Source organism: Tenrec ecaudatus, chromosome 14 (assembly GCF_050624435.1).
Source record: "Tenrec ecaudatus isolate mTenEca1 chromosome 14, mTenEca1.hap1, whole genome shotgun sequence".
NCBI classification, from domain to species: domain Eukaryota; kingdom Metazoa; phylum Chordata; class Mammalia; order Afrosoricida; family Tenrecidae; genus Tenrec; species Tenrec ecaudatus.
In genome coordinates, this window is record NC_134543.1 from 57,823,697 (window position 1) to 57,895,785 (window position 72,089).

The 72,089-nt window shown below is 39.3% G+C and overlaps 1 pseudogene; it reads left to right on the top strand.

The window, feature by feature from the left end:
• The first annotated feature begins 25,418 nt into the window (after positions 1 to 25,418).
• On the top strand, positions 25,419 to 25,574 carry LOC142426586 (ATP synthase F(1) complex subunit epsilon, mitochondrial pseudogene; annotated as a pseudogene).
• The last annotated feature ends 46,515 nt before the right edge of the window (positions 25,575 to 72,089 follow it).

Here is a 72,089-nt window from a genome sequence, read left to right on the forward strand (position 1 = left end):
TCAGTGGACTGATAGACCGCCCAAATATTCCACTGCACAACTCTGAGACCTGGAGAACGACACAGTACCAGGCTACACTGCCCACTACTGTAAAAGGGATCATATTGGAAGTCCTGGATAGAATGGGAGAAAAATTTAGAAATTTACATTTAAATTTTATTTCTATTATCTTAGATGGCCTTAAATCACAGTCCCAAGAACTACTTTAGGTTTCATCTTAAGGCGTGAGTCCTCTAATGTCTCCACTTTATGTCCTGAATGGTCATCCAACCTATTCTGAGAAGTTGGACATTAGTTTTTCAGTTCCCGAAATTATTTGGTTCAAAGTTTTCAAATCATTGAATTTTCAAGTATGCATACTCAACCCAGAAGTTAACAACATACCCAATGGGACTCCTGTCCATGTTTCTTGAGTATCTCTTTCCAGTACTTCCCTCTCTTTGGAATTTTCCTCTGTACATTCCATGTGCCTCTTCGTTTCCTAACCCCACTTTTTGTTTCCACAACTCAGTGACACTCTTGTACTAGGGATTGCTGCCTGCAATGTAGTTTGGGACCCAGCAAATCAAAAGGTTCACACTGTTTGCTTTCTTTCCCCTTGGATCACAAACCTGTGTAGTCAATTGCCATGCATCTAAAACATCTGTCTCATTTTTTTGTTTTCTAGGTTTTTACACTGTTAGAAAATACATACTCTTTGTTGTTTATTATGACGAAAATCAGAATTCAATGCCAGCTCATTCTTGACAACATTTTTTTGTTCACTGATTTGTGATTGTACCTATTACATATATCAACAGAGTCTAGACTTCCTGACTTAATGCAAGGTTCCAGCATCCGCTCTTAAGGTTTAGTTCATGGCTTAACTTAGTCTCCAATTATAATACTGATATCAATATGTGTATTAGACTTGTTCCAACTTCACATTCTGTGTGGTGTTTGCAGCTCACTATTCTATTCTTTCACAATATTCAGTTCAGCTTTTGCTTTCTTAGACGTATTAGCTTGTTGTGTAAGAGGTGGTTAGCAGTTTAATTACTTTCTCAAAAAAACAGAAGTGCATTGAAATAAAGACTTTAGTGACTTTCTTCATAGGTTCTATATGTTTATTTTAAGATTTTTTTATATGTCTTCGGTGTCTGGTTTCTCTACAATACACCTATGGTTTGCTATATTTATGTGTCCCTTGCTCTGGAGCCAGTGTGATTCTCAGATCGTTGGATCCTTGTCATTTATTAATTTTTTTATTCAAAATATTTACCTTCTCCCTTATTATGTCTAACTTATTTAAATTTACTGCCTTAGTTTTCCTCTCTTTCCCTTGCTTTCTTTAGTCATGAAAAAATATCCACGGCTTTTTGTTTCTATTAGTTAACTGTGTCTTTGGAAATTTTCTGATCTTCTTTTTACCCCATTGTTACAGATGGTACCATTTATTCTCTTAACATCCACATTCATAGATATAGAACTTGGGGTGGAACACATGCTCATCTTCTTAAATAGAACACTTCTCAGTCTCTATTACAGCTACTTATGGCTAGATTAGAAAGTCCAATCAGTGGTGTATGATTGAAATTGATGTGTGAAACATCTAGGTTACGGGTTTAAAAGAACAGCAGCAGGTCCTTGTATTCTTTTTTCTCATTTTTTTTCTTCTTGAGGTTTCAGATATGATGAGCGGATCTAGCACAGTCATGCTGGATGCAGAAACAAAAGCTTATTGAGGATGTTCCAAGAGTAAATTAAAAGATTTGTTGGCAATATAGAAATGGCTTATCAGCCACCAGGGCTAAAATTGCTTGCATTGATGAAAGAGAAACAAGCATCTGTCTTATTTAAACCACTATTTACTTGGAATTATTAACACAATTTAACTCCTTTTCAGAATAGATACCTAATAAACTGATACAATGGAAAATTTTATTTTTTTCTTAATTATATTTCATTTTTACAAGTTCTGTTTTGTCCTTTTTAAATATATCTGTTTTTTATGCCATCTATCTCAGGTTATTTTTTATTCTCTCTTGCTTTAATTTAATGCTACCTTTTTTTTCTAGCCTCTGTGTCAAACAACATTTTGTCATAGAAGTATCACTACTAAGAGATTTGCGTATAATAAAGGACTTATTGTAGGGATTTACCCTTATATGTTTTGGGGAGGTGTGGGGCATTAGACCAGCTATCCCGCATCAAGCTGGGTTCGGACTGAGTCGTGCAGATGAAAGGAAAAGAAAGAGCTATGTACAAAGCATGGGATCCAGAGGACTCCAATCTGATGGACTGGAGTCTGGAGTGTATTTGAAGCTTGGTATTTATACTCTTCTTACACAAGGGAATTTGTTACAAAACAAACATCAAAGAACTTAAACATTCCTAAACTCTTATCTATGCAAATGTTACTTAACTAGTCACAGTTTCTTAACTTTAGAATAATAAAAGCACCAAGTTCAAGGACAATCACACGGATATGCAAGATTCAAGAGAGCCTCAAAGAGATCTTAAATGGCTGAGTTATCCCTCAATGCTTTTAGCAGCAAAGTCACAAATAACAGTCATTTTGCAGTGCTTTTGTCTGCAGAGACACAGAGGCACAGGGGACTAAATAGTCACCCATTAGTAAACACCTGGATCAGCTGGATGCTTCCTACAGGGAGGTGGTTAAGAAGTCAGTTCAAAGCTGTTATTTCCATGTCTGGTGTTGAGCTTGAAGTTATCAGAACACATAATCAGGAAATAAAGCTGCATAAAAGTGTGAAAAGCAAGGGAAAAATTAAGACCTGCAAGCATGAGCCAACATGCACAATGACAGTTAGAGCCCATGTCAATCTTTTATTGTGTCCATGTCTCCAGTTGAATGTCAGGAGTGATCTATCTTTAGAGGAAGCTCCTATGAGTGAAAGCACACTTCGAAGTCAGAAAAGCTGAAGCAGGGCTGCTTGAGCTACCACATGATTCATAGGATAGTGCCTTGTGCCAGCAGTAACCTTCTGAGCATTTAACCCTCTGTTTTATTTATCCTCCCAAATCTCCTATAAAATATTTCTCAGGGCCCTCACTAACAGAACTAGGCCAAGAGGGAAATTCTGAGAAACACAGTTCTAGTTCAGTTCATTCGGGACAACACAAATCTACCACCGTATCTATGGCAGCTGATCTTAGACATCCCCAGTGCTGGCCGCTGCCTCCTTATGGTCATGCCTCTGTGCAGACTACTCCCACTTTTAATATGCCCGAATGCGAAGCGAACCTCCAGGTCTGCAGTTTGAAGCCATCAGTTCATCCACAGGAGAAAGACAAGGCCTTCTAATCCTGTAAAAGGCTATCGTTTCTGAAGCCCACAGAGGCTGTTCTCTGCAGACCTATCGCATTGTTGAGTCAGTGGACTGGATGGCATTAAGTTTGGAGGGAGTTTTGGAGACCCATGTGATAAGAATGATGTTATAGAAATCCGCGTGTGACTTATGAGTTTAGATCATTACAAACTCCATCAAACTTACTATGGGGGACGTTGCCTGAATGTTGTAAAGACAGTTAAAGATTTCGGTGAAAAGAGCTAAGACCTCCTGATAATATCTACTGTAACGTGAGTAAAGCCTACAGGAATAAAGCCTGTTGAACGTTGGTTTGCTGATGACTCAAAATGAGAAGAAACAGCTACAGACATTAATCAATATTTGAAACTTGGAATGTATAACACATGATTCTAGAACAATTGGAAGTCATTAAAAATTAATTGGTACACATAAATTCAAATAGTTTAGGGTATACTGGTTCTTTTGAATCAGAAAAACATATGGTTTATTAGGCCAAACGACACAATCAAAAGGAATGACTTTGTATTCATCATCAAAAAGGATATCTGTGGATCTCTATTGAAATACAATGCTGTACGTGATAAGATAATGTCTACCTCCATAAAGTTAGTTGTGTAGGCATTGAGGAATTATATCAATATTTTCAGTCAGAAATTAGTGAAACAGAATCAATATCCATTTATAATTACTGGTGATTGGATTGCAAAAGTCAAAAACAGAGGAAGAAACATTAGTTGGAAAATATGGTGATAAAAATGAAAATGGAGATTGCTTGATAGAATTTTTGCAAGTCAAAGACTTGTTCATAGCAAATAGCTTTTTCCAACAACACAAAAGGCAACTGTGATACTATAAGATGATGTAGAGACAGGCTATTATCATACAAATTGAACAGGTTTAAGAGGGGTACGATCTTCAAGAGAAAACTTATACCCAAAAGAGACAGACAAAAGTTAGGGCATAGGGGTCCCTGCAGTATAGCCACACCATGATCAAGAGCTTATTAGGGGCAGACTTAGAGAGTCTTTAAGTCACAGAGTCAGCATGCGCGTGCCAAGGTTACACACAGGGTGATTTATGTTTCTTGAGACACACAAAGAAGCATTGACACTTCAGTAGAGTTACACACAGGCAGGAGGGAAGGAGGAGGCTGGGAATCAGAAGTAGCTGGTAAGTATACAGGGGAAGCCTCAACCAGGGAACAAGGGACAGAGTGCCCGTTTATCTCAGGTGGAAAGACATGCCGGCCATTGCTTCATCAGCCCCCATGGTTGAGCCATCAACTTTGTACCATGAGCATGAACTGTAGAAAGTGGTGGTCCTGTCCTGTTGGCCTAAGGAGTAAGCAGCCTTTCCCATACTGTACCCAGGGAGTTTTTCAAATGGAATACACAGAAATTGAAATTACCACATCTGTGGAAAGTTATGATGGAAAAAGTAAATAACAGCTGCTAAAATCAATCTAGGAGCTGACTATGAAACACACCATCGGGTGCTCGTATGTAAGTTCAGGTGGAATTTGAAGAAAATAGAAACAAATCAATGAAAATCAAAATACAACCTTGAATAAAGCCCACGTGAATCTCAAAAACATCTCAGGAATAGATTTGACACATTAAACACTAACAACAGAAGTCTTGAGAAGCTATAGGTGACATCAAGAATGCCATACATACATGAAGATGATTTTGAAAACTCAATATAAAGTCAAAAAGAAAATATCAAAATAGAAGTCAGAAAAGACTGAAGCTTCCTCTAACTCATAGATAGAATAATGTAGGCAAATAGAAGAAATGATAAAGACAAGAGCTGAGCAGAGAATTTCAAAGGGCAGCCAAAGGAAACAAAGGAAAGTATTAGAAAGAAATGTGTAAAGTTCTGGGGTTGGAAAACCAAGAAGGAGTAACATGCTCAGCATATCTTAAACTGGAAGAACTAAAGACAAATTCAAGCCACAAGTTGCAATATTGAAAGGGTTCTATGGGCAAAATAATGAATGATTAAAGAAGCATCAAGAATATATGGGGAGAACACAGAGTCACTGTAACAAAAACAAACACAAGCACAACAAAAAAATCAGTAGAGAGTCCACCATCTCAGGAGGTAGCATATGAGCAAGAGCCAGTGGTGCTGACAGAAGAATTTCAAGCTGCACTGAGAGCATTAACCAAAAACAAGGCTCCAAGAATTGAGGGAATACCAATTGAAATGGTTCAACAAGCTGATGAAACACTGGAAGCACTCATTCATCTGTGCCATAACATTTGGAAGAGATCCATATTTGTGGTCATTTCAAAGAAAGGTGACCCAACACAGGGCTCAAACTACAGAACCATACCATTGATATCACATGCAAGACAGATGCTGCTGAAGATCATGTAACTGCTGCTGCAGCAGTGCAGTGACAGGCCAGATTGAGACAGGGAATGTCATTGCTTGTGCCAGCTGGATCCTAGATGAAAGGAGAGCATAACAGAAAGATATTGGATTATGTTTCATTGACGGTGCGAAGCTGTTTAATGATGTGAATCATAACAAACTATAGAGAGCCTTAAGAAAACTGAGAATCCCAGAGCACTTCATTGTGCTCAGATGGAACTGCCTGAATCGAAAGGCAGTTGTGTGACCAGAACAGGGGGATACTGCATTGTTTAAAATCAAGAAAAGTGTGGGTAGTGGTTTTATCCTCTCACCATAATTATTTAATCATTATGTTGAACAGATAATCAGAAAAACTGGATTAGGTGAAGAAGAATGCAGGATCCAAATGGGAGAATGGTTTAGATCTGCTGATGACACAACCTTGTTTGCAGAAAGAGAGGAAGACTTGAAGCACTAGCTGATGAAGATTAAATATTACCACTCAAGAGAAAGAAAACAAAAATCCTCACAATCAGAATCGATAGGGAGCAGCATCATATATAGAGAAGAGATCGAGTTTGCAAAGGATTTCATCCTGTTTAGATCCAAAACCAATGCTCATGGAATCTGCAGTCAAGAGATCTCATGACACATTGCATTCAAAAAGTCTACTGCACAGGACTTCTTTCATTAAAGGGTTGAAAAACACAGATGTCACTTTGAGGGGCTAAGATACACTTGGCCCAAGCCTTTTTCAGTCACCTCATACACATGGACTTTGAATAAGGAAGCCTGAAGAAAATCGATGCACTTGAACTATAGTGTTGGCAAAAAATACTGAAAGTACCACAGATTTCCAAAAGGACCAGGATCTCTCATTGGAGAAATACAGCCAAAGTGCTCCTTTAAGGCAAGGATGGCAAGATTGAGGACCTGTCTTACACAGTTTGGACATGCTGCCTCGAGAGACCAGTCTGGGGAGCACATCCTGCTCTTTGACGTGGAGGGGCAGTGAGAAAGAGGGGACCCCTGATGAGACGCATTCACATGGTGGCTGCAACAAGAGGCTCAAACGCGGGAATTGTGAGGCTGGCACGGACTGTGTATCAAGTGCACTCTCGCAGAATGGAGACAGGAGCATCTCACTCTTAGCAAGGAAAGAATAGCCAGGAGTGGAGTGTGTCCTTGGAATCCTAATACCCCTGCACATTGAACATCTTTACTTCAGAAACAGCTTTAACCTGCGAGGTGCAGCAGCAATAGCAGAACCTGGAGACAGCATGCACGCGGTATGCTCGTGGACTTCACGCATGCGCTGTGCTAGTGGACTTCCCAGAACAAGTAACACTGAGCGCTTTAAGGAAGGTGGCTGGCTTGTGAAGTGGGTGCCTCTGGGAACTTAACTTGAGCTAGGTTTATTGAACCACGAAGTGCCTTTGGGTTGCGGTTTATAGGAAAGTAGGATGCCTTCTGGGAATTAATTGGCAGTCCTAAAAGAGATTTGTAACATTCATTGAACAGGTAAAGGTCAGTTCAGGAGTCTGAGGGGCAGAGACAGACCAGCCTGTAGGAGTACCAGAGAAGAAACTGTTTTAACTGAATAACTGTGTACTATTTCTCACCTGAATTGTAGCCTGTTAACTTCCCTAGTAAACTCCATTACTGTGAATATTGCCTGTCAGTTCTGTGTGGCCATTGCAATGAATTATAGAGCCTAGCTGAGAAATAGAGAGGACCCTAGGAGAGATGGCTGGAGTTGGAGGCATATTTTATCTCTGCCTTGTGGCAATCAATCTCAAATGATATAAGAGGTCAGATATGGCCACAAAGCATTTGCCTCAGTGCTTTTAGATGGAAGATTCCAAGGTCTTTTGAGTAACAGAATTTTAACCTTCAACTCATTGTATTAATGTGACCTTAATGGGAGATAGAAACTCATTGTATTAATGTGATTCACCACAAATACATATGAAGAGAGTGAGCCCAGTTTATGTGGCAAAGCCAAAATGCATCCGCTACACACATGGTTACAAATTCTCAGAGTATTTTCACTCTCTTCTTAGAGACTAAGCTGAGAGAGAAAATATTTTGGGGTTATGTTACTGTACCAGTAGAGAGATTTTTATTTCATTGTCCAACTTACATATTGATGGATCAAATGTAGATTCTTTTCTGGACTTATTTGACTTGCCTATTTCAAAAATGTAACCTAGAAGTTTACCCCTATCAGCTCTTACTTTTGAGACACAGAGCATATGTCACTCTGCTCACCCATTTTAAAAAAACAGGATATTTTAATGGAAGATTATCTATGCTGAGATAGAGGAAGTATATGCTGACTTTATTTAGAGACATTTGTACAGTGCTAAATACATAGGTCAAGTTGTACTTCACACGGTGTCCTTTGATCCAAAGATGTATTTGAACAGCACAAATTACATGAACCTGGAATTTTCCCCAAGTGTCCTTTCACTTTTATCAGCAACTGAATAGCAGGTGTTCCAATTTGCTATCTTAAAAGGAGATCACAAGTCAGAGTTGTTTGGTAGAGTGGGATATGTGTTTAACTGCTAACTACAGGTCAGCTATTCAAGCCCACTAGCTGCCCTGCACGAGAACGATGAGACTTTCTGCTCCCACAGCGTTTACAGCCTCAGCAACCCACAGAAGAAGCTCCACTCTGTTCTATAGAGTCTCTGTGAGTCATAATCAACCAACTAGTAGTGGGTTTGGTACAAGATAGTCCAATATTTGGAAACTCAAAATGGGTCTATCAGAGTTCAAGCTGCTTTATTAAAATTTTAAATGTGCCAGTCTTTTTATAAGATGGCACAGCTTCTCTCCCTGTGCACAGAAACTCTTAAAATAAAAGTTGTAATTTTTCTTATAAAGAAACTTGGAGTCAGTCTCACCTATGAAACATTTAATGTGAATTATCCACTGACTTCTATATATCAAAATGTGTTCTGAAATGTTAACTGTATAATTTGAAGAATAGAAACTTAGATCTTCAAAATATTTATGAATATTGCTGAGGTCCTATTTTCCAACACCCTAAATTGCCTGCACACTTTCCATCTACTTGCCTTTTCCATTTTCTTTTTTTACATTTTATTAGGGACTCATACAACTCTTATCACAATCCATACATATACATTCCCACTCTTCTCAAGCTGAGCTCTGACTTTTCACTATCCAACCAGTATTCTCTGTGTACATTGTACAGCCTCCCACACTTGTTTTTTCATGTGTATCTATAAAAGATAGACAGGATAAACAATCCTGAGGTGAAAACAATGGAACCGAAAGTTCCAGAAGTACAAGGGGCACATGGAGGTAGGGGAAAGGAAAAGGGGATCCAACAAACCCAGGAAAAGGGGAACAACAAGTGATCTAAAATTGATGGTGAGGAGGGCATAGGAAGCCTGGTGGGGTTTGAACAAGTACGATGTAGCTGAGAGGAATTAATGAAAGCAGAGTGAAGGTTGAACTTGATAGTGGGACAAGAGGAAAGTAAAAGGAAATAGAGGAAAGAACTAGGAGGCAAGGGGCATTTATAGAGGTATAAATACAGGTACATACATATACAAATGTATTTATAATGATAGGAACATAGATCTATGTACATATAATATATGTTGAATATGAAGGTAGCAGACAGCCATTGGGCCTCTACTCAAGCACTCCCTCAATGCAAGAACACTTTGTTCTAATAACCTAGCATTCTGTGATGCTCATCTTCCTAAAATGATCCTGAAGATGAAATGGGTGCATAAGCAAATGTGGTGAAGAAAGCTGATGTTGCCTGGCTTTTAAATGACATAACATCTGGGGTTTTAAAGGCTTGAAGTTAAACAAGCAGCCATTGAGCAAGAAAGCAACAAAGCTCACATGGAAAAAGTACATCAGCCTGTGTGATCATGAGGTGTCTATGGGATAAGGTACCAGGTATCAAAAGACCCAAAACAGAAAATCATATCGATGCCAACACAGGGGGATCGGAGTGGAGAACCAAAACCCATCTGTAGACAATTGGACATCCTCTCACAGAAGGGTCACAAGGAAGGGACGAGCTAGTCAGGGTGCAGTATACCTCTGATGAAGCATACAAATTCCTGTAGTTCTTTAATACTTCCCCCACACACACACGCACACACTATCATGACCCCAGTTCTACCTTACAAATCCTGCTAGACTGGAGCATATACATGGTACAGATAACAGATCTTGACACACGGAGTCCAGGACAGATAAAACCCTCAGGACCAATAATGAGAGTAGCTATACCATGAGGGTAGGGGGAAGGTGGAGGCAGAAAGGGGAACCAATTGCAATGATCAACATATAACCCTCTACATATACACACATATACTCCTGTTGACAAAAAACATAAACATGGGTGAAGGGAGTAAATGGATGGTGTAGATTACAAAAATAATAATAATTTATAGTCTTTCAAGGGTTCATGAGGGAGGGAGGGTGGGGGACGGGGGGAGAAAAAGAGCTGATATCAGGGTCTCAAGAAGAAAGAAAATGTTTTGAAAAGGATGATGGCAATATATGTACAAATGTGTTTGAATCAATGCATGCATAGATTGTTAGAAGAGCTGTAAGAGCCCCCATTAAAATGATTTAAAACAAAAAAAATACTTTAAAAAAGAAAGAAAGAAACTTGCTACTATATAATTGATTCTAATTCAGAGTGAGCCTATAGGACAGAGGAGAACTGTCCCTTTAGGTTTCCAAACCTCTAACTCTCTTAAATGCTGCGGAGTGACTGGTGGGTTTGAACTATTGACCTTTGGATTATACAGCTCTATATGTAACCAACTCGCTATCATGTGCATATATACAGCTTCCCTTGGAAATCTCTTTAAACCTAATTCTTCTTCAAATAGTTCCTACCTTTTTGTCATATGGTGTAATCTGTGGGTAAACAAAATGTTTCTAAATTTCAGTATATCTGCTGCAACATATTTGAGCAATGGAAAACCCTGAGTCCCTGCATAAGTCCACTATGGGAATGACCTGAGGAGTGTGATGTCGCTGGTTTGCATGAAGTTCTAATAATTCTTCAGTGAAAGAGATAGGGATTCCGGATGCATAGATATTAATCGTTCCACTAAAACAAGAAAATGAACATAATGAGTCTTGAGGTAGGACAAGATGTGTCCTACAATGGAAACTATACGAAATACCCAGCGAAGTGCAAGAGAGCACCGTAGCAATCATCTATACCAAAATGAGATATGAGTATGTGTTACCTAATTCCTGTAGTTATATCGGGATGCTATCTATATTTACAGAGTAATGTCATAGGGATTAGCATTATTATGTCATCCCAAATATCTACAGTTAGAGTTCTAATAAATTGTTGAGGCTATAAGCCTGAAGAGTATTTATTCTTCTCTGTTTCAGTTTACACATTTCCGTGCTTTTTTGCGAGCATCATTGTCACCTTTCCTTCTGTGGCTAGATAACCTTAGGTCTTCTTACATTTCTGGAAAAGTTAACTTATCTAAATTGCTTATCAAGCTGAAGTTCTCCTTTAAAGAAATCCAATCATATCTTTTTGATCCTATAAATTGATGCAAATCCACTTATCAGGATTTTTCTACTTCTTACTCACTGGCTTATAAAGAAATCTCAGAGTTAGAAAATAACTAGCAGTCCTAACTCTAGCCATGCATTAAATATCAGTCGAGTTCAAGGAAGTTTGAGAGAGAGCGAGAAAAGGAGAGGAGAGAAGAGATGTTCTCCGTCCCTGTAAGGAATTAGCATTTACAAGAATATGATGCAGGGTTTCGTACGTAGCAGAGCAGCTCCCTCGCTGCGATCTATTGAAAGTCAGCCCTCGACACAAGGGTTTGTAAAGAAAACAAGGAATAGGAAAAAAAGGGAAAAAAAAGAATATGATGCTGATCATTTTAACACATTTCTCCAGATGATACATGTACATTCAGTTTAGCCCTGGTTCACAAATTGACGGTGAACATCACTGAATTTGAGTGCGTCATCTAATAACTGCAAGATAGTTTGATACATCAAATAGAAGAAAGGGATAAAAATTACTGTTGTCAAAATGGATCCAATCACTAGAGAAAGTTGATTCACTCCTCAGATTGTTCATACTTTTGTGAGTTGATCATGTGTACTGCCACTTCGATGACTTCTTTAGTTGGCTCTAGTAGCTTTTTTATGTTGAATCTTCTTGAATTTTCTATGTATCGGAAGATGCAATCTGTAAATGTACTTCTTCCTTTTACTTCTTCTTTTAATTCTTTTTCTCGACTTATCTATTAATGTCTGGTAATATGTTGAATAGCTGTGGTGAAAATGGGTATCCTTGACATGCTAGTGATGATTGAGGGAAGGGGGTCTCTTTCCATTTCTCACTACTAAGTTTGATCCAAGGGGTGAGCCACTAATGGTGGTAATGAAATTAATTCTAGTCCTAGTTTTCTGAGTAATCTTATCATAAAAAAGTGTTTTGTTAATTGAGTTTTCTTAAGTATATCAACTGAGATGACCATGGGATTCTTTAATTCTAGTGTACTGTATTACTACATTACTCAGTTTTCTGATGTTGCACTATCCTGACATGCCTAGGATACATCCTACTTGATAATGTATATTAAAACTTATATAATCCCATTAATATTTCCGTAGGTTCATTGTTGATAGTATTTTATTAAGTATATATACATCTATATTCATATTAGATGCTGGTCTATAATTTTCATTTTCTTATGTCTCCATCCAGCCTTATTATCCAAATAATATTGGTCTAAAACAGTAGTTCTCAACCTTCCTAGTGCCACAACCCTTTAATACAGCTCTTCATATTGTGGTGACCCCTGACCATAAAATTATTTTTGTTGCTACTTCTTCACTGTCACTTTGCTCCTGTTATGACTCGCATGATGCCTGTGAAAGGGTCATTCAACCCCCAAAGGGGTCACGACCCACAGGTTGAGAACTGCTGGTCTAAAAGAAGTTAGGACGTATTCCTTCCTCTTCTACTTTTTGAAAGAGTTTGAGAATAATTGAGTGAATTCTTTAAATGTTTGGTAGATTTCAAGTGTGGAAACATCAGATTTTTTATTATTCATTTTTTAGTTTTTAAATTCAATCTCTGGCTGTAAGTCTGTTGAGATTTCATACTTGTGTTAACTTAGTTTAGATAATTTGGTTCCCTCGAAATTTGCCATTTCATCTACATTATTCAATTTTCTAGTATGTAGTTGTTCATAATGTTCTCTTATAAATAATCCTTTTCATTTCCCTAAGATATTAATAATTTCACTTTCATTTCTGATTTCAGTATATTTAAATCTCCAATGGGGTGCAAAGGATCGTCAAGTTGCCAGAACCAAAGTTTATGAGCTTTACAGGCACCTATAGGCAAATGGGAAGAGGCAAGCCTCTTTGTGTTATCTGGAAAGACTAAGGCACCCAGTTGTACATAGTTCGATCATATACAGAATTGTGCGTTTGCGGTAGTGCTCTGGGAAAGAGTGTTGTGGAGAGAGGTGACAACTGACACCATTGCTCTCTCCTTGTCACCTTCCTCCACTACTGTAATATTTGGGGCCATCTTTAATAATTTTGGAGTAAACTAAGATAATAGGTGGAAAATCTGAGTCTTAAAATGAACAATTATTATTTCCAGTTTAACAAACCCCATTATTGAATGTGTTGACCAGCAAATTACAAACCCACTGGATGCCCTGCAGGAGAAACATGAGGTGTGCTACTCCTATAAAAACTTACAGTCTTGTAAACTCCCAGAGGCAGTCCTAAACCCTGTCTGAAAAGGTCTATACAAATCAGAATCAGCACAGTGGTATGACCTAAGTTAAGTTATTATCTCAAAAGATAACTTTGAATACCATAAAAAGAGAGAGATTTTGGAAAGACTGGAGGGGAAAGGGATAAGGGCCCCCATCTGATCAAGGTGCCTTAAAGAAATTAACAAATGCTATACTATTCAAATCCCAGTGTGATTTTTTCCCTCAGTAATATGGGAGAAAAACCTACTGAGAACTGTGGCGAGCTCATGTAAAGTGTATGATGGGAGTCGTGAAAAGGACTGGAATGCGCGCATCACAGATGCTTTCTGCAATAACTCTTTAAGAGCCAATGATATTTTTAATTTATTTTTTCTCTATGTCACCCCTGATATAGCATTCTAGTTGTACTTATTCTATTATGATTGCCTCCTATTTGCTTTTATTTTACAAAAGTATCATAAGCATAGGGAAAACATTCAGAGAAATAAAAATAAAATAAGGGAAATAAATAAAAATATAATCTCAATTTTGTTTGTTCATATTTTGGAAAGTGTTTTCTGCACCTTCAGTGTTCTTATCCTGAAGGGAAGAAATCAACACCCTTCCTAAATTTCAGTCCTAAGTCTTCCCTTTTATTTGGAAGAAAGACACATAATACTGGCATTGGGTTGCTTTTGAACTTGACCAAGAAGGGGGCAAAAAATCTGCTCTCCTATCCTTTGTGATTGGTTTTTGAAATATGCTACCTGAATTAGAGCGAGTGAAGATGTGCCCAGCTAGCTGTGGTGGACATTGGCATCAAAGGAGTTAGTGGCTTTGCAATTCGCTCCCTGTGTGTATCACTTGTATGCAATGATCCAGAGGGGAAATGTGGGGAAGATGAATTGGAAATGATTAACATAGTTTGTATTTCAGATTCCATGCCAATTTAATAATGTGTATTAATGGCACTTTTTCGCAATAAAAATGTTTAATAATCATTAAACAGAAATGGCATTTCCCATTAACAGGAAACCGTGTTAGAGCGCTTTGGCTAATCCTCCATTTAATTCAAAATAAATTAAATAAGACATTTTTCTTGTAGCTTAAAAGAAGGACCATTTTATTTTCCAACAAAAATAAACATCTTTAGAGGTGGAAACTGAGCAAACCTTTAGGTTTTGATTTGATAACAAAGTAGAAAGCTGCTTCTTCTTTTATAGTTTCACACTGACTGGTACTTTATTTTCCTTAAAGTGCCAATTAAACATTATCAGTTTTAGAAGAAATTCACTGTGATACAGAGATTGATCTTGCGATTTAAATGCTAAGGATTTTCTTTGGTTTGCTTTTCTTTGGGGTAGAGGGAATATTCTTGGTAAAAATTTACTAAGACAGAATAGATACACATAATTTTAGAAGGTATAAAAGTACAATAGATTTATAATTCTTTGAAAGAAAATAATAAAAAGTTGAGAAATGCTTCCCTCAAAAATCTGATCCTGAAACCCCAGACAGAAAAAAGACGCAATCTAAAATGGAATGCTATACAATCATAAATTTAAAAAGCAGGGGTGGCAATATTAATCTCTGAACAAAATAGACATCAAGGTATACAATATAATGAGAGACAAGAATAGGCATTACATAATGCTAAAGGGATCACTAGATCAACAACACATAACCACAACAAAATTATATGAGTCCAACCAAAGAGTCGATGAAAAGAGAAATAACCAGATGAACAAAAATAGGCGAATTCAATACACCACTTTCAAAGAAAGATAGATCAACAGATAAGAATCAGGGAGCTGCACAACACAATCAGAGCTTTCCAAACAACAGTGAAACAATACACTCTTCCCTCATGGCTGATATTCTAAAATAGACCACCTGAGAAAATCCCAACACATGGAGGTCATTCAGATCATATGCCCTGACCACACTGCCATTACGCTTGGACGTCAACAATAGAAAGAATGAAAACAAAAGACAAATGCTTGGAGACTTGGAAGCTCAACCACACACTACTCAAAAAAAAAAAAAAAAAAAGACTGGGTAATATCCCAAATAAAAGAGAAAATTAGGAAATTCCTAGAAACGAATAAGAATGAGAACACAAAATGCTAACCTATGGGTTGCAGCAAAAACAGTTATCAGAGGTCACTTTATAGCCATGAATGCACACGTGTTCAACACCTTAATGCAACACTTCCAACAACTGGAACAAGGTCAACAACTTAAACCTTCCAAAAGCAAAAGAAAAGAAATCATTTAAAAAATCATAAATATTAGAGCAGAAATAAGTGAACTGGAAAACAATGGAGAAAATCAACAAAGCAAAAAGGTGCTTCTTTGAAAGGATCAACAAAATTGACAAACTGCTAGCAAAATTAACAAAGAAGAAGGAGTAGGTGACAATATCTAGAATTATGAATAAATTATGAAGGAAAAGTCACATTGAACCCTAATGAAATAAAAAGATGAATAACTCAGTATTATGAAAGACTATTCCAACAAGTTCAATTATCTGGATTACATGGAAGAATATCTAGAAAAACACTCTCTACCAAGATGGCACATAAGGACATTAAGAACTTGAACAGACCCATAGCAAATAATAATAATAATAGATAAGGTCATCAAGATACTCCCGACAACTTTACAATTGTTTATAACTCTGCTTTCTTTCCATCTGAATATTTCCATCAGCAGACTCTCTAGTTCGCTAAGAACTCATAAAATCAGAACTAGAAGAAATAAGAAATAAATGAAAGGAATTACATTTAGCTCCTTTTATAGCCTGTAACAGCATCATATAATAACAGCAATAAAACGGCAGCTATCATTTTGATCTCTGGAATTCCTATATGTGTACTGTATTTCAGTTTCAGCAAACATGGTTGAGTTTGCTAAGGAATTATTGCTATTCATTTCAGTAAATAATGTAATTTCACTTAGAATATTATGCTACGTATATTCCACTCCTATTGGCATTGGTGATTTTTCTAAAACCAAATTTGGGGAATATATTTTTGGGTCAACTGATATCCAAGTGAGAGCATTTGTCACATCTTGAATATGATGTTCAGCACAGTGATTAATATTATATATCAGACTATAGGTACGCCTTTTAGTAAATATGGTAATTTACAACTTATAGATGAAAGCAGTTATACTTCTGGCTTATATAATCCACTGTGAAAGCCAATCTGTACATCATAATGCAATGAACAGTCATTTGCAGGATATATCTAATATATCCATAAATGCCTATGTGTGTGCATATGCAATAATCCAGTAATATGCATAATTTAATAATAATATGCCTCTCTTTTTTTGCACAAATCTGCTTTGTTTCTCATTAGCACCATGAGAGTGAGTTCTTACCTGGACTCCAGGAACTAAATCTTGACCCTCAAATCCTATACTCATGGATGGTTAAAGCCCTCTTGGTATAAAGCATGCTTTCCTGTTGTCAGGTCTTCTGATGCTTTGCTCTGCCAGTTTTAGATACGTCAGATTGATTTGCCCGACCCTGGCAGCAAAGATATCATGGAGCTTGTGACTCTATTTTCCTGAATACATGCCTATCAAGAGTTCAACAATCTTGGTACAGCTGTCTTCCTCTTCCTCAGAGAGTGTATTTGCTGAATTACTCCTCAGATTACAAGTGTGTCTGAGGTAGGGGCCAGTTCACCCAGTGGTGTTTCGCATCAGATCTCACTGACACAGCCTCTGCAGCATGCTGTGTGCCTTGAAGATGAAGATTCCAGTGCCTCAGCATTACATGGCATTACATGCGGCCGAGGATGCACCCAGAAGCTCAGGTCAATGTGGTCCATTCGGTGTATTAACCAGACATTTTTCCCCCTAGACTTTCCAAAAGTATTTTCAGTTACCACTCCCCTCCCCAACTGGAAGTCAGTCCTCCCTATTTTCCTAACAACAGACATGTATTTGTGTTCCCCCAGACATGTTTGCTCCTTCTCCCCTTTCCTGACTTCCCTCATCCTTTGGGTAAGGCTCTCTACCTGTGGGGGGAATTTATCATAAATTCATATGGCAGTGGATAACATCCCTTCTCCTCCTTGACCATATGATCCCAGCTGATATGAGGCACCCTCTGGCAAAATGGCCGTCAAAGTTCCTAAATTCTTCATCCCCCCAACACTATCATGATCCCAATTCTACCTTGCAAGTCTGGCTAGACCAGAGGACATACACTGGTACAGATAGGAACTGAAAACATAGGGAATCCAGGATGGATGATCCCTTCAGGACCAGTGATGTGAGTGGCAATACTGAGAGGGTTGAGGGAAGGTGGGTTGGAATGGGGGAACTGATTGATCTCCTCCCTGGGAGATGGACAACAGAAAAGTGGGTGAAGGGAGGTGTCTGACAGGGCAAGATATGACAAAATAATAATTTATAAATTATCAAGGGTTCATGAGGGAGGGGGGAGTGGAGAGGGGGAGGAGAAAATGAGGAAATGATGCCAGGGGCTTAGATTAGAGAGCAAATGTTTTGAGAATAATGAGGGCAATGCATGTACAAATGTGCTTTACACAGTTGATGTATGTATAAATTGTGATAAGAGTTGTATGAGCCCCTAATAAAACAATTTTAAAAAATACTAACCTGGAGCTGATGATGAATGGTTCATTGAAACCAGTCAGACTCAATACCAGGCGATATGGCTGCCCTGGCCAGCAGACTGGATGCCCTACAAGCCTGAGCTTGTGCCCATTCTGTTGCTTGTTCCTACAGCAGTGGACTCACAGTTTTGTCCTTTTGTAATTGTGATGGGATTTTAGGCTGTTTCCAACTCCTTGGTATTCTAATGGCACTGCAATGAACATGGGGGAGCGTATGTCTGTTCATGATCTGTTTCTTATGTCTTCTGGGTATATGCCCAGTAATGGTACTACTGGGTCATATGGTATTTCAAATGTCATCTGTTTTATAAATCATCATCCATAGTGGCTGTACATATTTATAAACCCACCAGCAGTGGATCAGAGTTCCAAGCTCACCACAATTTTTCCAGCATTTGATGTTCTCCATTTTTTGGTTTTTTTAATTGGGCTACAGTTACAGGCATTACATGTTATCTCATGGTTGTTTTGACTTGCATTCCTGGATGGTTAGTGAATAGGGGCATTTCCTTATGTGCTTATGAGCGCCACTCAAGTGCCATACTTTGTGAATCATCTGTTCCAGGTTCTTTTCCCACCTTCTCAGAGAGCTATTACATTATTCTTCTTGTGGTAAACATAAAATGCTGTAGAATTTAGTAATTAGCCCTTTGTTATGTTGTTACTAAATATCTTTTCCCAATCTGTGGACTCTCATTTTACTCTTTTACTCATTTGACTCTCGTTTTAGTCTTTCAATGTGCACAGGATTTGATGTTTAACAGACTTCACTCATCTGTGTTGTCTCCCAAAGAGTGGGTTTCCCTTGTTATCTCTGGTAGCCTATGTATTCTGTGCGCTAGGGCAACTAGATTTGTCCCAATTCTCTCACTGATGATCCTGACAGCTTTGGGTTTCACATGTAGGTCTTTAATCCACCATGAGTTTGTTTTCATGCATGGGGTGAGAGAGTGATTTTTTTCCATTCTTCTGCATGTGGAAATCCAGTTTTCCCAGCATCATTTATTGAAGAAGGCACCTGCTTTCAATGTCATGCTTATTGGGCCTTTGTCAAAAATCAGTTGTCTCAACTGCTGAAGCCAAAGTGGGTGAACAAGTAAATGTGGTGAAGAAAGCTGATGGTGCCCGGCTATCAAAAGAGATAGTGACTGGGGTCTTAAAGGCTTGAAGATAAACAAGCGGCGATCTAGCTCAGAAGCAACAAAGCCCACATGGAAGAACACACCAGCCTGAGTGAGCGAGTGATTCCAAAGGGATCAGTTATCAGGCATCAAAGAATAAAAAAATCATCATATCATTGGCTGCACACCTCCATGATAGGATCGCTGAAGACAAATGGGTGCATAAGCAAATGTGGCGAAGAAAGCTGATGGTGCCCGGCTATCAAAAGAGATAGTGTCTGGGGTCTTAAAGGCTTGAAGATAAACAAGCGGCCATCTAGCTCAGAAGCAAAAAAGCCCACATGGAAGAAGCACACCAGCCAGTGCGATCACGAGGTGCCAAAGGGACCAGGTATAAGGCATCATGCAAAAAAAAAAAAAAGAATATGTGTGTATGTATATATATATATACATATGTATATATATACATACATATGTGTGTATGTATATATATATACATATATATACATGTATATATATATGTATGTATATATATATACCACATTGAATGAAGGGGGAAGTGCAGAGTGGAGACCCAAGGCCCAAGTGTCAGCCACTGGAGATCCCCTCATAGAGGGGTTTAGGAGAGGAGATGGGTCAGTCAGGGTGCAAGGTAGTACCGACGAAGAGCACAGCTTTCCCCCAGATCCTGGATGCTTCCTCCCCCCAACTACCATGATCCGAATTCTACCTAGCAGGGCTGGATAGGGCAGAGGTTGTACACTGGTACATATGAGGGCTGGAGGCACAGGGAATCCAGGGTGGATGATACCTTCAGGACCAAGGGTGTGAGGGGCGATGCTGGGAGAGTGGAGGGTGAGTGGGTTGGAAAGGGGGAACTGATTATAGGGATCCACATGTGACCTCCCTGGGAGAGGGACGGCAGAGAAGGGGGGGAAGGGAGACTCCGGATAGAGCAAGATATGACAAAATAACGATGTATAAATTACAAAGGGTACATGAGGGAGGGGGGAGCGGGGAGGGAGGGGAAAAAAAAGAGGACCTGATGCAAAGGGCTTAAGTGGAGAGCAAATGCTTTGAGAATGATTGGGGCGGGGAATGTATGGATGTGCTCTATACAATTGATGTATGTATATGTATGGATTGTGATAAGAGTTGTATGAGTCCCTAATAAAATGTAAAAAAAGAAAAGGGAAAAAAAAGAAAGAAAGAAAGAAAAGAAAATGATTAGGGCAAAGAATGTAGATGTGCTTTATACAATTGATGTATGTATTTGTATGGACTGTGATAAGAGTTGTATGAACCCCTAATAAAACGTTTTTTTAAAAAAATCAGTTTTCTGTACGCAAATATTTTAAGTTCTGGGTTTTCTGTCCTAATGCATTGGTCCGTGTATCAGTCATTACACCAGTCCAAGGCTGTTTTGACAACTGTGGCTGTTTAGTAGGTTTTGAAGTCAGGTAGTGCAAGACCACCTACTGAGTTCTTCTTTTTGAGTTCTTTGCCTATATTTCTTCCCTCTCCGTATGAAGTCGGCGAGTAGTTTTTCCATGTCTTTGAAGAATGATGCTGGAACTTGGATTGCATTGTATCGGTAGATTGTTCTAGTAGTACTGACATTTTCACAGTATTAAGTCTCCCAGTCTACGAACACAGAATATTATTTCATTTCTGTAGATCCATTTTGGATGAGAATGGATGTTGGATATTGTCAAATGCTTTTTTTGTATCAATTTATATGATCATATGGTTCTTAACCTTTTTCTTGTTAATGTGGTGGGTTATGTTAATTGTTTTTTGAATGTTGAACCATGCCTGCATAACTAGTGTGACTCCCACTTGGTCATGATGTATTATATTTTTGATATGGAGTTGGATTCTATTGGCCAAGGTTTTGTTGAGAAATGAGAATCTATGCTCATGAGGTATATGTTCTTGGTCTATGGTCCTCTGTCCTTCTGGGGTCTTTGCCAGGTTTTGGTATCAGGGTTTTAGAGACTTCATAGCATGAGATTAGGAGTTTGCTGTCCTTTTCTATGTTCTGGAAGAGTTTTGTATAGGATTGGTATCACCTCTTCTATGAGTTCTTGGTAAATTTTCTTGTGATGCCATCTGCACTGGGGCTGTCTTTAGTTTCTTGATGATCTTATCTACTTCTTCTTTTGCTATGGGTCTGTTCAAGTTCTTAATTTCCATATGTGTTCATTTGAATAGAGAGTGTTTTTCTAGGTATTTGTCCATATTATTGAATAATTTGTCCATATTATTTTTCCAGTTTATTGAATTTACTGTAATACAATCTTTCATACTGCTGCATTATTAAACCTTTATTTCATTAGGGTCTGTTGTGATGTCCCTTGTTTCATTGATAATTCTAGATATTGTCATCTGCTCCTTCTTTTCCTTTGTTAAGTTTGCTAATGACTTATCAATTCTGTTGATACTTTTCCAATTGTTGGAGATGTTGCATTAAGGTGCCGGCCCTGATTCTCTCCTCATTTTTCTGGGTGCATTCATTGCTATAAAGTTACCTCTGATAATTGTTTTTGCTGCATCCCATAGGTTGGTATGTTGTGTTATCATTCTCATTAGCTTCTATGAACTTCCTAATTTCTTCTGGCTATTACCCAGTCTTTTTTGAGTAATGTGTGGTTGAGTCTCCAAGTATTTGTCTTTTTTTATTCTTTCTATTGTTGATATCAGCAAAGATGATTTGTATTCTCCCCATCTACTGAAATTTTCTCAAGCTTGTTTTATGACCCAGTATGTGGTCTATGAGCCATGTGCATTGAGGAAATGTGCACTTTTTTGCCGTTGGTTGGAGAGTTCTGTAAACATATGAGATGCAGAGTTGTTCATTTTTGTTGTTTAGCAATTCCATTTCTTTATTGAGTTTCTTACCTGTTGATCTTTCTTTGAGAGTGGTGTATTGAAATCACCTATTTTTGTTGATCTGGTGATTTCTCTTTTCATGTCTTTGGAGATTTGGTTGATGAATTTAGAGGTTTTTTGTTGTGTGCATTTATGTTTATTCTCTTTTTGTATTGGGGGCTATTGGTCCTTTAAGCATTATATAATACCAATTTTTGACTCTTGTTATATGGTATACATTCACATCTATTGTGTCAGAGTTAATATTGTCATCCATGCTTTATTTTATTGCCATTATCTTGGTAAAATTTTTCCCATCCTTTGACTCTCAGTCTTATTTTGTCCTTGAGTTTGAGATGTGTCTCTTGAAGACAGCAGATGGATCATGTTGTCTAATCCAGTCTGCTACTCTTTGTCTTTTGATTGGTTTGTTTAGTCCATTGACATGCAGTGTAATTATGTCTAAATAAAGATTATTAGCTGTCATCTCATAGCATTTGTACTGGGTATTTTCCTTTCTTCCCCTTTTATGGGGTGGTGTATGTGTGAGGGGAGTTTACTCATGTCTTTGTTTCTCAAGTAGATCTGTAATGCTTTGGGTACTGTTTTCTGTATGTTGATTTCTGTATGTTGTTTCACCCTGTGATGGTCTCATGTTTTAACACTGCAGTTGTTTATTTTCTGCCCATAAAGAATTGGATAGCATGTTTTTGTAATGCTGGTTTTATTTTTAAATTCTCTAAATATGTCTTTGTTTGAGGAAATTTGTATTTCTCATTCAAATTTGATGGAAAGCTTTGCTGGATAAATGATTCCTGCATGGCAGTTGTTGTCTTTCAACTTTCAGAATATGTTGCTACAATTTCTTCTTTCCTTCATGGTCTCTGCAGAGATGCTGAGCTTATTATTATCTGCTTACCTTCATGTGACAGCTTTTCTCTCTAGCGGCTTTAATGATTCTCTTCTTCTTGAAGTTGGATATTTTGACTACAACTTGAGACTTACCAAACTCACCCCCAAAATGGATTTTTTTCCTCAAAGCTATGTATTTAATTTTTTTTTTTTTTACAAAACAACCTTATTACATTCAAGTACTCTCCATTACACTTAGTATATTTGTCAAATCTTTGATTCCTTTCTTGGAAACATTTTTCAAAATCATTTGTTTTCATGGCTAACAGCATGTCCATTGTTATTTTCTTCACCTCTTCTATGTCATCAATTCACAGTCCTTTGATATTCCTCTTTGTTCGTGGAAACAAAAAGTAGTACAGAGTGAGGTCAGATGAGTAAGTTGTGTAAGAGAAGAGAGGCATGCTGGGTTTTGGCAAAAACTGGTGCACTTAGATGGCTTTGTGCACAGGTGCATTGTCATGGCGGCAAAACCAGTCCCCCATCTGCCACAAATGAGCCCTTTTTTGTTACACACTATTACACAATCTTTTCAGAACCACTAAATAGAAAGCTTGATTATCAGTCTGACCTCGTGGAATGAACTCCAAGTAAACGATGCCCCTTCCATCACAAAAACAAATGAGCATTGACTTGATTCTTGACAAGCTTCTTTTTTGGGTGAGGCAAAGATGGCCTCTTCCACTGGCTTGATAGATGTTTGGTTTCAGGGTAGTAAGGATAGCACATGTCTCTTCACCAGTAGTGGCCTTGGGGAAAAAAGTCTGGTTTGCTTTGGAGGTGCTCTTTCAAAGCACAGCTTGTTTCCAATAGACAATTTTTTGCTGATCAGTCAGAATGCAAGGCACAAATCTTGCAGTTACCATTCACATTTACATATCTTCCATTAAAACTCACTGAATCAAGCTCCAAGAAAGTCCAGATCACGTCCCCATCTTTTCACTGATCTGTGGTCAGTCTTGGAGCGCAAGTGCACAAATTTTCAACTGTTCAGGAAATTTATGGACGTCCAGTCCACATGAGGTTTGCCGCCAATCGACTTTCACCTTTGTTGAAATGAGAAAAGGACTCATATACACTTGAGTTTTCCTCATAGTACTGTCCTTGTAAGCTGTGTTCAACATCACAACAGTTTCTACAGCATTTTTTCAAGGAGTAAACAAAATTTCACAGCTGCACAATGTTCTACTGAATGAGCCTTCACAAAAATTGAGGTTTGAGCAAAACAGTTTTTATGGAAAAAATTTACTGTGGCCAGAGAGAAACTTTCCAGGCGACAACATTGGATGCACTAACTCAGGGCAAGAGGCTCAAAGCTTGCCTCATAGAAAAAATACAAACTACAAAAACTCTGCCCAGGGGAGCTTTTCTCTAGATTTCAGGGGGTATTCCATCCTATGTATGGATGTATTCTTTTACTTATTTTTTGGGCCGAGGGTTGATTTATTTGGTGTTCTCTCTGCCTCCTGAATGGTTATTGTCTCCTCCTTTGTAATATTGGGGATGTTTTTCCCAAGAATTCCCTTAATATTTTATCTGTAGGTTTGTTTTCTCTTTCTCCTCAGACACCTCAATAATTTGAATATTATTTCACTTCATGTTCTGTGGCCGTTGCTGATGTCTGTTGTTTGCACTGTATAGTGGTTGAGTTGTGTGTGATGCATAGGATTCTAGGTTGTGTATTGGTCGGGGCGTGGGGGTGGCTTGTTGGTTTAGAGGAGGATCAGATTGGAGCTGGAAATTGTCGTGCATGGGATTAGGAGGAAGTGATAGTTGATTGTGTAGGAAGAAGAGTATGTAGGTGATCAGGAGTAAGTTTTAAGTGGTGGTATAGGAAGCTTTCCTGTTAAGTATAGTAAATTTTCCTGAATTGGAGAAGAGGGTTATAAGAGATGTGTTGTTACTTGGCAGGTTATAATAGAGTGTGTGTGACTGAGGTGGAGGAAGTGGAGTGTTGAGGTAAGGTGGTTTGGGTTAGGTGAGGGGTATATTAAGAAGTCTACCAGTTACTTATTGAACCTGTATATTATAGAAGGAGAGTATAGCATTTCTGTTATTGTGTTTGTAGCAGAAGGGCCTTTTATTATGAGTTCCTGCACAACTCAGTGATATCTGCTCTGTGTGTGGTCCCAGGGTGGAAATAGGCTAGTGGAGGACCTAACGTGGAGGAGAGAGGGGAGAATTCCAATCAGGAGTTGTCCTGCTAAGGACCTAAGTTCCATTGTCTAAAAACCACCTAGGTTGGGGGGCAGGGGGAAGCCACTGAGACACTTGGGAATGCTAGTCTGGTTCCTCTGGTGGGAAAAAAAAGTTTGTGATTTTCTTCTTCAAAAAGCCCCCAAATCATAGGGACAGGACATTGAAGGGATCTTCACAATGTACTCTGCCATGCTCCACCCTTGGGACATCATGGTGGGGTGCTGGTGACTGGCTGGTCCCAGCTACATCTGCTACTCACAGATCTGTGCAAAAGGTGTTAAGGGCACCCTGAAGGCTGAATTCAAAGCCAATGTTGAGAAGTCCTCTCACCACAACATGAAGATTGTGGAAGTGAAGACAAACTAATCTACCCAGACTAAAGCTTGAAATGCCACGTGGCCAAGGTGAAGATGTGTGGGCATGTCTTGTGGCAGGTTGAAAATAATCTCTCTCAGGGGTCGAGGATGGGGTGGACTGTCCCAGTGAGAGATGGTCAATAATGCCAATAAACTGAAGTCTGACTGACCAAAAAAGAAAGAAAATAAGAGCAAATCTAATATATTCTTGAAGCCCCCAGAAGGTTCAAGTTGTGTTCCTGTCTTCCCAGGGCCAGATCTCTTTTGAGTTAGCTGGGAGTTTTGATCTGGCAGCCAGTAGAACTGCACCCTTGCAAGAAGGGGAGGCGAGGGGATCCATTAAGAGAGTTTAGTAATTATGTAGACTCTGTGCCATGGGCTGCAGTGACCTCCAGCATCCAGGGTTCCCAGTGGTCCATGAGGGTGTAGGGCCATGGGATCCACATGGGAGAAGGTCAGGGTTGGGCTCTTCCTCCGTGCTGGTGGTCGCAGAACTAGGGAAGAAGGAAGGAGGCTGGCACTTGCTGCACCACTGGCCCTGCTAAGTTGGTCAGAGTGGAGAGGCCACAGTGAGCTCTCTGGGGGTGAAAATCAGAGAAGGGAGTCTAAAATAATCCGGAGTACTGAAAGCCTAGTTCCTGCATGCAAAGTCCCACCCTTGGTCTCCTTACCTGTAGCTCTCTGGGCCTCACACGGGGAGTTCTAGGCAGGAGACTCTATCTCGGTGCCATCTTCCCAGAACCTCAAGACTCTCTTTGCTTTTTTTTTTTTTTTTTTAAATGCTGGTTCCATTAGCACTGCTTTTTAATCCAAGTGAAATGAAACCTTTGGCAAATTCAAACATTTCTCCACTTAGCATGCAGGTATTTATTGGTCACGTTGTGTAAATGTTTGTTTCCTTTACTTTGATTTGCAATCCACACTGAAAACTACAGTATTTGATGTTTTTCTGGAAATCCTTAAAGGCTTCTACAGTGTCAGCAAGCAAGGTTGTGTCATCTGCACATTACAGGCGGCTTATTAGCTTTCATCCACTCCTGATGCTGCAGTCTTCTTCTCATGGTCCAACTTCTCAGAATATTTCTTAGCATACCAGTTGAATACGTGTGCTAAAAAGTTAAAACCCTGAGAGACATCGTTCCTGATCCTAAAACAAGCAGTGTTTCCCTCGTCCCTTCAAATGACCGCCCTGGGTGTGTGCACAATTAAGAGTTTTGGATTTCCCATTCTTTGCAATATCATCTCCATTTTTTCATACCTAGAATTACCCCAAAATGGCATTAGATATCTTAAGAGCATGGAAATTAATACTGAGATGTTAAAATAGAGATTGGATAGTCATTGGATAGTGATGCAGTTTGGAAACCCTGGTGGCACTGTTGGTTAGGGCTGCTAACCTCATGGTCAGTGGTTCAACTTACCAATTCCATAGGAGAGAAAGGGGACTTCTACTGCCACGAAGATGTACAGTCTCAGAAACACTATGCAAGGGTTCTATGAGTCTAGATTTAGTTGGTAGTGGTTTGTTTGGGGGTTGTTGGTTGCTATATTTTAGTCTAAAAAATCAGAATTAGAATAATTTATAATACAATATCTAAGATTAGCATAATGTTATTAGTAGTGTAATGGAAAAAGTACAATATAGCCAAGGATAAAATCTTGCTGTTTTGTATATTATAGGCCTGGATGCAGTATGATGACTGTCTAAGTCTTCATTCTCTTGTACAAGTCTCTTGAGGAAAATGAAAGAATTTTAAACTGCTCTGTTACCTTATCTGCAGTAAGTGTTATAATGCTATAAGTGTTTGAGAAGACTCTCTTTCTTATATCTTACCTGGCTCATCTAGGATATGCAGGTTATTGCTCTTTCTTTTGAACCAAATAGTGATCTTATGGCATCCTTCATTTGATTTTCTCTTGCTGAGTGTGAAATGAGTATAATAGATGTGATTTGAATTAATCAGCCAAATTATTTACAAAATGTTTAATTCAATAAATGTAAATGCAAAACTCATGGTGGTGATGCCAATCCAAATTGGAACTGAATGATTCATAACAAGTCCTTGAACCCTGTCATCCATACCAATCCAAAGTCACCTAAAAATGTGAACATTCAGCTGTACTTATCTGATGTGAGAAAGCATCATAGGAGTATATGATCTAAATGTGATTTAAAAAAATGACATATATCAAAATGATATGTCTTTATCTAGAGGTACTGTGATTATTAATGATAAAGCAAAAAGTGAACCTAGTAAAATTTACTCTTCACCAAATATGTGTTAAATATTTGTATCATAAGTAACAGAGTTACCACATACACTATATGAGTAAAGTAGAAGCTATATGAGTAAAAAAAAAAGTTAATTTTTAGAGTATGTAGAATTAGAGAAGAGGTCTATTAATAACAGTACACAAGCATGCTTCATAATATAGGTAAATATTTGAGTTTAGACATTTATTCTTAAAATTATGATAAGATTTTTCATATTTAAGTAAGTAGAATGTCAATTTCTATAAATTTGATATAACATATTAATAATTATTAATATATTATAAATTAAGATAAGTTATTGTCTTGAGACAATGACTGTTAAAATGTCTATAATGTCAAGATTTTGGTCAAATCTTATAGAAGATGTGGTCAGTGTGTATAAAGGAGACTTTTAGTTTACATTAATACTGATGAAAATATTTTTAAAATCATATTTGGTTTCTTCTAGTAAGATAAGGAAAAGAGTCAATTATTTGGATTTGATGAAAACACTGAACATATACAATAGTTTTTACACAACATTATGGTCCACAATTTGAGTGATTGAACATCATTGTCACATTTTGAGTGATTAAACATCATTGTCTTCTCAGAGAAGCAAAGTAAAGCATTCCTAGAGAAAGAGCTTACTAAACCTGAAGTCTAGACGAACACAAAGCCATATGTCAAAATCCTAAAGGAAAAATTGAAGATACCTACTTGTGTGCTTTAAAATAGCAAAGGAACCCCAGGGGACTTATTTCCTTTATCTTACTAACAATCTTTATGAATCCCACAAAGTCTAAATAAGGATCAAGCTTAGTATGGAGAAATTCTACATATACTTCAAAATTCAGAAGGATACATTTTTACTACCATTGAATATGTTTAAAGAAGAATATGTCACAGGTTATGAGTATGATTTCAAAAGAGAAATTCAAATTGTTGAGATCACCATCATTTTATATATGTACCTATATGTATATACAGAATTATTTCATTTTTATTTCCAATTAAAAACAAAATTATACTTTAGGATCGACATTTTTGAAAATTTTAGTAGTTTCTTAACGTGATGGATACTTTGAAGAAATGATGTTTTTTAGTTTTAAACCTTCAGGAAATTTGATTTTCAAAATTATTTTTACTTTACAAAAATGCGTTTCTTTAAATATATTTTTAATAGCAAACATAAGGGAGGTAATTTTTGCAGTTGAATTAATTTGTATGCATCTTTTGTTATTGTATTTATTGATCTGTATTGACTCTGTCACAATCACTTGGTTACTCTTGTATTATTAGGAAATGAAGAAGGGTTTATTGTACTTTAAAAATATATAGATCATAGACAATTGTTTATATTCCCAAATATAAATCATTCCTGAAATTAAAATAATGATTTTAATAAATGTCTGTAATATTAACTTTTAATACTATGTGAGTTTTTAAAACTATAACAACAAATGTTTCATCTTCCATCATAATTTTAAATTATTCACTAACAGAAAAATATCCAGCATAGTAATTATTGTTCTGGCATTATACTTTAAATTCCATTTTATAAGAACTGGTTATTCTGTTCTCATGAGTTATTAACATTAAGGCAGATAAATTGAGTGTTATTAATAAGGATCTATATCTCCATAGAAATATAATGGATTAAGGGAAGAGGGCTAAAACACTATGACATGAATATTTGGTATTTTTTGTGCAATAATTATAGGTAAGATATTTTATAACTATTATGTTTTAAATGAACTCCTCTTTAATTCTGTAAGTTGCAATATTCTGTAAATCGCCATATACTATAACAGGAAAATTTTGTTAGAGTCCATGTGATTTGAACTTTGTGTCCTCTATTTTTTTAATTTTAAAAAATGCATAATGTGCTTCTAATAATCAACAAGGGTATATACTTTAATCAATTTACTCTGTAAACCTTATTACGGTCTACTTTATGCCAGGCACCACTTTCACGTTGGCAGACACTCCATGAGTTACACACATTGAAGCACATGCCTGTGATTCCTCTTACAGTCTAGTGTAAACGTTCATCTGTGGTCTTCCTGATTGCGTGTCCAGCATTCATTCAATACAAGGTGATGGAAGATACCGTGGTTTGCATTAGGCACACCTTAGTCCCCAAAGTAGCCTCCTCACTTTTCAACACTTTACAGAAGGCCTGGGCAGCAGTTTCACTCTGTGCAATTTATCATTTGATCTACTGACTGCTGCTCCCAAGAGCATTGATGGTGGATCCAAGCGAAATGAAATCCTTGAAAATGTTGACCTTTTCACCATTTATCATGATGTTATTTATTACTCCGGTTGTGAAGATTTTGGTCTTCTTTAAATTGAGTGAGAAGAACTTGAAGCACTGCTGATGAAAATCAAGGACTGTAGCCTTCAATGTGTATTACAATACGTAGGTGCATAAGCCAAACAGTATTTCTATTAGAAGTCCATTTTATGAATCCGGGGTTATGTCAAATAAATTAGTTTAAACATGTCTAAACAAGTCCTCTCAGTAACGCACTTGCTTTAGTCTGATTTGGGAGCCTTCAGAATGAAGGTCTAATCAAAACAACGACTTCTACTGGGCCTGTTACTCTCAGGGCAGAAAGGTCCGTGGAGAGGTTACAGTGAATGGTCTCCTGGAATACCAAGGGGTAGTCTGGACACATTTTCCCACAGGATACATGGTCATCAGAGCACTTTAGTATGAAGATGATTTTTATATATAAGACTGAAAACTGCATTCTAAAGAAAAGGCTAGGTAAGGTGCACCCAGGACCTTTCTCTATCTCCACAATGGAGCTGCTTGTTCTTCAAAGGCAGTTTTTTTTTGTTTGTTTTTTTTTTAGGACTTCTTATCCCACCTAACCTGCAGCCCTCACTTGCCTTGTCAGAACTACTTCCTTCCCAAACTCAAAGGACGTTTAAGAGTAACACTACTCTCTCCAGGTTGTCCACGCTGTCACTCTGATTTGGTCCAAATTGTGAATTGTTGAGGGACGTGTTAAAGAGATGTCAACAACACCTTAAAAAGAGTAGGAGTCTATAGGAAGATTTGTTGATAAATAGTAACTTCACATTTTTTGATATTTTAGTTTAAGACATTATTTCCATGAGTTTGTATCAATACTTTTTGACATAATTTTATGTCTGAGGTAAAAAAAAAACTTTTTAAGGGAAAAAAGTATATAAGTCAGTGAAAGAGGGGGGATTTACTCTATTTTTTGCAATATTTTTTAACAAATTGCATATAATTTTCTTATGCATTTTTTAAATTAGAAAACAAAGGACACAAAGTTTACACCAATACACAAGTTATGATTTCGCCTCTGTGACTGTGAACATTACGTAGATCAGTTGGGGATGTAATGGTGCAAGGATCTGTGACTTCGTTCACAACTGTTTCCTTAAAACCAACAAACAACAAAGATAAAGGGCAAATGGTGCTGTTATCATTGTTAGGGCTTGTGAGTGGGCTCCCACTCCGTGTTTCCATAGACCAGCCACTGCCCAGGCCTGCACCGTCCTCATGATCGTTACTCTGTCTGAGCCTTGGCTGTAGGCACTGTGTCCATCAACTGTGTTGAGCAGTCGTCCTCTTTCCCACTAACCCTCTACCGCGCAGTGTCCTTCCAGCTACTGGTCTCTCTCAGGATACGGGACAAAGTCTAGCCACTCTTGATTCAAAGCAGCGTTCTGGTTGTTTCTTCCAAAACAGATTTCCTTGTTCTCTGGCAATCTATCATAGTTTCAATATACTTTGCCAAGAATTCAAATGTGTCCATTATTCTCTGGTCTTCCTTTGTCACTGTCCAACCAACATGCACTTGAGGTGATAGAAAATATCGTGAATTGGGTCAAGTGCAAGTGGAACTTAGCCCTTAAAATAACATGCTATCTCTTCAATATTTAAAGGTATTTTGTGCAATCGATTTGTCCATATAATATATTGCTAGATTTATTTTTTTTCATCCTTTATTTCTCATCTGCTGCTTTCATGAGCATTGTTCGTGGATACAAGTAAAATTAAATACCTGATCACTTCATTCCGTTCTCTTTAACATGATGTCTATTAGGAGACTTGTGGGAATTTTCGTTTTCTTTACTCTGAGTTACAGTCAATACTGACAAATACAATCTTTGATTTTAGTCAGCAAGTGCTTTAATCTTCCCTTTCAGCAAGCAAAGTTGTATCATCTACATATCACTAGTTGTTAATAAGTCCTCCTCGGATCCCGATAACATTCTTTGACATACGGTCCAGTCTCGGGCTCTTTGCTCAGCATACGGATTGAACAGGTGTGGTGAAAGTGTTAGGTGTCTCGAGGGGGGACACTTTGGTGCTTGGCTTCGCATGAGAAACAATTCACGCCGAAACTTGGGTTTTGATCCGAGTGGGCTTTTAGAAAGGACAGAAGTTTCAGGTTTTACAGACACAGAACACGGGCAACCTCACAGGATGGCACACCCACACGTGGCAGAGTGAGGCGGGGAGGGGGGCGAGAGGAAAGAGAGAGAAACCACGGTATGGTGGTGGGGAAGGCAGAAAACAAGACAGCAGGCTCAGTGTTCTGGCCTTTAGGACCTTCAGCGGGGAGGTGTGGTCGATGGCACTGGCTGACCCACGTGCTGAATTAAGCCCAGCTGGCCTAGTTTGGGCGAACCCAGGTATACTGCCCCCATCCCTTCCCCCCAGCTCAGGGCCTGAATTGGTACATGCTCCTTAGCCTGTATTGACTTCTACTCCTGAAGGGGGCTCCTCCAGGCATGCAAAGAGATACATACCCCCAGTGTATGTCTCTAATTACCTATCATTTCCCCCCAGAAGGAGTATGGACCCACATTTTTGGGGTACTGGGCGATGACATCTCTAGCTGCTTTTTGCTGGCAAGAGGGGAATGAAGTGGGGCTTGGGGTCCACACCCTCCCTTCTCTGGTGGAAAGGGTTATCCACTCTGGTCCCACAGTGGGTGAGGTTAAGGTGATCCAGGAGTTGGTGATCTGGGTTTGGCACGCTTAGCTCAGGGACATTGGTAACCTGACGCCTCGGAAAGGAACAAAACAGGTAGATAGTTTAGGTAAGGCAAGGGTAAGGCTGTGAGGTGGCAGTGCACTTGGAGGTGTGTGGTAGTGGCTTGGGAAGTTTAGAAAAGAGATCTTAGGACCGACAGGCACGGGTGCCAGCTGCCTTTAAACAAAGGAATGGTGTAAACACATTTCCTGGCAGAAGGACTGTGGTGGGTCTGAGGTTGGGTTTTCTGTGGAGCACTTTTCTGTCCTGGGGTAGCAGTGGAACACCCTCCAATGGCTGTCATGAGCATCTGTTTGCTCTGCTTCTGAGGGGTCTAAGTGTAACACTTTCCATGGTTTTACCTGTGAATGGTGTCCAGGGTCCAGGGAAGAAGGTGAGGACAGGATAGGCAGTCCCAGTGTGTAGGAGGACGTCTACTGACCTTCCCGTTGCATTGAATGCTCATGGTTCGAGACCCCATTACAGCTCTCTCCTGCAGCTTCGCTGGCTAGGCCTCTTCAATGAGCAGCTGCACACTAGCCTGTGGGCACTTTCCCTCCTGCTTGTTGGTCATAGGACGAAGGACTGACTGGTGGTCAGTCTGTTGACTGTGATGGCATGTCCTGTGGGGGGAGGGAAAGGGGCTATTTTCGTTAGGGCAATTCCATGCCCAGTGGTCTGGCACCTGACATAGATAACACTTGGCACTTTGGTGACGGGTCTGGGTTGATGGGCAGTGGGTAGTAAGTGCAGCCCGTGCCTGGCATGTCTGATGCCCTTCCTTCTTGCCTTCTCCTGAACCTGCACCTCCCCCTCCTGTTCCCTATTCTAAATGGTGACATTGGCACTAGTGACCATTTCTTCGACGGTAACTCATGGAGGCTCCTGCACTCACTTCTGGAGCTTTTCCAGAATGCCCGGTGCTATGTGAGACACGTTCCTTGACAAAGACTTGCCCCTCGTAGGCGTCTTCGTCTAAAGGAGTGTGACCCCTCAGGACTGCCTTTAACTGCTCCAAGAAGACCGTGGGGCTTTCCTCCGGCCCCTGACTAGTAGCTGTCCCTTTGGCATAATTCATGGCTTTTTGCCTACTGCCTACCTGACTTCAGTCCACTTGTGACACGCACCAGAAATGTTCCCGTGTCCACCTGTCCTTAGGATTATTATAATCCCAAGCTGGGTCAATAATGGGCACAGCTGTTTCTCCTATTGGGTACTTATCATGCATCACATGGAAAGTCTGCAAACTTCCTAGCACCGTTGAGCACGCGCTCTTTCTCCAAGTCTGTCATAGTCCGTCCACTATGACCGTTACCTCCTTCCAGGTTAAATCATAGGCTAGGTGAGGTGCTGGAAGCTGTCGGTGTACTATTCGGGTTTGTCAGAGTAACTTCCCAGGTCACGTTTAATCTGCTTGAGTTTAGTTAGGGTGACAGGCCCGGACTGCCTGGGGACCAAACTCCCCCACTGCCTCCACTAAGGGTAGAAGGTGGGCAGGTTCACTATTTCTCAAGGTGGTGTCCCGGGGCTAGGAGTGTAGTAGCCTCAACTTCAGGCCCCTTTCGGGTCCTGGGTGTACTGGGAGCAAAGGTCTTTACTGCTCCTCAACAGGAAAATGCTCTAACTTAAGGAAGGCCTCCGACTGCCCCATCCTGCCACAGAAATGTTCTAGCTGAGTCAGGGTGGGAAGGGTAAGTGTGCCACTCCTTAGCCAGGATTCCCCGCCACTAGAATGTACTGCAGCCAAACGGTATTGCAGAATGAAATCGGCTTCTGTTTCTCCAGCATCTCCTGGTCAAGTCTATCCCAATTAGAACGGATGCAGTATAGCGCTGAACCATGGGGGGCAGGATTACCCATCTAGAAAACCAAGCAACAAAGCAGTCCTTGCCTGGAGGTCAGTAACTGCAATGTCAGCTTGTGCCACTAGGGTGCCGTGAACCTGGGCCTCAAGCAGGTGTCCGTTTGAGGGAGCGTGTCCGGGACGTAGTCTTTGCCAGCTAACTAGGTCCGGACTGTTTTCTAGAACGCAAGCTAGGTGGGCCACTGGGTGGCCCCCAAAAGTCTTCAAAGGTGACCGCCGGCATGAGCGGTCTTTCAACCCTTTGGAGAAGAGGCGAGACCCATCAATTGGTTAGGGAATGTTCTAGGGACATTGGGATCCTTAGCTGGACACATACTGTCACAGTGGAGCTATGCCAGGAACATGCTGAAGGCGGTATTGCTGAAAAGTCCTTTGGAGATAAATGTGAGCAGTTATTCAGGGGTCTGGCTTTTGAATGCCTTTAGCAATGGAAAACCAGCCAGTAAGAAAAAAAAAAAAAAGAGCCAGCACATTGGCAGATAGCTAAAGCAAACACCAAACAGGAGTAAACAGCTTATTTATGAAACCAGGAGCAAAGAAAGGAAGGAAGTGAAAAGGGAGCGCCTGACCATGGGGTGGCTGAGCAGGGCTAATCCGGAAAGAGCCCAAAAATTCAGTGAGGTCAGGAAAATATCCGGAGCCGGCTTACCTGAGTGTAGTCCAAAAGGTTCCTCTGAGTCGTGGCACAATATGTCAGGTTTCTCGCATGGGAAACACCTTGGTTGTTGGTTTCACATGAGAAAGAATTCACACCAAAGCCAGGTTTGTGACCCAAGTGGATTTTTATAAAGGACAGAAGTTTCAGGTTTTACAGTCACAGAACACATGTAACCTCATGGGACTGCACACCCACGCATGGCAGCCTGCGGCCAGAGAGAGTGAGAGAAGTGGCAGCATGGCAGAGGGGAAGGCAGGGGAGCAGCTGAAAAGAGGGAGGTGGTCTCTAAGTTCCAGCCTTTAGGGCCTTGGGTTGGGAGGCATGGTCGACAGTACTGGTTGACCCCATTGACTGAATAAAACTCACCTTGCCTAGCTTAGGCCAATCCAGTTGTACCAACCTCCCAGCTTGGGGGCCTGAATTGGAGCGTGCCCCTTTGCCTTTATTGGTGTCCAACCTCCTGTAAGGGGGCCTCCAGGCCTGGAGAAGGACACAGAATCCTGGCTCCTGTCTCTAGATATCTAACAAAAGGATATCACTTTGTTACACATATTTCCTCATCTTAAATCATACTGTGCCCCTGTGTTCTGGTCAAATGACTGCCCCTTGGTCTGTGGACAGGTTCCACGTAAGCCTGATGAAATGCTCTGGAATTCACATTTTTCTCTATGTTCCCGATAATTTCTTATGATCCACACATTTGACTGCCTTTGTATAATCTGTGAAACACATTTAAACTTCTTTCTGGTAATCTTTATTTTTAGCCAAGATCAATTGATGTCAATAAATTAAATCCCTTGTTACATATCATCTTCTGAATCTGGCTTGAATTTCTGAAAAGTCCGTGTAGATGATGAACTACTGCAACTGTTACTGAATGATATTCAGCAACATTTACTTGCATGTGATATTAATGATACTCTTCATTACTTTCCACACTCTATCGTGTCACCTTTTTTGGCATGGGAACAAATATGGATCTCCTCTTGTCTTCAAAATGCCTTGGCAAAAACTAGTAAGTGCTTCCAGTACTATATCAGTTTGTTGAAATGCTTCGCTTGGTACCTTACCAATTCCTGCGCCTCATGTTTCACTAATGCCTAAAGTGCCACTTGGACTTTTTCCTTGAATACTATTTGTTCTCGATTGCATGCTAACAAAGAGGAAAAGAAAGCCAGTCACCCTAAATCATGAACATAATATAATTAGTATTTAGTATTTTATTATTGTGCAGTGCTTTCTCCAAATTCAGCGACAGAAGAGAAGGGAAATGGTAAAGAAAAAGAAGTGGAAACCAAAGAGGGAAAGAGGTAGAGAAAGACTGTAGGTAATAAAGATGGTGAGAGGGGGGATGGAGAGGAAGAGGAAGAAGGGTCTTACATGTAAATTGCATAACAGGAATTGTTGTAGTTGTTTTTGTTGAAGCTGTGAGTGGCCTGTGAACCTGACATGATCTGCCTAGCCTTACTGGAGCCACTGAGGCATCCCCAAATATTTGCGTCTTCAAAATAGAGTACACAACTCTTGTTCTTTACTATACGAGGCTTCAACATCTAAAGCGATCATTATTCACTCATTTGGATATTTAAATATGTATATCACTGGATAATACACAGTGATATTGAATCTAATCAGTTTCTGAATTCATTAAAATGAAAAAAGTTTTAAGATGTATATTCAACTCCTGATACTGTATAAAGAATGAGGGTAGGCTATGGTAGAGAGGGATTGAATTTGATGTAATAAGACAAACACATGTTATAATAGATCATCTATATGAACATTTCATAATGGAAATATTGATTACCCATGTCATTGTGAGATATGACATAGGTGAACATCTGTTAACCATGTGAAGTTTATAGGGAAACCACAAGCGGTGATATTTTAAAATCAGAATGGTTATTGAACAAAATCCCCAAACCTATCCCACTGCTACTGAGTTGATTATGACTTGTAGCAACTCAGTGTGACAGCATTGAACTGCTACTTGGCATTTCCAAGACTAGATCTCTATAGCACCAAATAACCTCATCTTTCTTCCAAAAACTGCCAAGTGGGTTTGAATACCTCACAGTTAGCAACCCAGTATCCACCAGAGTTCCATGATGATTGAGCTTTAAAGAGGAAAGCCAATCGATATCCAATGAGAGCTGCAATAGATAGTTTTGCTAGATTATAATCTGAATTATCTGAATTATCCTTGGATTCAGTAATTTATATAAGAATCTGAGGAGCTTCCCTGTACAGAAGTCACACTAAGAGAAAATAAAGTCAAGTTACATATCATTCTGTTAGGTGAGCAATTAAGCAATAGTGGAATTGAAATAATTTCAATAAAACAGTAGTGGTGATCAATGAGATCACCATTTGGTCACATTCTGAGTATGCATGAGTCTCAGTTCAAAAAAGCTGCAATAAAAGTGCAATTAAAACCTTTGCTATTATGAAAGTACTGAGTGCAGGCAGATTCTGTGGTTTTAAAATTGATAGTACACATGGAACTTGAAAGCAATGAGTAAGAAATGGTTAGCGGCATCTGAGTTTCAGTTATGTGCAGGCAGCTGAAGGAAGTGAGACCGTGTTGGCAGCACTTTTGATGAACTTTGGCAAGAATCACTGGATTGTCACCTCAATAGAAAGTATCACTACAGAATGTTTCTAAGCGTGAGGATAAGGTGATGGTTGCTAAGAGGACACAGGAGTTTGTAGCACCATTGTGTGGGAGAATAATCAAATATACCTATAGATAGTAGAGGAAATAAAATAAATAGCCATGTAGATAATTGGGCACTCAGATGACAAATAGATAAGTCGGTGGATAAATTTAGCCATCCATACCCCATCTTTGTTTTACTCAAAGAAAATCTAAGTCAGTGAAAGAATTGCACACAACAGATAACAAATAAGGTTTAAGATAAAACGTTTGAAGACTAAAGTAAAAAACGTACTGGTTCTGAGTGCCAAAGAATTGTTAAGGCTTTTTAAACAATCAAGTGTTCAATAGTAGTGGTTTTTCACTTATGTTACAATTCTGCCAACTCTGGACTCCCCATTTGACACTCATTCCATGGGAAAATTCCTCAATATTCAATTCTCCATTACTATGGCTTGAAATGCATAGTTTCCTCCCAGACTTCTTCTCTGAGCTCCACATCTACGGATTTAATATGTATGCCTTTTAGATATGTGGAAAGCATGTCAAGATAATGTGTCAAATAATTATGTTATGATTTTTTTATCTTACACAAAGTAACTTTTTACTTTTTCCCTTCAGTTAATAATGTTACTTGTTTATGTTATAAAACTGCAACTCAGCACTCTATCAATAATCATTTTCAATCTATTACAATTTCCTAAATACCTTTCAGTCCATGTTAACAACTACTGCATTAGTATGAACTACTCTCAGCTCTCTCCAGGAAATTTTCTATAGCTTCTGACTTGATATCCTACCATCTAGTTGGATCTCTTACCAATTTATTTCCTCAAATTATATGATCCACGTGATCTTTTCAAAATTCACATCCCATTGTGTTATTCTGCTCCTTAAATCTATCAAAAGTTTGATATTATTTAGGATTAAAAGCACAAAAAGGACTTTATTCCTTGACTACACGGCAGGAGTGTACACATGCAAACACACCACACACACAAATACACACACATGATAAAGAAAGGAATTGAAAAAACAATAAACACTGTTGAATTATTTAAGAAAGAACAAATGCCAAAAATTATGAAGTTGATGTTTTATTACCAATTTCTAGAATGAGAAATGGAACAAACATGGAATCAAAGTGCTTTGATAGTTTCTGGTAACTGTAATATGACATTTGGAAACAAAGAAGAATCTGTAGTTGAAAAGATGAACTTGGTGATAAAAATTAGAGTAGACATGATAATCTAATATTTTGAAAAAATAGCAAATTTTTCATTACAAATACTTTTTTCAATAATATAAAATAGATGATCATCATCTGATAGAATATGGAAGAATCAAATCATCTATAACTGTGGAAAGAAATGATGGACAAGCTCAATATCATCAGTCAAAATAAGGATAAGTACCATTTGCAAAATAGAATATAAATTTCTCATATGAACATTTTAGTAGAAGTTGAATCAATCTAAAACAAGTCCTTGAGAACCAATGTACAAACTTGAGTATGTTCCAACTGAATTTATAGACAACTTCAAGAACAGATTTGCTATACTGAACACCAATGGCTGAAGAACTAATGAGTTTTGACATTGTTGAATATCAACTAGTTCTTTTTGAGACATTAACATTGAACTTTCACCCTCTTTTAATTCTTCCTGATTCAAAAATGGAAGTCATAAAATAAAAGAAAGATATCTTGTTAAACATATATGGAGAAAAAGTGAAGTAGCAAGTAACTAGCAAAAATAATGAGTGAAATTCTACACTAACTAACAAATCCCACTAAAACTAGTTGTCATTGGTAAATAGATTCCAATGCTTGACAACACCGTGTGTGTCAGAATAGAATTGCGATCCACAGAGGTTTCGGTAGTGGGGTTTTTCACAAGTAGATCACCAGGTTCTTCTTCAGAGTGCATCTGAACACAGGGAGCTGTCAGGTATTCCAGCTCGTGCTACAAGAGGATGTGTTAAGAGGGCTATCTTTGCTGCGTCAGATGTATTTTGGCGGAAAGCAGAGAATACTAGAAAGGGGGTTGCTTGTGGTTTATTGACTATGCAAAGATATTCCACTATGTGGATCATAATAAACCACAGGGAACATTGAAAACAATGAGAATTCCAGAACATTTCATTGTGCTCATGGGAAACTTGTATGTGCACCAAGAGGAAGTCTTTCCAACAAAACTAGAGAATACTGTGTGCTTTCAAAAGTGGTTACCAGGGCTTTATTCTTTCACTATGCCCATTTAATCTGTATGCTGAGCAAAGAATGGAAGGAGTTGGACCATGTGAAGAAGAATTTGACATCAGGATCAAAGGAAGGCATATAAACATCCTGCAATATGCAGATGACATACTCTTATTGGATGAAAATGAAGAGGACTTGAGGCACTTGCTGATGAAGATCAGTGACTAGAGTCTATAGTACAGATTATAATTCAATGCAAACAAAACAAAAACCTTTACAACTGGACCAATAAACACCTTTCATTTAGTTTGGATTCACAATCAATACTCGTGGAAACAATAGTCAATACATCAAATAATAAATTGTTTTGGTCAAGTCTACTGCACACAATTTCAATAAAGGGAAGAGCACGGACATCACTTTGAGGACTAAGGTGTGTTTGACCCAGTTGCGGTATTTTCAGTCACCTCAGAGGTACGTGAAAGTTGAACAATGTGTGGAAGCTCAAAGAAGGATCTATGCACTGCATTTTGGTGCTGGTGAAGAATATTTTAAAAATGAACTGCCAGAATAACAAACAAATCTATCTTGGAAGAAGTGCTTCCAAAATGCATTTTAGAAGTGAGGATGGTAGGAGACATCAACTCATATACTTCGGACATGTTATCAGAGAGACCAATCCCTGGAGAAGGACATCGTGCACATAACATAGAAGGTCAACAAAAATGAAGACCCTCGATGAGGTAAATTGGCACAGTGGATGCAACAGTAGGCTCAAATATGACAAAAATTATAAGAAAATGCAAAACAAGGCAGTGTTCATCATCTTGTGAGTAGGGTCACTATGAGTCTGCACAGATTAGAAGATACCTAATAACATGATATACAAAAAGATTAAGTTCTAAGAATATTCTAAAATGTACATAACCAATAAATGATTACAACAAAGCCATGATGGAAACAAATTTATTGTTCATTTTAATCATGGGATTTATTTATATGTTATTAAATATTGTCTTTATGGGTATTTATCACAATATAAGAAGTTATTTTAAATTATTCAAAATGTGTAAACTGGAATTTATCCTAGGTATTAACATCTATCAACTAATAAGTACTTGTGAGCTTTTATTTTGCATATTTAAATGTGATCCAATCTTTTAACCTACATGATTTTAGTACCCACCATCAATGCAGAATTCCTAAATCGGTATCTCTAAAATATCCTTTTAAATATTTTAACACCACAAAGCTCATTCTGCTTGTAACCAGGTATTTTCTAGGTGGGTATAGAAGTAGTTCTAACAAAAACTCACACTCACTGCAGTCTAGCTGATGACAATTCATAGCTACCCTGTAGGACAGTGTAGACCTGCCCCGGTGAGTTTCCAAGTTAACTGTTTATGGGAGCAGAAAGTGGTGTCTTTCTTCCTAAAAACAGCTGATAATGGAGATTCAGAGTATTCAGGGCAATTAAATAAAAGGTTTTAAATGTATTTTATTTAATTTGATTTACACAAAATAGGTAGATTAAAAGACTTAAAAGATGCCATTTGGTGTTGATGTGAGTGGACAGAGGAAGTGAAAAGTAACTGACCCATTTAACCTCCTTTCTGAAATAGGCTGATCATATGTTGTACTTGGAATTAAATACTTGGCAGTCACAAGAGGTTCATAAACCTAGGGGGGTTGGGCTCTTCATTTAAAGAAAGAAAATGGTAGTATAAAAAATGAACTCTTCACAGCCTTTACATTCAGACTATGATAGGCCTAAGGAATAAAAAAATAAACATTATATAGGGAAAGAGCCAGAAATTACTTCCAGAACTAATCTGCCTCAAAGTAAAATGGATAAACAGTAATAGCAGAAAGCCTGTATACCCATTATGTAGCTAAAAAGAAAGAGGAACGAGATAAGGTTCCAATTGAAATGACTTTTAAAGTACCAGCCAAAGTTTGCGTAAATTACAGTGAATCATGCAATAATGCTGTAGATGTTCTCTTTCTTGTGCAGATCGTACCTCAGTGGACTTTATTTTTAGAGGAACTGCCCCCATTAATATAATCACCATTGTTCTTTGCTTGATTTTTGTTTGTGTAAAGTGAAAATTGACAAAATTAAATCATTCAGAAATGCAGTAACAGGAAGGAATAGTCATTCCTGATACTTTAAAAAAAAACTATTTTCTAAAGGGATATGAAATTTAGAAATTATCAAATTTAACTAATTCAAGAAGCCTATTTTTTCCTGAACAATAAAAATCCACCGTATGATAAAGAATAGCAACGATGCATGGAGTGTCACAACATTATTTGCGGAGGCAATTCAGAGAAACTAAATCACAACAAAAATTCACAGTGTGAGAATTACCTTTCTTTCAGCTCACAGGTAATGAAGATGTCCAACAGAATTTCAATAGTCAGTTTGGCCATCTCAGCGACACTGACCTTCACCACCTGACTTAATTCACCAGTGAATGCAAGGTAAAGCAAATTCCTCAACTATTGTACCAGTATAATTGTAGAATATCAGATTCCTTCCAAAAAGCTCTCCTCATTTTACATCTGTGAAAACATCAAATCATATGGCCTATAAACCTGTGAATCATCAAGACCAAGGCAGCCCTGCTCAGAGACTGCTTTCCACGCTCTGCTTAATCCACTCCTTTTGTTGCCAACTTGGGCTTAAAACACCACATTAATTCCCATGCTGCTGCCATGTTGCCCCCAGGCTACAGTACCCATCTCTGCTCTCATGAGGATTGCAACATATCTTTCTCTTTATTCTATTACTGCATAGCTTCATGCAGAATTTTTAAACCCAGGTCTGCCAGCATTTTACACAGCTAGTTCTTCTTCACCGTGGCATACATAAAATTCGGAGAAATTCTAGGCCAAGATTACTACACAGTACCAGAACTCCAGGTCCTGTTATTCAATCTTCCCTGTCACACCATCTATCACAATGTCTTAAGTAGAATCCTATCTGAAAGACCACAATCCTGCTAACTATCTCCACTTATATTTCTTCAACTATTCACTGGTGTCTTAAATGTGTCCTAGATGTCACCTTCTGTGAGACCTAAAAATATTATACCAAGAAAATATATGTCAGAGGACTGCTCAGTGCTCATTGTCATAGAGTCTATTCCAAATCATAGTGACCCTAATTTGGGGACTAGAGGTGAAATGGCCTTAGGTATTTTTATATGCCAATCAGCTATCTCAATACAAAAGAACCTAGTTGTTACAATAAATAAAAGTAAGTTAACAAAGTCTACTTTGGCTATGTTGTCAGGAGAGACAAGTCCCTGGGGAAAGGACATAATGCTTGGGAAAGTAGAGGGCAGTGAAGGGTAGGGCTCCTGGAGCTCAAGAAGACGGTTTGATCACACGGCTGCAACAATGGCCTGGGACATGAGAATGATTGGGAGGATGGACCGAGACCATGCAGAATTTTGTTCTGTTTTCCACAAGTTTGCTCTGGATTGGAACCAACAAGATGGCTTGTAACAAAATGAGTTTTTAAATAAATATCATTTTATTAATTTAATTAATCATGTGTTAATCTTTCATAAATGTCTTATTACATTCTGTTGCATGATATTCACTGTTGACCCACAGACATTTCATGGGAGCCAGGTTTATCTATTTTATGCAATATTTATTTGCATGTCCCAGAAATACACCTAGAGGAGAGTAGACTTCTGTATTAAGTATTTCTTGTATTGGTAAATAAATTATCTATGGCTTTTTACACAATCTACTCAAAATTCAAGATTACAAGGATGAAAATATTCCATTTTCTTTGGAAATTTTTATGACAAATATTTACACAGATTGCAGTCAATATAATAGATTTTAAAGGAAAATACAAGAAATTAACTCAAATCTGTGTTTGTATAATGAGTTCACTCAAGGAGTTGAAAGGTTTCAGCAGTTTTCATGAAATCACTTCAGATACATCTTAGGTAAATGATGCTCAGAGAGAACAGAAAGAAAATGAAAAGAAAACGCAACAGTATTTAAACCCAAGGGTATGTTTGTACTTTAACACTATAATATAGATTTTAAAACACTAGCCATCAAGTCAATAAAGGCCTATAGCAACTCTTTATAAGGTCCCCAGAGCTTTATGAGAACAGCTGGTGGGCTTGAACCATCAACTCTGAGGCTAACAGATCCTGGCTTACCTGCAACACCACCAAGGACTCTACTGATATAGATTCCAAAAAGCAAACTCATTGCTATGATTCATCTCAGTCCTGTAGGACAGGGGGGTAGACCTGCCACGCTGGGTTTCTGAAACTGTCACTCTTTACCGGCGCAAGAGCCGCATCCGTATCCCAGGGAGTGGCTGGTGCGTTCCAACTGCTGAAATTGCAATGAGCAGCCCGGCAGGTAACTCACTCAGCTTTCGTAACTCTCAGCAGCTTTTTAGTTCTGAATTATAGCGATAGTTTTTGCTGTGTTAAAATTCATCCAATTTTTGCTAAAGAGAACCAGAATTATGTAATGGTTGGAGACAAAACAAAGAGCAAGGGAGGCCTGCATTTGATTACGTGTCCTCCCCTTCTTGCCTAGGAGTTCAGCGTGAGTCTCTTTGAGCCGCCTGTTTCTCTTCTTGTTAGGAAAAAAGCACAATAAAATACAGATTCTTGCACAGTGCTAGAGAACAGTAAATATTCACCAAATGATGACCTGGGGAAAGAAAGCATAAAAACGATACTGAACGTTAAATAGTCACTTTTTCACCTGACTTCACATGGTTGTGCGTATGAGGCTCACTCGGTACGTAATTACCTTCCCGTTTACAGTAAGACTCCTCATCATCATCACCCTCATTAATCATGACTGCTTTGTTATTGATGTTTATCGACGACTTACTCTGTGAGACATTATGTTCGATATTTAATTTTCATGACCTGATTTAACATCCTCACCAGCCTTCTACATTGACAACTATTAGGTAGGTATTAACATTGTCTTCAGTTTACAAATGAAGAACAATGTTAATTCTAATGTCAAGGCTCCTGAAAGTGATACCTTGGCCCAATACACTTACTTCAGATAACAAATAATATTTACGTTGATCCTAGAGAATCCAATTGAAGAAATATATTCATTAATTTTTAAAATATAAAGTGTTAATATATATTGAAATGACCTATTTATTATAAAGTGGGAAAAAGGAAAAGTAGAATTATTTCAGTAGGAGGCTATAACTGATATATAAACAGTTTTATTTTTAGATGATAATTACTCTTTAGAATGTTTTCCTTGTGGACTATGGTATGATCTTTTCTTTTTAAAAAAAATATTTAATTTCGGTCTCTTACAACTCTTTTCACAATCCATACATCCACCCGTTGTGTCAAGCATTTTTGTACATTTGTTTCCCTCATCATTCTCAAAACATTTGCTTTCTACTTGAGCCCTTGGTATCAGTTCCTCATTCACTCCTCTCCCCCATGACCCTTGATAATTTATAAATTATTATTATTTTGTCATATCTTACACCATCCAATGTCTCCCTTCACCCACTTCTCTACTGTCTGTCCCCCAGGGAGGAGGTTATATGTAGGTCCCTGTAATCTGTTCCCCCTTTTCCCTCACCTTCCCTCCACCCTCCGGGTATTACCATTCTCACCAATGGTCCTGAAGGGATCATCTGTCCTGTTCCAGTTCCTATCTGTACCAGTGTACATCCTCTGGTCTAGCCAGATTTGTAAAATATAATTGGGATCATGATAGTGGGGTGGGGGGAAGCATTTAGGAACTAGAGGAAAATTCTGTTTCATCATTGCTACACTGGACCCTGACTGGCTTGTCTCCTCCCTATGGCCCTTCTGCAAGGGGATGTCCAATTGCCCACAGATGGGCCCTGGGTCCCCACTCTGCACTCCCACTCATTCACAATGCTATGATTTTTTTGGTCTTTGATGCCTGATACCTGATCCCTTCGACACCTCATGATTTCACTGCCTGGGGTGCTTCTTCCATGTGGGCTTTGTTTTTCACCTGGAAGAACTTCTTCTTCTTCCTCTATAAATCATGTGTGTGTGTGTGGGGGGGGCTATTATATCTCTTATAACAATCCATACATCAATTATATCAAGCAGATTTGTACATTTTTGCCATCATTATTTTCAAAACATTTTCTTCTTTCTACTTGAGTGCTTGGTATCAGTTTCTCTTTGTTCCCTCCCTCCTCAACCCTTCCGCCCTTATGAACTCTTGATAAATTATTGGTATTTTCATCTTACACCATCCGCTGTCTCCCTTCACCCATGTTTCTGTTTATCTCTTTTGGGGTAGGGTGTTATACATCTATCATTGTGATTGTTTCCCCCTTTCTCCCCCTTCTCCCACCACTTTCCCCTGCCCTCATGGTATCATTACACCCATATTGTTCCTGAGGGGGTCATCTGTCCTGGATTCCATGTGTTGAGAGTTTTTATCTGTACCAGTGTACATGCTTTGGTCTAGCTGGATTTGTCAGGTGGAACTTGGGTCATGATAGTGGAAAGGAGGGAATTAAAGAACAGGAGGAATGTTATGTGTTTCATCGGTGCTGTACTACACCCTTGTGACACTTATGTGAGGGGATGTACAGTTGTCTACAGATGGAATATGGGTTTCCACCCAGACAGCCCCCCTTGTTTGCATCAATATGAATGTTTGTTTGGGGTCTTCTAATGCCTGATACCTGATCCCATCAACACCTCATGATCACACCGGCTGGTGTGTTTCTTCTATGTAGGCTTTGTTGCTTCCTTGCTAGATGGCCGCTTGTTTACTCTCAAGTCTGTAAGACCCCAGACGCTCTATCTTCTAATAGCTGGCTTACTTCACCACATTTGCTTATGCACCCATTTTGGCTTCAGTGATCGTGTCTAGAAGGTGAATATCAAAGATTGCCAGGTTATTAGAACAAAGTGTTCTTGCATTGAGGGAAGACTGGATTAGAGGCCCAAATTCTATCTACTAACATATAGGTAGGTATATGTACAGACCTATATCCCTATCATTATATATTAATACATTTACATATATACATGCCTATATTTATACCTTTATAATGTCATTTTCCTGCTATTTCTTTCCTCTATTTCCTTTTACTTTCCTCCTGTCCTACTATTATGTTTGACTTTCTTTTGGCTCCCAGTAATTCCTCCCAACTACATTGCATTGATCAAATCCCATCAGGCCTTCTACATACTCCTTGCCAAACATTTTAGATCCCCTGTTCCCTTGTCCCTGGATTTATTGCCCATACCTCCTCTTTCCTGTGCCCCCCAAATTATCAGTCCTATTATTTTCTCCTCGGGAGTTATTTATTGTGCCTATTTTATATAGATAGACATGAAAATAAAAAGAAGAAGAGGAAAAGCGGGAGGGTTTGCTACAAATGATTCCAGGTCCGTCTGCTGATCCTTTTGTTTGTTTTTTGATCGAGGCTGAGGAGGTGCCAAGCCCTGCCCTCTGAGTCTGAAGTCTGTTTTCAGGACTCTTTGAAGACTTCTTTGGTTTGCTCCCCTTGCTGCTCTGTCGTGTTCCCTCCTGTTCCGGTGTGGGGGAGTCAGACCGGCACAATTACTGCTCTGTGTCTCCAGAGCTGGCCCCTGCAGTGCAGGGAGTCAGTGAGAGGATGCTTGGTCTTGTGGTAGGGCCAGCACTGTGGCCCTTTCTGTGCCTTGGCTGCTCCGAACAGTATTGTCCTCAAGGCTTGGTGGGCCAGTATGTGATCAGTTTTCATTCTGTCTCTGTCTGTCTCTCACTTTTTGCCTCTTTCTTCCTCCCTCCCTCCCTCTTAGTTTGCTCCTGTGTGGTCTGAGCAGACCTGCCATTCTCCCAGGGCTGTATCTTCATTGTTGCCCCCTATAGTGCAATCTTCTGGGGAGGGAGTTGAGGTAGCTGGGATTGGGGCTGGCCCTACAGACCTCTGTTAGTTCGCTGCTTCAGGCTGGTATATTGCCCTCAAAGTTTGACACACCAGGTTCAGGTCTGGTCCCTCTCTCCTTTCCTGTGGAGACATAAACAATACCTTCCCCGTGGGTGTGTTAGTGCCCTTGACCCCCACTCTCCACGTACTCTTTTTTTTTACTTTTTTCTTTCCCCCTCCTTTTTAGTTGGCAGGCAGATGCAGCCCAGAGTCGGGTCTGACGCCTGTCAGAATGCCTGGGTCTCACCCCGGGAATTTATGAATTTAGTGGTTTTCCTCTATGCCCATTGAGCTTTTTATGTTTACCTCAGTAGATTCATGTACGTGTCCTTTTGTGCTTGGCTTACTTCACTTAGCATGATTTTCTCCATCTCTTCCCATGTGACCGTGTGCTTCATACATTCACCACTGCTTTTCAGGGAGGCACAGTGCTCCATTGCATGTATGTATCCATTTTTAAGTCAGTTCATCCGGTGATGGGAATTTAGTTTGTTTCCAACTCTTTGCAATTGTGAACTACGCCACGATGAACATTGGAGTGCAGATGTCTGGCTGTGGTCTGTTTCTTACCTCTTCTGGATATCTACCTGGTAGGGAGATTGCTGGGTCATGTGGTAGCTCAATCTCAACTTGTTTTAGGTATTGCCAAATTGATTTCCATAACAGTTTTACATACCTACAGGTCCCCCGGCAGTAAATGAGAGTTCTTTTTTTTACCATAGCCCTTTCAATACTTGTTGTTTTCTGATTTTTATAACTGGGGTATCAAGAAGGGTGTCAGGTAGTAAGTAACTCATAGATGTTTTAATTTGCGTTTCCTATATGGCTAATGCTAGGGAACATTTAATCATGTTTATTGGTCATTCAAATACCTGCCCTTGGGAAATTTCTGTTCAGGTCCTTTGCCCACCTCCTCAATGGGCTATTTGTTTTTTCTTAGTGTAGGCTAGCACAGTATTTTAGATTTTAGTAATAAGGCCTTTGTCTGTTGTGTCACTGCTAAAGACGTTTTCCCAATTTGTAGGCTCTCTTAATCCTCTCTTGGAGAATTATTTTGATGTACACAGGTGTTTCATCATCAGCATATCCCATTTGTCAATTTGTGCCTTCTCTGTGCCTGTGTCCTTCCCTATTTCTGATAGTCTCTGTATTCCCTGTGCCTTAGGTTTATCCCAATTCCCTCATTAATTGCCCTAATACTTTGGGGTGTTACCTTGAGGTCTGTGATCCACATTGGATTTATTCTTGTGCATGAGTGAAGTAAGGGTCTTGCTTCCTTTTTGTACCGGTAGATATTCATTTTGACCAGCACCACTTAAAGAGGGCATCTGCTTCCCTGGGACATTTTTGGGGCCTTATGAACAATCAGTTGTCTGTATGTTAATGATTTCATTTCTGGCTTTTCATTTATTTTCCATTGGTCTAAATATCTGCCATTATACCTGAATCACAGTGTTTTGACCACTGTGGCTATATAATAGGTGCCAAAGTCAAACAAGACCTTTGACTGTGTCCTTCTTCTTGACGAGTTCCCCACTACTCTTGTGCTTCTTCCCTCTCCATATGAATGTGATAGTTTTTCCAGTTAGTGATAAACCTATATAGTATCTTGGGCAGAACTGACATTTTTACTATATTGACTCTTCCAATCCATGAGTATGAGATATCCTACCATTGGTGGAGGTCACTCTTAGTTTCTTAAATAGTGTTCTGTCGTTTTCCTTGTACAAATCTTGTGTTATTTTGTTTAGGTATATTCCTAGACCAATTTGTGCTTGGCTATTGTGATAGGTACTACCTATTTGATCTCCTCTTCCATGGGTTCATCCTATGTATATGGCAGTCTGATCGACTTCTGTTTGTTGATCTTCTATCCTGATGTTCTGCCATATCTCTTCCAGCACTCATCTTGTGGAGATTTTGGGGTTTTCCATATGTGAGGGAAGGCCAACCCCTCACAACTAATTGCTGGTTTGATAGGCACAATTGTATGGTTAAAATAGATAGATAGATAGATAGATAGATAGATAGATAGATAGATAGATAGAGTCATAGAGAATAAGAAGAGATAGAAGAGAGATTGAAATAATGAGTCAGATACATTTCATGGTAGCATGTTCACCTCAGCCATGCTTGGTGGTCCATGTGGAGATGGGAGACTGATGGGAGACTGGAGGGCAGGAGATAGTGGGAGGGGAAGTAGGATAAGGGGGAAGGGAACAGGGGAGTGAGGACCAGGGGAAAGGAATGGGGAGTGAGTGAGAGTCAAAGGAGTTTCTTTATTGTTAACCAAAGCTTATATCTCTTTGGCGGGGCATACAAGCCCCCTAATTAGAGGTAAAGACATACATCACAGGAAGGGGTTGTGCTATAGGGACTACAGTAAGAGAGGGGGACAATCTAGGGGAATACACATAATAGGAAGGGAAGTATTGGGTGTATACCTATAACAAGATGGGAGGATCCTAGATACAGGGAGACAGCTTAATTTTGGATGTCACTGAGCAAATTTGACCTGTTCTCTGGCTCTCCATGGAAACCATTATCAGTAAGGTGTGAACTCCACCTACAGGGACCAGACTGATGGCTGCAAGCCTTCAGGGAGAAGTAACCCATGGTCCTTAAGAGCAGGGAGTGGGCCCCACCTGTGGTGGAACCAGACAGTGGCTTAATGCCTTCAGAGAGGATATCTCTAAGCATCTGACCTCTCACCAGGTGCTGGCAAATAGCCTCTAATATTTGCATACCTTTGGGAGAGACAAAGTTGGGGGGAAATTCTCTTTATAATCCCACATCCAGGTATAAAAATCATATCATCTGCGAATAATCATAGTTTCACCTCTTCATTCCAGAGACAAATACCTTTGATGGCTTTCCTTTGCGTTATGTTGTTAGCTAGAAATGCCAGTAGGATGGTAAATAAAAGTGGGGGCAAGGAGTATCTTTGTCTGGTCCCCTTTTCAGTGGGATTATTTTAATCTTTTCTCCATTGAATGGCACGTTGGCTCTTGGTTTTTCATTTAGAGCTTGTATTATGTTGAGGAATTTTCCTTCCATACCTCTTTTTTGAGTGTCTTAAACAGGAATGCGTGTTGGATGTTGTTAAATGCTTTTGCTACATGTATCGATATTAACATGTGGTTCTTTTCCATATTCCTGTCAATGTGGTGAATAATGATGATAGATTTTCAGATGTTGAACCATCCCTGAACCTCTGGAATGAATCCCACTCGGTCATGATGAATTATTCGTTTTTAAAATTTTGTATTCTGTTGGCCAGTGTTTTCGTTATGGATTTTTGCATTGATGTTCATTAGAGATTTTGGTCTGTAGTTCTCCATTCTTGTGGGATCCTTGACCACTGTAGGTATCAGTGTTAAGCTAGCTTCATAGAAAGAGTTGAGGAGTTTGCTGTCTTGTTCTATGCTCTGGAAGAGTGTTGTAGGATTGGTGTCACTTCTTCCCTGAATGTTTAGTAGAATTCTGCAAAGCAGTCTGGACCAGGGGAATATTTTGTTGTTAATCCCTTGATAACCTGGTGTATTTCTTCCTATGCTATGGGTCTGTTGAGGTTCTTGACATCCATCTGGGATAGTCTAGGGAGAGAATATGTTTCCAAGTATTTGTCCATATCTTCCAAGTTGTTAAATTTGTTAGAGTACAGACCTTCGTAGTACTGTGTAATTATCCTTTTGATTTAATTAGGATGCATTGTAATGTCCCTGTTTCACCCCTCCTCCTTGCAATTGATGTTTGTTCCTTCCTTTCTTTGGTTAGGTTTGTCAGCGGTCTATCAATTCTGTTAATCCTTTCAAAGAACCAACTTTTAGCTGCATTAATTTTTCCCATAGTTTTCTTGTTTTCCCTCTCCTGTATCTCAGTTCTGATTTTTATTATTTCTTTCTTTTTGCTATTCATAGGATTATTCTCTTGACTCTGCTCTAATTAGTGTAAGTTTTGTGCCAGTATATCATCCTTCTTGCCTTCTTTTCACTGTTGAGTCAATGCTATCTTACAAGCTGTTTTAAATGTGTTGACCTCTGGGTAGAGTTGCTCTCTGTGGTGCCTCTAATTTGTGCTCAGCGGGTGTTGTTGCTCTGCTCATACTGGGTTGGTAAGAATTTTTTTGTTTTTTGTAGACCTGGTGCTTGTAATGTATTCCTTGAATTTTACCTTGTCTGGTAAGACCCTTGCTTCTTGATCTATCTTGATAGACAATTTGGCTGGTAAAATATTCTTGGGTTTGCATTATTTTCTTTCAATTTAATATGCTATTCTACACTCTCCATTTCTTCCTGGTGTCAGCTGATAGGTCTGAGCATATTCTTATTTGGGTACCTTTATAGGTGACTGACTTTTTTCCCCCCTAGCTGCTTTTATGATTTTCTCCTTTTCTTCAAAGTTACAGACTTTAACTATTATATGCCTTGGTGAATTATTCTTGGGATTCAGTCTAGCTGGTGCCCTTTTCGCCTCCTGAATGGTTACCTGATTTTCATTCATTAAGCTAGGAAAGTTTTTAATCTAAGGATTCCCTTGTTATTTTTTACGGTTGTCTTCTTCATTGTGCCTAGTTCTGGTAGTCCAATTATTCTAATGCTGTTCCTCTTCATAGCATCAGACACTGTTCTCAGGCTTTCGTCTGCTTCTATAATTATCTTGTTCGACTGTCTTCCCCATTTGTTGAATCTGCCTGGTTATACTCAAAGCCACTGGTACACTTCTTGGCTTCTTCTAGTCTGTTGATGAAGTCTGTGAGTTAGTTATTAGCTTTTGTTACCTTGTCCCTAACTCTTGTATTTCCCTTTGGTGCATGGCCTTTCTCTCTTCAATATCTCATCCTTTTTCTATATTCTTTCCCTTGCATCCTGTATGACTCCTAGCAGTATTCTGAATATTTCTTCCTGTGGCAGATCAACATCTATTTCTTCGATGAACGTCATTAGATTTAGGACTTCCTCCAATATTGTCTTTGGTTTCTCCTGAATTTTCATTGAAGTTGTTGAGGCAGTTTTCTGTCTGTATGGTGTTTGGGAGGAGCTTGGTGCTATTTTCCCAGGAGTCAAAGAAGCAAATTAGGAATCCAACTGCCGTGGGGTGGGAGGGTGGGAGGTGGGGTATAGCTTTGTCCCCCTGAGGTTTCCCTCTCGTCCTAGCCTATTCTTTTCTTTGGAGGGCAGTTGGATAGCCCTCTCAGTAGATGATGGCTGTACATTTGCAGGCTGCGAGGGTGGAGCTTGTAGATCAGTCAGATGAGGAACCCCCCTAGTTTGGTGGAGAACATCAGAAGGAGGCTTTGGTGTATGGATTGAGACTGGCAGCAGTTGGCAGGCCACAGTGCTGGTCCAGGGACGGCTGACAATGTAGCTAAGGTTTTGGGGCCCTCCTGGTTGTGTTGCTGCTGGAGGGGCTGCACACTGGAGGTGAACTGGTTCTGGTCACTGTTACCAGTTTTCAAAGACTCTTTGTTATGCCCCAAATTGGTAGAACCAGTTTAGGGCTTGGGCTGTGGTTTTCAGCTCTTATTGGCTTTTCCTTTTTCATTCTGTTAAAGCTATATTAATGGACCAGATTTATGGTGGCTTACATTCAAAGTTACACAAAGGAACACATCCTCAGTTTGCAAGCGTTTTTAAGGTTTTTGCTTTTGTTTGGTTTTACAATGGGTTGTAGGGTGCCCTGATATTGGGGCTGTGTTCTGCTGTTCCCCAGGGAAGGAGGGCCAGATTAGCTGAGTGGGTTTGGGGCCCACTAGGCCTGAATTGCACCAGCTGCCCTCTTGAGTCATCCCAGCTCCTCCCTCCACAGCTCCACAGGCTGTGCTCCAGGGATATATGCTCTACCATGGGTAAATAGCCTAGGGGATCTCCAATTGCAGCAAATTAGTGTCTAATTATCTTGGGCACAGAAAGGGATGGTAGACACCATCTCGCTGGACCAGGTGAGGGATTATCAGAGCTCGTGGGCAGATGTGGCGAACTTAGAGCAATTCAATGAGCCCTTGAATCTCTCTGGGTGAAAATCACAAGCAGAGGTCTGATCCACAGAACCTAGTACACTTGAATTCTATTTCTGGCACCCTGCCTCCCACTACTGTCCTCGTTATCTTTTAAGTTTCTGATATAAATGCAGAAGTGGTTGATTCTACCTGAATACCATCTTCAAGGTTTTTCTTCTGATAGAAAAGATAATGATGTGAAGGACACCTCTTTTTCTTGCCTACTTTGTTCACTGTCCTGGGAAAAAGGGATGGGTAGAGCAGAGTGAGTGATCTTGTCATCCTGCCACCCGGACAGTAAGCCAAAAGCTGCGTACGTGTTGATTAAATTTGCCAACACTGGTGGTGTAGTGATACTCAGCTGCCAACTGAAAGAATGGCAGTCTTAACTCACCATCTGCCTCATGAGAGAAAGGTGTGACATTCTACTTCCATAAAGATTACAGACTTGGAAACCGTAGGGAGCAGTTCTACTCTAGTATAGGGTCACCATCAGTTGTTATCTATTAAATGGCAATTAGTCAGCATCAAAGACATTTGAGCTAAATGTTTTAACTTGTGAATTTCTTACATTTAAATTTTCACTGTTTAAATCACATTTATATGAACTTTCTTTCTTTAAAAAAAATCATTTTATTGGGGGCTCTTACAGCTCTTAGCACTATTCATACATCCATTCATTGTGTCAAGCACATTTATACATGTATTTCCATCATCAGTTTCAAAATATTTTCTTTCTACTTGAGCCCTTGGTATCACCTCATTTCCAACCCCCTCTACTCCCCTGCCTTCCTCAGGAACCCTTAATAATTTATACTTTTTTTTTTTCGTGTCTTACACCAATTGCTGTCTCCCTTCATCTACTTTTCTGTTGTTTGTCCCCCTCGGAGGGGGTTATATGTTGTTCATTGTGATCAGTGATTCCTCTTCCCCACCCCACCCCTCCACCCACCTTCCCTTTCCCCTCTTGGTATTGCTCATGTCATGTCAGGCTTGGTGTACAGCGTTGAAGTCTGTTGCCTCTCTCCCTCTCCACCCAAGTGTAGGGTTTTGTTTATATATGAGCTTTCTAACACAGAAAGCTGACAATATTCCTACTATTCCACAGTTGCTTAATTTACAAACATCTTGAATAATCTATTAGATTGTATCTCAGAGGTGTTATATAAGTGGAGGTTACCTGTCATGATTGAAATTTGGAATATGATATGTGTATTGAAACCCAACTAATAATAAAAAAGAAAAGAAAAAATGTTGAATAATCAAATGTGAATTAACTTTAATGTAACTCTTTATGTGTATGGACTTTCCCTCCAATTCATATAAATGTTTACTATATTTTGTCTTGTGGGAAATTATCATTTTAGAATATAGGATTTGTTCTAAAGCACAAAATAATATTTTCTCTTTTGATTAAATTAACAAAAAGCTTTCGGCAAAAAATGAAAAATTACAGCAAAAATTATTTCACAGATGATGAAAAATTTTCCATGCAGTTCTAATTGTGAGTATAAAAAACCTCTTGCTTTTGAGTCAATTATGACTCATAGCCACTTAAAACAATTGTGTTTTTTTTATGTACAGGTAAATATTGTGCCAAAAAATAAAAAATAAAGGGTTTTTGGACATAATTTCATTTCACTCAGAAAAAAATTTTAATTTTTATGTGCACTATGTCATCAATAATATTTTAGCAATTTACTATCTACTTCTGCAAATATTGTCATACAGCATATTCTCAGTAGAGCGTACTTATTAAAAGTGTGGATCTTGGTTGCCTGTGAACCACATGAAATGCTGTTGCCGATGCTGTCCCTGGCAGTTATCATCCCTGAAGCACTTCCTGAAGTTGACAAGCGACCATCACAGAATCTCACCACACTATGGCCTCCAGTTCTTTATACCATCATTGAAATTTCTTTTGAGAGCAATAAAAAGAGAGAGCAAGAGAAAACATTCAGATACCAAAGATTATGCTTCTTGTCTCCTAAGAGGTTTATATCATAACATTTTCAAACAGAACTGATAATATAATCATAATTTATGTTCATACATAAGTTCCCAAATGCATCAGAACTTTTAACTGTTTAATAAAAGTTTTTACTTTTTAAATACATGCAACCAATAGCGGTATTTGTTACAGGTTGGGACCCCATGGAGAGCTGCATACTTTATCATTGTTCCAAGTGTAGTGTTGCGCTATACCGAAGTTACAACATTTTAATCAAGAAGCCTCTCCATTAATCTATGATTACATTATTCTAATTTTTATTTACTCAAATATTATTTGCTTATGTAAATTATGTCAATAATAGGTAATAGCTTGGAGGGATTGGTTTCTAAATAACCATGTGACTGATCATAAAAGCCAATCTTTCAAGTATCCAGGTGACTGAAAATTTGGTTGGCAACTGGACTATAACCTCATGAGAGACCCTGAGCACTAACCACCCAATTTACTTTCTCTTCAACAATGGTATTAGTTTTAAAAAAGCAAACAAATACAGATACTCCTCTAGATGGAAAGTACAGAAATCAAACTGACTACATCTGTGAAAAGAATTTATTTCGAAGCTTAATATCAGCAGAGAAAATGATGCCAGAGGATAAGTTAAATAGACTACCAGTTCCTGATATGAAAGTTCTCAAGTCCATGAGAGGCAAAATATGACCATATATACCATTTGAATTTTGAGAACATCTCAATAATAGATTTGACTCATTGAACATTGACAGAAGACCTAATGAACTGTGGATGACATCTTAACATCATACCTGAGGAAAGCAAAGGTCGTTAAATAGATATGAAAGAAAGAAAAGATCAAATTGGATGTCAGAGGAGACCCAAACTACCTTTCATCTTAAAGAAGCAAAAGCAAATGAAAGAAATTATAAAGTAAAAAATTGAACAGCAATGTTCAAATGGCAGGTCAAAAAGATAATGGAAAGAATTATAAAGAAATGTATAAAGACTTGGAGTTAGAAAACCAAAAGGGAAGCATATATTCAGCATATCTTAATCTGACCGAATTGAAAATTTTCAATCATAGAACTACAGTATTAAAATAACCTGACGACAAAATATTGAACAATGAAGGACGAACCAAAAGAAGATGTAAGGCAAACATAGAATCACTGTACCAAAAGTGATTGGTTGATGTTCAACAACTTCATGAGATAGCATATGATCAAGAACCAATGGTACTGAAAGCTTTTAATGGCATTGAAAGAAGAAGTCCAAGTTGTACTGAAGACATTAATGAAAACAAAGCTTTAAGGATTAGCAGAATACCAATGGAAATATTTCAATAAGCTGACGAGACACTTAAATTACGCACTTACCTATGCCATGAAATTTGGAAGGCAGCTATTTGGCCAACCAACTAAAACAGATCTATATTTGTACCCACCTCAAGAAAGATGACTCAATAGAATGAAGAAATTATCAAACTATACCAACATCACACACAAGTACAATTTTGATGAAGATCATTTAACAACGGTTACAGCAGTGCATTGACAGGGAGAATTCAAGAAATTCAAAGGTTACCACAAATTCAAGATGCACTCAGAAGAAGACAATGAACAAGGGAAATCATTGACAATGTCAGATGGATCTTGACGAAAAACAGAACATTTTAAAAAGGTATATTTACTTATGTTTAATCATGCAAGACTATGTTAACCATAATAAACTATGGTTAGCTTTCAGAAAAAGAAATTTCCATGGCACTTTATTATGTTCATGCAGAACATGTACATAGACCCAAAGATATCAGGATTGGAAAAAGGTATATTAGGCTGCCAGATGCTGATGAAAACAGTTTGCTTACTGAAAATTAAGTGGATTTAAAGCACTTGCTGATGGAGATCAAGGATTGTAGTATTGCATATGAGTTACAATTCAATGAAAAGAAAACCCAAATACTCACAGCTGGACCAATAAGTAACATCATGGTAAATGGAGAAAAGATAAGAGTGGCCAAGGATTTAGTTTTACTTGAGTCCACAATCAACACTCCTGGAAGCAGCCATCAAGAGATCAAATAATCCATTATAATGTGTGTGGGGGGTGGGGTGGTGTAAATATGCTGAACAATATTCTTTAAAGTGTTAAAGAGAAAGAATGTATTTCAAGGGCCGAGACATGGCTGACCCAACCCAGGTTATTTTCAATAGTCTTATACACATGTGAAAGTTGGACATTGAATAAGGGACACTGAAGGATTTATGCATTTGAATTATGGTGGTGGCAAAAAAGATGTTGACAGTACCATGAACTGCCCAAAGAACAAACAAATATTTTTGGAAGAATTGTCAGCAGAATGCTCCTTAGAGGCAAGGATGCCAACACTTTTTCTCATGTACTTTCAGCATGTTATCAGCAGAGACCCTGGAAAAGGACATCTTGCAGGTAAAGTTCAAGGGCAGTGAAAAAGAGGAACACCATCAATGAGATGGACTGACACAGTGCCTACCACAATGGGCTCAACATAACAAAAATGCAAAGGATGGAGCAAGACCAGATGGTGTTTGGTTCAGTTGTACATATGGTCACTATGAGTTATAACTAACTTAAAGGCACCTAATACAACAATGTGGTGAGCCATTAACTCAAGTTCAAAGAAGAGGGGGGTGATGAGCTAGATGCAGGATCCACCAGCAAGAAGAGAAGAAGCATTCCATAGTGTCTACTTATAGATGAAGTAGGACACACCAATGGTAACATCATTCGGGTTGTGACCTGAGTCAGGGGTTTCACTCCACCCTAATTTTCCCATAAGTTCTTGGCTACTCACATACCCCATTCCTTCTGATATCCAGGCACTACCTGGTTTCTTCACCGCACTTTTCTATATTGTCGTTGTTAGATGCCATCAAGTCAGTTCAAACGCATAGTATCCCTATCAACAGCAGAACAAAACACTGCACAGTCCTGTGCCAACCATGGCATTGGTTTTTTATTTTTAACGTTTTATTAGGGGATCATACAACTCTTAACACAATCCATATATACATCAATTGTGTAAAGCACATCTGTACATTCACTGCCCTCATCATTTTCAAAGCATTTGCTCTCCACTTAAGCCCTTGGCAACAGGTCCTCCCCGCCCCCTCCATACTCCCCCCTCCCTCATAAGCCCTTGATAATTTATAAATTGTTTTTTTTGTCATATCTTTCCCTGTCCGACGTCTCCTTCACCCACTTTTCTGTTGTCCATCCCCCAGGGAGGAGGTCACATGTAGATCCTTGTAATTGGTTCCCTCTTTCCAACCCACTCAACTTCTACCCTCCCAGTGTCACTACTCATACCCCTGGTCCTGAAGGGATCATCCGCCCTGGATTCCCTGTGCCTCCAGCTCCTATCTGTACCAGTGTCCATCCTCTGGTCTAGCCAGACTTGCAAGGTAGAATTCAGATCATGATAGTGGGCGTGGGGAGGAAGCATTTAGGAACTAGAGGAAAGCTGTATTCTTCATCGGTGCTACATCGCACCCTGCCTTGTCATTGTTTTTATGCTTGAGCCCATTAATATAGCCCCAGTATCAATGATCTCACTGAGGCCTGTTTTTTTTCTCCCTACCTCTCTAGGCATAGCCTTAAAACATTTTGCTACAGCACCCAGTTATTCAATTATATCTTCATTAGTATGAGAATCAAACAGGTTCATGTCATAAAAAAGAATTGTTCTTATAGTTCTGCTAACATTAAGTGGGAGCCTCAAATCCATTCTTGTACCTATCATTTACATAAGTCTCTGGTTTACCATGGAAACATCATTGTTATTTTATATTATAAAACATTATCAATCCTTTTCCTTGGGTATAAGGTAGTTCTATCAATAATGTCATTAATTTAGCCAATGGTATAATATTAAAAACATTGTATAGAAAAGAAAATTATATGAGTATAGGCCAGCTATGAAGCATTAACTGGTGCAGAGTCAACTCTTAAGTGACTGGACACTATTTACACAAACAATGGGTGCTGCTGATGGGGGAAAAGTAACTTTTAATAATGTGCATTTACAATGGCAAAGCCACACCTACCAGAGTAATTCAAGTCATAATAAAACAAGAAGGGCATTAAAATAATAAGTACAAGGTAGTTCCGGACCCCTAAGGCTTGGATTTGTCACTGTGCTATTAATTATGGAATTAAATGATAAAAATCATAATATACAATCTCAGGTAAATAGATTAGGTAAAGTATTTTTTAAGTAAGAAAAGAACTACATAAATAATAAAAACAGAGTCAAATAAATCTTTACCGACAACATATATACTGAGACTTTCTACTGAAACCAGAAGTTTTATTTTATCCATATCATGATTTGTTCAATATTCTTTGTTGAAACATTGTAAAATTATCATTTTGGATTATTAACATTAAAAGTAGACATATATTGATGTTAAAAGACAATATTCTTCTTTAAGTAACATAGTAAGTCTTTCATATGTTTTGCTATATAGCAAACTAGGCCAACAACAGAATAGTTTAAAGCAACAACAATTCATATCTTGGTTCTCAAGATTCAACAACTGAAGCTTAATTTATCTGGGTGTTTCTCCATTGCTGTAGTGCCCAGTGTTACAGAAGGCATCTTTATCTCCCACAAACATGGATCCTCATCGGAGAAAGGAAATGACAGGGATGTACGCTCTTGTCACATGGCATGAATGCGGTAGCTTTGTCACACAACGGTAATCTTAGCTACATTGTACTCCTCACATGATGGCTGAGCTGTGACAGGGAGGAAGTAACACTTCTCAGTGTTCCTAACCAGTAGGCATGGAGCTGCTGAACCTTCCTTTGACTGTGTCATATTTGTCAAGGAGAGGTACAAATCCAGACCACATTCAAAGGGAGGGAAAATCCACCCCACCTCTTGATGTGACATGCAATATGTGTGGATAAGGAGAAGACCCAGAGAGACACCATCTTGAAAGGTTATCTACTCTGCTCCCCCCTATTGTTAAACCAACTCCTTGTCCTCCCATCAGCAAGGAACCTTCCAAGACAGTCAGCACCTCAGCATCAGATTCAGGATGAAGTACAGTATCTCCATATTAAAAGCAGATTCAGAGACAAACGAGGCTCCTCAAGTATTCCTTAGCTTTAGATGTCTGTCAAAATTTTTAAAATGCTTATTCCACATAGGAACACACAAACATTACATGTTAATTTCCTATTGTTGCTGTAAAAAATGACTGCAAACCCAGTTGCTTAAAAACACATATATTTATTCAATTATGTTCTGAAAATTAGAAATCAAATAGTCATTTCACTGTGCTGCAACCAGGATATCAGCAGGCCTACATTCATTCTGGAAGCTCCAGGGAAGCTTCCGCTCCCTAGGTTTTTCCGGTTGTGAGAAACTGCCTGCACTTCCTGCCTCATGATCTTTCCCACCATTTTCAAGCAGCAGCACAGCTTCTGTGAAGCTCTCTCTCTCTGACCCAAACTTTGTCATCACGTTTCTTTTTCCTGACTCTGAACTTCCTGGTTCTACTGGTTCTCTTGTATAAGGACCCTTGTGATTGCATTGGGCCTGCCTAGGTAATCTCAGGTAATCTTCTTATGTCAATATCCTTAAACTGAATTATGTCCGAAAAGTCCCTTTGCCAAGGTAAAGTAATGCAAGTTTCCATGTGGCAGAGTAAGATAGCTCCCATGCAAAATGGGAAATCAGATGACACATAGAAATCATTAATTCATAGAAATTCTGAAATCCCGCAGGGACTAGGTGTCAGGCAGGGTTTATTACATGACTAGGATACAGTGAGAGAGAAAGAGCAAGATGGAAAATGATGATAATTTCTGCTATACTAAAGATTTACAGTTTCAAACCCTTTATAAGGTCCTTATATACTTTGGAGTGCATTCAATAGCTGTGGGTGTATTTGAAAAATAGGGGCTTCCAAAAATTCATGGAAAAGTAGAATTAAGAGATAGTGGAATTTTTCCAACTTTTGTAATATGCACACACACAAACCATGAAAGGGGCTTCAAAAAACTTTATAGAAAAATGAAATTAAAAGGTAACTACTCAAGTGTGTGTGTGTGTGTGCGTGTGTGTGCGTGTGTGTGTAGGAATGGTGACATGTGCCTCTTGGCCCTACTCTCTATTAGGTTGTTGTTGTTTCTTCTCATAAGAAATGGCCTATATTCAAACTCAATAGTTTTCTCAACTTGCTTCACGTACATGAAAAATTTTGAAATCTAAGGACTTTTTTCCTGTTAGTCTATTTTTGATTATTTTTTAATAGTTAGCCTGAAAATTATCTTTAAATATTTTGTGTTTTCTATACATCTTATGATTGGGTTTCCATTCATTAGTCCAAAGCAACCAATGAAAATAACTCTGAGACAGGACACCTTTGATTCCTGATGGGAAAACATAAAGAGTTCAAGGGCATCAATGCCAGAAACAATGGCTATGTCCTCTGTGCTCCTCAATGCCCACCAATTTCCTGCACTATATTCTGCACACGCATTATTGTAAATTAGAATGAAACACTGCATAGTATTGTGCCATCCTCACAATGATTCCCTCACCCCAGTCCATTGTTACAGACACTGTGTCAGGCCATCTCATTGGGGGCTTCCTCTTTTTTGCTGCCCCTTCTCTTACCAAGCATAATGTCTTTCTGTCCTTTCTAGAGAGGGGTATAATGAAGTCCATTACTATAATTATCAAATTATGCTGATAGAAAGAGCTAAAAGTGCGAACTAGACAAGGGTCAGACACATGCCCCAGTGGGGAGCCAGGGATCACATGGTCTGCAGAGGATTGAGGCAATCACTTGGACCAGCCATAGCCAAATGGCATGAGCAGGTAAAAGAAAGTGCTAGGGATGCTAACCAGTCAGAGGCCAAATGAGGTAGGCCTGTGAAGCAGTCGGCATGGTGGCGGGTAGTTTGATTGTGCAAACTGGCAAGCGGACAGGTGAGGCGGGTGTCTGGACCAGTGGGTAGGCATAGTGGTGTGGGAATCAGCTGGTAGACTAGGGAGCTGGACAGCTGGGAGAAAGCACCAGGCTTACAAACCTACAGGGAGTCAATGAGACAGGTTTTATGTCAACTTGATTATTTCTGTGTGGCAGTTGGGGCAGAGCCCAATCTGTCAATCAAGTGGTAGCTGATGAAACCTCTGTGGGAGTATGGTCTTTTGTATATGAGTGCTTCTTTCTGTCCTTTGCCTTCCTCCAGGGTAGCTCCACGTGGTCCACTGACTCTGAGAGCTATCAGTGCCGTGCCATATTTCCATTGACCTTGGATGAGCCGCTGGCCTAGAATCTTCCTGTTCCCCTCTTCACCTTTATGCATCGCCAGCCTGCATGAGTCTGAAGAGGCCCAAGCTGGCATCAGATGTACGGACTGGAGCTGGACTGGGCTGGACCCCCTGTTGATACAATATTACTTATTAACATAAAATTCATCCTTATACATGTATAAGTGTCACTGTCACTGGTTTTGTTTCTCTAGACACCCAGTGTCATACACCAAGGGAGGATGGTCACGCGGTCTCTGGAGAGAGCTCTAAGGGAGTGAACGTGTGGGGGTCAGGGAGTCAGGGAGTCATGCTGAGGAGCCAGGCATGTGGGAGGACAGACCCGGTGTCTTCTGGGCGCCTCTGCGCTTTGCTCCTCTCTTTCTGCCACTTTGGTATTGAGGATTTATGTTTAGTTAGCTATTGAGTCATTTCCCCAGATTGTTGGTGCTAGTTTTTATTTTCTTCATGTTTTTCTTCTGATTATTGTAGAGTGTTGTATTCTCTGTGTAGTCAGTCAGCCACCTTGAACTGGAAGCCCAGCTCCACATTCATTTTTCAATTTCTCTCCTTAACCCTCTAGCACATCGGTTCTCAACCTTCCTAATGACGCAACCCTGTGGTACAGTTCCTCATGTTGTGGGGACCCCCAAGCATAAAATCATTTTCTTTGCTACCTCATCACTGTCATTTTGCTACAGTTATGAATGAGGAATCCCTGTGAAAGGGTCATTTTCTCCCCAAAGGGGTCATGACCCACAGGTTGAGAATGGCTAGTCTAGCAGTTTCCTCAGGCTTCCATCACTCAAGAGTACCAATTGGGTCTTCTGTCAGAACAGATATGCGTCATCTCATAAATGTGGCTACTGGAAGCCTCAACGCAGACTAACTGCGCTGATCCCTTTGGATGCTCCAAAGGAGGACTGCCGTACCTCTCTCATCACCTCTCCTAACTGCCGGTGATGTTTTCTTTTATCACCTGGGGGATGCATGGCTTCAATTTTTGGCTTTGATCTTCTGTCTGTGCCTGTCTCTTCTCATTTTTAAGGATGCTACGCCTATTGAATTAGGACCCACCTTAAGTAGTTCATTATTTTAATTAGTAACATCTTTAAAGAAACCCTATTTCCCCAAAGGTTAACATTCACAGGTACCAAGAATAGGGCTATTTGATATATTTAGGGAGAGGCACAATTTAATCCATAAAAAACTTCAAGAATGTTCCAATAAATTATTGGTACCCTGTTATTATTGCTAACTTATTTCCTACTTTTATAAAAGCTTGAAACCAAGAACTCTCATTAGCACTCATGCTTAATTGTGTTTAAAACTGATTTTCAATGTTTGATTTGTTTTGCTGTTAACAAACGTTGATGGTTCGAGTACATCCAGAGAGACCTCAGGAAAAGATGTACTTAGAAAGCTCAGCCTGTGGAAACACTCTGGAGCACACATAGTTCGACAGTAACGTTGTTCTTTTTTGTTTTAAGTATTAATAGTCAGAGAACATCCAAAATACTTTTTCCTACAAAATAATTTTTTTCCTCCAAAATAATGCTAAAATGTGCTCCAACAAACACGACAGTATAGCAGAGCTAGTCCCTAACGGTAATGTTTTTTTAAAAAAACAAATCTGAATAATTTTATTTATTTAATATTGCTCAAAGATAAAATATTTCCATTTCTCTGTGAATTATGAATAAACACAGAATGTATAGGTGAAGCTATTTGTGACAAGTCATATAAATACACATTTTGAGACACTGGCTATTCTAATCAGTGCAGGTTTTCTAAAAAGTTAAGTATTCACCCTTTCAAATTCTACCACATATTATTATTGTTTTATTTTCAACTTTTTTATTGTAAAATTCACGTAACAAAAATGTTTAAGTAAATAGCATTTCACAGAATAATCTCAAACATGTAATAACATAAATATATAAAATATAGACTAATGCATGCACCAAATCTCCTTCTTGATTCTCTAAAATTCCTTGTTCTTATGGATCATAATTAGGATGCAAACCCTTTAAATTCCTTCATCCATGTTTCTTTTCAAATTTAAGATTTGCATTATCCTTTCTGCTTTTCTGTTGTTTCCTACTTAGTTTATTTTTATTCACTTATTTATTTCCTGTGTCTTCTTTTAGCTATTATGCTTTGGGAAATAATAATTTTGAACTTAGTTTTAAAAGTAGTTAATTTATTTAAGTATCGGCCATGAATTATTTAAATTAACTTGTAAGCACAAGCCCAGAGGACATTAGATGAGTAAATAACTTGGGCCCCAGAACTTATTCTCATTTCCACAACCAATATAACAAGCCCCCTCACCCCCCAAAAAACAAACAAACATGAAACTTGCCTTTTGAGTCACTTCATAGCCACTTTCCCAGAAAGCCAAACTCATTGCCGTCAAACCTATGCCAACTCATAGGGACATGATAGGACAGGGTCGAACTGCTCCTGTGAGTTCCAGGCCTCTAACTCCTTACTGGAAAGAAAGCCTCATCCTTTTCTCGAGTAGTGGCTGGCAGTTTCAAACTGTTCACCTGGCAGTTAGCAGCCTACCGTGTAACCACTGCCCGATTTCTCTAAGGAGCCTTAGTAACGGAGCGGTTACGCATTATGCTGCTGCCTAAAGTTGATTGTTGGAAAGCACATCAGCAGAACCATGAAGCATTCTGTTGTAATAAATATTGCAAATAAATATTTTATCCTAGAGGGCTTTTGTGCGTCACAATTCATATGATGGCAGTGGGTACACCTGTTTAGTTATATATAAAAGAACATAGAAGATGAAAAATTATACAAAAGCTGCTTTATTATAATCAAACTTAAGTGCTACGTGAGGAGCCCCAGGAGCATAGTGGTTACATGTTGGACTGCTAACCTCAAGATCAGCAGTTCAAAATCACAAGCTGCAACCTGGAGAAAAGATGAGGCTCTCTAGTCTCAAAACCCAGGGGGTAGTTCCATCCTGTTCTGTAGGGTCACAATGAGTCGAAAATGACTTAATGGTGGTGAATTTTTGCTTTTGTGGTTTTTAATATTGTCTCAGTCCATAGAGAATTCTGACTATTTCTAGAGCGACTGTACTTCAGTTAATGCTTTTAACCTTTCTCTAGAAAAGTTTATATTTTCATAAGTTTCATGAAGTAGGAATTTCCTTCAAGATCTTTTTTTTCCTTAATCCCTATATTTTAAGTTGAGAAGTGTGGAATTGTGGAATGTAGATTAGAGAATATGTTTCACATGAAATATTCCCATTGAATTTAATAGAAAACAATATATTATTACTATTGTGCTATGCTGACACTCTAGTACAGCTAAATGATTTTAAATACTAAAATTAAGAGGAGTACAAGATGATATTTTATGCTAAAATTACATATATTGATATTTCTAAAACAATAGAAATTCATTTGAGTTTGTGACTTTATGTCATAAAAAATAATAATATTCAATTAATTATATATTGAATTGCTATCTTTGGTAATCAAAACAGGTGTACTGGAACCATATTATCCAGTGATTAAGCTACACTCATGTTAATAATAGGTGTGTCTAAAGATTTTTTCATACTTCATTATTTGTCTATTAAACTGAGTCCTTAGAGAATTTTATAAAATGTATTCCATATTTCTGTGAATTTTTTCCAAGAGCAAAGGCCTCTTCCTATTTGGAGACTTAGCTCCTATTTAGGTCTTGACTAGAAGCACGTTACAAAAGCTCTTCCAACTGAGAAAACGGAAAACATTAGTCTATCTTTTCCATGTGTTCTGACATCTTTGATTCAGTAATGGGACCTAGATTTGACCTAGTCTATGAATCTGAACAGGAACATACATTAATTTTATCAGGTATATTTGTACATATATTGCCATTGTTCTTTTCTAGACATGTGTTTTCTATTGAGTATCAGCTTATTTTTTCCCCTCCCTCCCCCCACCCACCCTTTTGGGTCCTTGATGATTATAAATTGTTATTATTTTCATATCTCACATCGATGGCTGTCTCCCCCACTTCCATGGTTTCTGTTATTCTCCCCCTGGAGGGAGGCGTGTGGTTATGTGTCGATCAGTGCGATCAGTTCCCTCTTCCTTCCCTCCTCGTCCCCACTTCCCCCTACCCTTCTGGTAGCACTATTCCCATTTCTGCTCCTGGATTCTGTGTGTCCTTAGCTTTTATCTCTAATCCATTCTCTTATCTATGTGCTCCAGTCTAGTCCCAAGTAAGAAGCAGCACTGGGGTCATGAGAGTGCAGGGTGAAGAAGCCTCAAGGAACCAGAGGAATCGTGTGTGTTCCATCAGTGCTTTACTGCGCCTTATTCTCTCATCCTTTCCCCGAGATCCCTCTCAGGGGGATGTTGCATTATCTACAGATGGGCTTTGCGTCTCTGCTCCAAACCCCCTTGTTATCAATGATATGTTTTTGTTTGTTTGTTATAGATCTTCTGATGCCTGTTACCAGTTCCCGATGACACCGTGTCATCGCACCAGCTGGTGTGCGTCTTCCATGTGGGCTTGTTGCTTCTCTGCTGGATGGCTGCTTGTTTAACTTCAAGCCTTTAAGACTCCAGACACTATATCTTTTAATGGCCGGGCAACATCTGCTCTCTTCGCCACATTTGCTTATGCACCCATTTTGTCTTCAGTGATTGTGCTGGGGTGGGAGTTGGGGGTGAGCATCACAAAATGCCAATTTGTTAGAACAAATTCTTTTTATATTGAAGGAGGGTATGAGCTGAGGCCCAAAGTCCAGCCACAACCTCAGTGAATTGTCATATAAATATGTGTACATAGGCCAATCCTCTATATTTATGGATTAATGTATTTACATAAGTGCACACCTATGCTTATCCCTCGATCCATAGCTTTGCTTCCTAGATCATTCCTCTGTTTCCTTTTGCTTTCCTCCTGCCCCACCATCACTTTCCCCCTACTTCTGCCTCAGTATTTCCTCTCAGCTAGATTGTCTCCAACACCCACAGTGTCTCTACGGCCTCCTTGTTGTTGGTTTTCTCTGGCTGTTCCCTTGTCTGTCATTGTTTACTCGCCACACCCTCCCCCTCCACCTTCTCCCCTCAAGAACCTCCAGGACCATTGGCCCCATTGCTTTCTCCCCGAGCGTGCTTCCCATGTTTGTCTTAGAAATAGGCAATCCAACAATAACATAGACCAAACAATAAAAAGCAAAAGACTGAAATAGAAAAGGAAAAAAAGAGCGAGGGAGAAAACATACATAATTCCTGGTCTGTCCCCTGACCTTTAGGACTACTTCCACCCTGGTACTGGGGGAATTCCGGAACTGTCCCTCCTAGCCTGAAGTCTACTTTGGGGGATCTTTCGGGGCTTTGTGGTTTGGCTTTGCTCTAGTTGCTGCTCTGTTCTGCTCCCTTCTTGGTTGGCCCCACTGTGGGGGTTCAGGTTACACTAGCTCCCTGCTGTGTGTCCCCATTGTTGTCCTCTGTCATAGTACGCTTCATGAGCTGTTGTTAGACCTACAGTCCTCTCTGTGCCTTTGGGACTCAATGCAGGGACATCATCCCCTGGATTGGTGTGCCAATGTGGGGTCTAGGACAACTGTCCCTTTCTCTTTTTCTTTCTTGCTTTGCTTCTGTGTGGGCATGACATGTCAGCCCCTTTCCCCAACCTGAAGGTTTAGTGTTGCTCTCTGTGGCACATAATTCTAGGGCGGGGATCAGTTTGGCTCTGGTTGGGCCAGGGCCTGTGGTTGAATCTTTTCATGCATTCCTCCATGTGTTTACATTGTCCTCGTGGTTTGCTGTGCCTATGTATTCCCGGGGACAAGGTTCTTAGGTTTGTCCCAATTCCTTCATTGATGGTCCTGATAGTTTGGGTTTTACTTCTGAGTCTGTGATCCACCTTGAGTTTGTTCTTGTGCATGGGGTGAGGTAAACCTCTTGTTTCACTTTTCTACATGTGAATATCCACTATTTCCAGCACCACTTGTTAAAGAGGGCATTCACCTCCCAGTAGATGCTTTTGGGGCCCTTGTAAAAGATCGGTTGTCTCTATGCAGATGGTTTTATTTCTGGGGTTTCTGTTCTTTTCCACTGGTCGGAGTATTTGTCACTATGCCAGTATCATGCTGTTTAGTCCCACTGTGGCTGTGTAGTAAGTGTTAAAGTCAGGTAAAGGGAAGCCTCCGACTTTATCCTTCTTCTTGAAGAACTCTCTACTTATTCTAGGCTTCTTCTCTCTCCATATGAAATTGTCAGTTTTTCCAATTCTTTGAAGAAGGTGGTTGGTATTCAAATCAGGATAGCATTAAACTTATAAAGTGCCTTGGGTAAGATTGCTATCTTTACGATGTTGAGTCTTCCAATACATGAGCATGGGATATTCTTCCCTTTGTGGTGGTCACATTTGGTTTCCTGTAGTAGGGTTGTAAAATTTTCCTTGTTGTAAGCCTTTTTTTTGGGGGGGGGAGTAAATATATTCCCAGATATTTCAATTTGTTCTTCGCTACTCTGAAGAGTACTACCTTCTTGATCTCCTCTTCATTGGATTTCAGAGTGATTATCACCATGGGTGCGTTCATTGTTGTTATTTCATGCCTTCTGTTTGGGGCATTTCCCTATCTCCCTTCACATCAGTGTTCTGTGTTTGTGTGTGGGGATAAATTCTTGCCTTCTTTTCCCTCTGAGGCCATGTTATCTTGACAATTGTCAGCACATTGGCTTCTGGATGGAGTTGGGCTTTATGGTGGTTCCCTGCTTGTGGTTGGTGGATTTTGGTCTTCTGATCACAGTGAGACTGAGAGGATCTTCCGCAGGGTTGGGTGTCTTACTGCATATTCTTTGAGTTTTTCCTTGTCTTCAAAGACCCTTGTCTTTCCTTCTACCTTAATAGATAATTTGGCAGGGTAGATTCTTAGGCAGGCATTTTTTTTTCTTTCATCTTTAGGAAGATGTTACTCCACTCTCTCCTCCTCTTCATGGTTTCTGCTCATAGGTCTACGCATATTCTTACCTGAGCAACCTTGTATGTGACCGTCTTCCTTTCTCTTGCTGCTTTTAAAATTTCCTTTTGCTCCTCAAAGTTGGATAATTTAACTATTATATGCCTTGGTGAGTTCTGCTGGGGTTTAGTCTAATTGGTGTCCTCTCTGTTTCCTGTATGTGTCTGATTCTCATTCATTAAGGTGGGAAAGTTTGCTTTCAGAATTCCCTTGCTAATTTAGCTGTCAACTTCTTCATTGTGTCCTGATCCAGAAGAACGATTAGTCAACTATTACTTCTCTTCATAGCATCTGCTATTGATCTCAGGTTTCCTTCTGCTTCTTTTATCATTTTATTTGACTGTGTCTCCTGCTTGCTGAAGTCTGCCTGGTTGTCTTTAGGATCACTCCTATGGTTCTTTGCCTCCCCTAGTCTATTAATAAAATCTGTGATCTTGTGTGTAGCTGCTGCTATCTCATCCATTAGCTCCTGCACTTCCCTTTGGTGCGTGGACTTCATTCCCCTTTATCGTAGACATCTTCCCCTCTATCGTGGACTTCACATCCTGTGTTATTGGGACCTTATTCTGTGTTGATTCCCTCACCTCCTTTATTACTCCAGGTAGCTCTCTGAAAAGTTTTTTTTTTGTGGCAGATCCACCTCTGATTCTTCTATGAGCGTCATCAGCTCTGCTGCTGTGTTTTGTCTCTCTGTTAATTTTGTTGACAGTGTTGTGGTGTGCTGCTGCTTACACGACAGCTTCGTAAAGGTGGGCGCCATATTTCTGGGTGACCAAGGAGCCCTGAGCCCTTTCTCTGCGTTACTGGTAAAGGTGTCTTTGAGGGCAGCCTGGGGCCTACTATGAAGTGGGTCAGACTGTTGCGTAGGCAGGGCTGCGTGGCAAGTCAGTGGTAAATGGCGGTGAGGACTCCAGTGACTGGGGTGAGGCTGGAGCCTGTATATATCCCCTGGACTGAGTTGGACTCGGCTGTCAGGCCACTCTTTGCAGCTTTATTTGTTTAATTTTTAGATTTGTAAAGGCACCTAATAGGAGACAAAAGTGGGGGAGGCCTTGTTGCCGCGGGAGGGTGTGCTGAGCAAATGCAGAAACAGCCCCACTGCCTCTGGTGCAGGTTCCAGGGGAAGCCTCCACAGGGTGCCTGGCACTAGTTGGGGCAGGTGTTGATGCCGCAGCTTGAGAGTGCTGCTCTGGGTGCGATCTTGCCTCCTCCCTCCTTATAATATTTTCAGTCACCTCTTATACATATGAATGTTGGACAATGAATAAAGAAGATTGAAGAAGTATCGATGCACTTGAACGAAAGAAGAGGAATACCCAAAAGCGATGGATTGACAAAGCTGCAAAACTGAGCTCAAACACCACCTGTTGTGTATATAGCAGAGGACTGGGCAGTGTATCATTCTGTTGTATGTAGAGTGTTGGACCCAACTTGATGGCAGAGTATTGGCACTAAGTTGATGGCGTCTAACAACAACATATGCTTCACTGGCATTAAATTATGACTTCAATTTGATATCTTTACATTAACGGTGTGATTAATTACTTGTTTCCAAATTTTTAATAGCCATTTGGACATATTCTGCTGCAAGTGCCACAAAAAATATTGCTTTCTTGTCTTAATGACTTAAAAGGCACTCAAAGATTTTATCTACCGGTAGT